The sequence below is a fragment of the Cucurbita maxima genome, unplaced genomic scaffold (assembly GCF_002738345.1).
Source record: "Cucurbita maxima cultivar Rimu unplaced genomic scaffold, Cmax_1.0 Cma_Scf00005, whole genome shotgun sequence".
Taxonomy (NCBI): domain Eukaryota; kingdom Viridiplantae; phylum Streptophyta; class Magnoliopsida; order Cucurbitales; family Cucurbitaceae; genus Cucurbita; species Cucurbita maxima.
The window spans coordinates 1793556-1862987 of NW_019272021.1; the positions used below are offsets into that span (position 1 = coordinate 1793556).

At 34.5% G+C, this 69432-nt stretch overlaps 8 protein-coding genes, 1 long non-coding RNA gene and 2 pseudogenes across 14 annotated transcripts in view; 5 read left to right on the plus strand and 6 right to left on the minus strand.

The window, feature by feature from the left end:
• Nucleotides 1-2077: 2077 nt before the first annotated feature.
• On the plus strand, nucleotides 2078-4271 carry LOC111479962 (growth-regulating factor 5-like). 2 transcript variants are annotated; one of them, XM_023124894.1, is made up of 4 exons: nucleotides 2078-2902; nucleotides 2978-3383; nucleotides 3482-3828; nucleotides 3954-4271. In XM_023124894.1, the coding sequence occupies exons 1-4, from the start codon at nucleotides 2626-2628 to the stop codon at nucleotides 3959-3961; spliced, it is 1038 nt and encodes a 345-aa protein (XP_022980662.1). In that variant the 5' UTR covers nucleotides 2078-2625; the 3' UTR covers nucleotides 3962-4271. The 2 variants fall into 2 exon arrangements, with proteins under 2 accessions (XP_022980662.1, XP_022980661.1); XM_023124893.1 differs by having other exon boundaries at nucleotides 2079-2902; nucleotides 3482-4271.
• A 4361-nt stretch (nucleotides 4272-8632) lies between these two features.
• On the minus strand, nucleotides 8633-10266 carry LOC111480052. Its single transcript, XR_002717742.1, has 2 exons — nucleotides 10192-10266; nucleotides 8633-8744 (listed from the first exon to the last, which is right to left on the minus strand). It is a non-coding gene; the product is annotated as an uncharacterized LOC111480052 (long non-coding RNA).
• Nucleotides 9092-10567, plus strand: LOC111480008 (transcription factor MYB114-like). The gene is made up of 3 exons (XM_023124957.1): nucleotides 9092-9860; nucleotides 9960-10089; nucleotides 10209-10567. Exons 1-3 carry the CDS (start codon nucleotides 9677-9679, stop codon nucleotides 10483-10485), a joined length of 591 nt encoding a protein of 196 aa, XP_022980725.1. The 5' UTR covers nucleotides 9092-9676; the 3' UTR covers nucleotides 10486-10567.
• A 935-nt stretch (nucleotides 10568-11502) lies between these two features.
• Nucleotides 11503-13485, minus strand: LOC111480033 (ubiquitin-like protein ATG12). The gene is made up of 5 exons (XM_023124991.1): nucleotides 13368-13485; nucleotides 13093-13151; nucleotides 12513-12581; nucleotides 12354-12416; nucleotides 11503-11819 (listed from the first exon to the last, which is right to left on the minus strand). Exons 1-5 carry the CDS (start codon nucleotides 13402-13404, stop codon nucleotides 11760-11762), a joined length of 288 nt encoding a protein of 95 aa, XP_022980759.1. The 5' UTR covers nucleotides 13405-13485; the 3' UTR covers nucleotides 11503-11759.
• Nucleotides 13486-14313: 828 nt separating this feature from the next.
• Nucleotides 14314-20246, plus strand: LOC111479947 (developmentally-regulated G-protein 2). Its single transcript, XM_023124874.1, has 12 exons — nucleotides 14314-14405; nucleotides 14698-14852; nucleotides 14993-15060; nucleotides 16095-16171; nucleotides 16673-16853; nucleotides 17062-17118; nucleotides 17625-17699; nucleotides 17846-17965; nucleotides 18939-19109; nucleotides 19441-19554; nucleotides 19652-19822; nucleotides 19918-20246. Exons 2-12 carry the CDS (start codon nucleotides 14783-14785, stop codon nucleotides 20011-20013), a joined length of 1200 nt encoding a protein of 399 aa, XP_022980642.1. The 5' UTR covers nucleotides 14314-14405; nucleotides 14698-14782; the 3' UTR covers nucleotides 20014-20246.
• On the minus strand, nucleotides 16377-16469 carry LOC111480153 (annotated as a pseudogene).
• Nucleotides 20247-26539: 6293 nt separating the features above from the next.
• On the minus strand, nucleotides 26540-27901 carry LOC111479960 (protein BIG GRAIN 1-like B). The gene has a single exon (XM_023124891.1). It carries the CDS (start codon nucleotides 27836-27838, stop codon nucleotides 26747-26749), a length of 1092 nt encoding a protein of 363 aa, XP_022980659.1. The 5' UTR covers nucleotides 27839-27901; the 3' UTR covers nucleotides 26540-26746.
• Nucleotides 27902-33529: 5628 nt separating this feature from the next.
• On the minus strand, nucleotides 33530-41501 carry LOC111479877 (GBF-interacting protein 1-like). 4 transcript variants are annotated; one of them, XM_023124740.1, is made up of 10 exons: nucleotides 41105-41501; nucleotides 39432-39475; nucleotides 38472-38598; nucleotides 38047-38176; nucleotides 36367-36950; nucleotides 35733-36069; nucleotides 35237-35450; nucleotides 34962-35051; nucleotides 34320-34766; nucleotides 33530-34011 (listed from the first exon to the last, which is right to left on the minus strand). In XM_023124740.1, exons 1-10 carry the CDS (start codon nucleotides 41277-41279, stop codon nucleotides 33676-33678), a joined length of 2484 nt encoding a protein of 827 aa, XP_022980508.1. In that variant the 5' UTR covers nucleotides 41280-41501; the 3' UTR covers nucleotides 33530-33675. The 4 variants fall into 4 exon arrangements, with proteins under 4 accessions (XP_022980508.1, XP_022980507.1, XP_022980510.1 ...); XM_023124739.1 differs by having other exon boundaries at nucleotides 35237-35501; XM_023124742.1 differs by having other exon boundaries at nucleotides 35237-35501; nucleotides 39432-39486; nucleotides 41105-41230.
• Nucleotides 41502-45025: 3524 nt separating this feature from the next.
• LOC111479895 (polyadenylate-binding protein-interacting protein 3-like) lies at nucleotides 45026-51505 on the plus strand. Of its 2 annotated transcripts, none has more exons than XM_023124796.1 (15): nucleotides 45026-45329; nucleotides 46350-46507; nucleotides 46587-46751; nucleotides 46890-47026; nucleotides 47263-47450; nucleotides 48102-48279; nucleotides 48387-48620; nucleotides 49206-49333; nucleotides 49468-49525; nucleotides 49618-49654; nucleotides 49865-50169; nucleotides 50302-50454; nucleotides 50658-50756; nucleotides 50854-50916; nucleotides 51069-51505. In XM_023124796.1, exons 2-15 carry the CDS (start codon nucleotides 46369-46371, stop codon nucleotides 51096-51098), a joined length of 1914 nt encoding a protein of 637 aa, XP_022980564.1. In that variant the 5' UTR covers nucleotides 45026-45329; nucleotides 46350-46368; the 3' UTR covers nucleotides 51099-51505. The 2 variants fall into 2 exon arrangements, with proteins under 2 accessions (XP_022980564.1, XP_022980565.1); XM_023124797.1 differs by having other exon boundaries at nucleotides 49621-49654.
• A 5215-nt stretch (nucleotides 51506-56720) lies between these two features.
• Nucleotides 56721-57757, plus strand: LOC111479976 (annotated as a pseudogene).
• A 6121-nt stretch (nucleotides 57758-63878) lies between these two features.
• LOC111479945 (ankyrin repeat-containing protein NPR4-like) overlaps nucleotides 63879-69432 on the minus strand; it is a 7695-nt gene continuing 2141 nt past the window's right edge. The window contains exon 3 of the mRNA XM_023124872.1: nucleotides 63879-64029. Within this exon, the coding sequence (XP_022980640.1) occupies nucleotides 63896-64029 (134 nt within the window). The 3' untranslated portion in view covers nucleotides 63879-63895. The remainder of the gene's footprint in view (nucleotides 64030-69432) is intronic.

The following is a 69432-nucleotide window of genomic DNA, read 5'->3' on the forward strand; positions in this document are numbered from 1 at the left end:
TGGCTCAGATTTATAAGGAAGTGGTGAAGGTAGTGATTGTGAGCTGTGAAATATGTAGTTGTATCAAAAGGTAGAGTAGCTTAAGAAGATAGGAAGAGATGCAGTGGATCTTCTTGCATCAGAAACAACACAAGATTTGAAGGTGAAAGTATGATTCAAATGAGTTGCCAGATTCTTAATAGCAAATATTAGTCCGTTACTATCGTTATTAGCTTCACACTCTTAAAACATGTCTATTATTGAGAGGTTTCCGCACCTTTTATAAGAAATGTTTCGTTCTCTTCCCCAACCGATGTGGGATCTCACAATCCACCCTCTTTGAGGATCCAACGTTCTCGCATACCACCCAGTAGCCGGCTCTGATACCACGGTAATAGCTCAAGCGCACCACTAGCAAATATCGTCCACTTTAGCCCGTTACGTATCGTCATTAGTCTCACGGTTTTAAAATGCACCTACTATAGAAAGGTTTCAACACCTTTATAAAAAATGTTTTGTTTCTCTCTCTAAATCGATGTGAGATTATAAAACTAGTTATAAATCATTAACGGTTAGAAGAAAAATTAGAATTTAAATGGATATCATTATTAAATTATTTCTCTATATCTAACTGATATGGAGTATGTCATGGTGGCATCCCAATGAATATCTTTGTGGGAAGCAAATGCTATTGGGAGTAGAAAGTAAGCATAGAGTAACATTCATAATGGAAAAGAAGCAAACTCCATCTGGTTTGCAAAGATGAGTCCACCAAAAGGAAAAGAAACTTCTAAAACAAGCAAAGCTTTAATCTCTTTATTAAGCCAAGGCAACCCAAACCAAACCAACCCCCACTTGAGCAAGAAAAAAGAAGAAAAAGGGTATCACTGAGTCCGTCCTGAAAGCATCTTGGGGGTATGGGGTGAGCCCTCAGAGCCCGAGTGTGCAGCAGAAAATGGAGTTCAAAAGGAAGCATGAGAGAGTGACTGATATGGAAAGAGGAAACTTTGGGGGTTAATGAGTGGAAAGTTGGGTTGGTTGGGAAGCACAATAAAGAACAAGGACAAGGAGACATGAGTGAGAAAGAAGGGCAGTAAGAGAGAGAAAGAAGGGCAGTAAGAGAGAGAAAGAAGGGCATGTGTCTTAGGACAGAGTCCTCTGATGGTGTGAACAGTTTTGGCACTTCCCTGACATGAACAAAAGAAAAAAGAGAGCTTTGAATTGCAAGCAAACAAATTGGAACCTCCCACTGACCAATAGTCCCTTGCTTGGTTTGTCCAAATATCTTCTGTCCTCCATTAACAAAAGAGTTACAGTTTTACAAAACCCAATTCATTAATTCAATTCCCTTTGTAATAATCATATTACACAGAGATTGTGAGCTAAGTACAAATGCCAAGATAACTATGAACCCTATCAAACAAATACACTTTGTTTTACTCTTCACATACTGATATGAAGCCCAAATGTAAGAGCTTCTAATGGGTGTTAGCTCATTAATGAGTATATCTATTTTAGTAAAAATTATCTATAATGAAGTTTAATGAGTTATCACTTTTAAAACATGTCTGTTAGAGAGACGTTTTCATACTCTTATAAGGAATGTTTTGTTACCTTCTCTAACTGTCAATCTCACGGATTTAGAACGCGTCGATTAAGAGGAGGTTTTCACACCCTTATAAGGAATGCTTTGTTACCCTCTATAACCGTCAACTTCATGATTTTAAAATGTGTCTGTGAGAGAGATTTTCACATCCTTATTATGAAAGCTTCGTTATCCTCTACAACCGTCAGCCTCACGATTTAAAAACACGTATTTTAGGAAGAGACTTCCACATCCTTACAATGAATACTTCGTTACCCTCTCCAACCGTCAGCCTCACGATTTTAAAACGCGTCTGTTAGGGAGAAGTTTTCACACTTTTATAAGAAATGTTTCGTTACCCTATCTAACCATCAGTTTCACGGTTTAAAAACATATATGTTAGGGAGAGATTTTCATACCCTAATAAAGAATGTTTCGTTACTTTATCTAACCGTTAACCTCACAGTTTTAAAATGCTTAGAAATTTTTACACGCTTATGGAAATGATTTGTTACTCTCTCACCGTCGGCTCGGCACACCCTTATCAGGCTTGTCCATCATAGAGAAGGATTTATGACTCCAAGGGGACCCACCAACCAAGCAGAAGAAACCCAGAGTAAAGGGGCAAAATATCAGTATAAAACTGAGGGAAAGAGAAGAGGCAAAAGTAGGCCAAGTTAATGTTATAAAGGGTAGGGTTTTGGTAGATTCTTCAGCCTCCTGAGCGTGCAATAGGGAGATGACACCTGCAGGTGTATTTGTTCGTATTGATAGAGTGAGTTTGTGAAGGTACATCACACCACGACCACACCACACCACATTGTTTCAGCAGTTTTGCAAAATCTCATGGCACTTTTTTCAAGGAATATGATGTGGAGAGAGCAAAATGAAGGGTGTGTCTATCATATTTTATTTCCATTTCTCTTTCTTTTATCCATTTGTATGTGAGTTTCTGCAAGCAACTCAGAGACAAAACCAGCAATGAACCCAACACAGGAGTACTCATATAACTGCACACTGCAAGCCATCATTTGACAGGAACCAAGAAGCTTTCACAGCCTATGAACTTTGCAGAAATACCCATAAAAAAACTAGCACCTCCCAAGAACAACGTACCCTCCCCCTCTCTGTCTTTCAAGCTTTCAAGAACAATGAATTCAAGTCCAAAGACCTGCACCACCTCTCCTTTCACAGCAACTCAATGGCAAGAACTAGAACACCAAGCTTTGATCTTCAAATACATGGTTTCAGGAGTACCAATCCCTCCTGATCTAATCTTTTCTGTGAAAAGAAGCTTGGATTCCTCCATTTCTGCAAGACTTTTCCCTCACCAACCCAGTAAGTCACGGTTGTTTCATATGCAACTACAAGCATATTACACTAAATTTGACTGTTTTAATTGTGTTTTCTCAGTTGGGTGGGGGTGTTTTGAGATGGGTTTTGGCAGAAAAACAGACCCAGAACCAGGAAGGTGCAGAAGAACAGATGGCAAAAAATGGAGATGCTCAAAAGAAGCTTTTCCAGACTCCAAATACTGCGAGAAACACATGCATAGAGGCAGAAATCGTTCAAGAAAGCCTGTGGAAATCTCTTCTTCCTCTTCTTCTTCTTCTTCTTCTTCTTCAATGACCTGTGAAACTCAATCATATCACCACGCTCCTCCTCCTGCTGCTGCTTATCATGAATCCTCAATTCATCCATTTATGTATACTCAATCTTCCTCCTCCAGACCTCCCTGCTCTGATTTCTCTTCAAATAATACAAACCCTCAACTCTTTTTGTACTCAGGGACTCATTCTCAAGCTGATAAAGATTACAGGTCGGTGAAAATCAAAGGGTTTCAAAAAAATGTGTTCTTTTTCTTTGATTGGTTGTTTACGATATGTGTTTAAAGGTTGTTGGTTGTGTGTTAAGTAGGGATATTAATGGTTCAAGAGAGGGCGTTGGCGTGCAGGCTTTCTTTCCCTCGGTTGCTGAGGTTTATAATAATCAGCAGCCAATAGCGATGGATTCTTACAAAGGATGCTCCCAATTTGTTACTCAAAGCCACCAAATTTACAATTCTAAACAGGCAAGGCAAGAACAAGAGCAACACTGCTTTGTTTTGGGCACAGATTTCAATAAATCGTCAAGATCAGCTATAGCAGAGGAAGAAGAACAAGAACAAGAACAGGATGGTGAAACCCAGAAGCCGCTACTCCATTTCTTTGAGGATTGCCCACCAAAAAACTCGGATTCCTGGCTTGATTTAGCCTCAAATTCAAGTATACAAAATGGAAATTTTATTGGGCTATGAATACCTTTAGTTCTTCAGCTGTAATCTGACAGTTTCCTTCTCACTTCACCTCTGTTTTTTTTTTTTTTTCTCTGTTTCTGTCTCTCTGTGCAGATGGTTAAAGAATCAATAATGGAGTTTTGGGTAATGGCCAAAAGAGTACTTGTCAGTGAGTGAAGTACCTTCTTAGTTTGTGGTCAGGGAAGCTTTTCTTTTGCTAAAGTTTTGAATGTAAACTGCAGGATTTTCAAGAGAGGTTTCCTGTCCTTTGCTTTCTTTTATTTAATATTTTATTTTTTACACTTGCTGTCTTTTCCTGTAAGAAACATGTTTCAAAGTATGCAGCCTTGCTAGTTTGATTGGAACAAACAACCAGGAAATTTGCTAGATTCTCTTCTAACTTCATAGCTAAATGCACTTTCCTTTTCCTGACCAGTAGGGTCTTTGTTTTTCCTACTTTCTTTTAAGAACAAAAATTAGCTCAAGATTAGATTAACGCTTTACAATTTAATAAGATTGAGGTGGGTATTTCTGAGATCTCACGTCGGTTGATGAGTAAAACAAAACATTCATTGTAAGGTGTGAAAATCTCTTCTTAGCAGATGCATTTTAAAAACCTGGAAGATAATATCGGTTAACGGTGAATTTGGCCTATTACAAATGGTATCAAAATCAGACACCAAGTGATTTGCTAGCAAAGGAGGGTGGACACGAGGCGGTGTGCCAGCAAGGATGTTGGGCACCGAAAGAGGGTGTATTGTGAGATTCCACGTAGATTGGGTAGGAGAACGAAACATTGTTTATAAAGGTATGAAAATTTCTCCCTAACAGACAATTTTAAAAAGTTTGAGGAAAAATTCGGAAAATCCGAAATAAAAAATCTAAAAGAGAATGATATTTACGACTATTGTTGTTTGCATCTGAATTTTAACCACAACTTTCTCAAGAGAGTTACGGAAACTCTTCTGTGAGAAGGCAGATGTGAAAGAATCTTGCAGCTTCACTGTTTGATAGCAGAAGGATTGGCATTCTGCAGTTGCCAGTTCTGTCCAAACTCCAAACAATCTCTTATTCAGCAGCTCCCACACTCCTTCAAATTTAGCTATTCAGTATTGTAGGATATTGTTCAGTTTTCTACCTTGAGGCTGACCAAATTCATCTCCAGTTCTACAATATTTTTATTCTATCATATTGGCTAGATTCCTTTTTGTAGATTATGATTATTGTGAATGGGAACTTGAACTTGAACTGATTTCGTCCTACAGAAACTAATGAAGTTTCATTCCATCATTTTGGCGGACCACGATATATAATGAGCTAATGAGCTTGAAATGTTACAATGGTATCATAGTCATTCACTAGACAGTGTGCTAGCAAGAACGTTAGGTCTCTAAGAGAGGTGGATTGTGTGTGGAAATCTTACCCCAACAAACGCATTTTAAAATCGTGAGGCCATAATACATAACAGGTTAAAGCGGACAATATCTATTAGCGGTAGGCTTGTATAAATTTTGCACCCTCTTTAGGGTTTCTTGTTCTATTGTTCTTTCAACAAGACCAATAACTCAAAACACATCCTACCATGGAGAATTGATGTTCAAAGATAAAGAAATAGTGAAAATTTGAAGGCATTCCAAGAAATCATATGGTGAACATTTTTACTTGATAAGAACAGTTGAAAGCCAAACAGCACAAAACTGAATAGGTTAGCAGAAAAAGAATTGAAGAACAAGATTTGAACTAATGAACTGTATAACCAGAAATGGACAAAAGAACGAACAAGAAATCAAAATCAAAATCAAAATCAAAATCAAAAGCAGAAAAATCTGAATCAAATATGATGCATACCCGTTAAGCGTAAGACAACATTGCTCGCCCTTCCTATCCGCCTGCTGCCCGCTCCGTTTCATCGACCATTGTGCACCCAATCTATATAACAAATAATTCTTTTATTTTGAATTTCTTATTAGTATATTTATTTTTAGTAAGATTCTAGAAACAAAACACATTTTTTAAATTTATTTTTATAGTAAATTTATATATAGAAGTAGTGTTTTAAGCTTAATTATTTAAAAATAAATAAATTAAATAGTTATTAAATATGATCTTAATTATTTAATGATAATATATTAGTTAAAAAACTATAATTAAAGACATAAATTTTAACCTTCCATAATTAATAACATCAATTCAACATTTTTGTCGGTTCGGATTTGATTGTATCATCGCTCTATAATTCGGATTAGCTTTATCGTTAGATGAACTGCATTGATATTGACCCTAAAAAAGAAACGTGGGAACAGTTATTGACCCTAAAACAGAAATGTAGGTATAGCTAGTCCGTGAATAGCTAACCATTGCATTGTAAAAATAGAATAAGTTTTATCGATAGTCATTTGTTCCTCCTAAAAAGATCTAATAGATGTCCTAGTCTTGTTTGTTCGAGACAGTTGACAGGTACATCAACCAATTGAGTGGGGGAGAATGTCACGGTCATGCATGTCCAGGACATCTTGTCCACTATCGAACTTATTCCTCTACGCTCTTTAGCACGAGATTTTGAGTCTCGCGTGTCTACCATTTCGCCACCAAGATATCTTAAATGATCATTCTTTAAATTAGCCAACGTGGGACTCTTTCCCAGCTATTTTCAACATTTTCGAGTCCTGTCCATGATTCATGATGTCATCTAAGGTTTCATGACGTCAACTCGAATCAAAGTCAACGCCGTGCCTACCTTCTCCCTCTCTCTCTCTGAATTTCCCCCCACCAAAATTTATAGAGAGAGAAATTGAAGCTAGAGGGCTTCATCTGTGGAATTGCTATTCAAACTCACCGCCAAACGATCAGACGCATAACGGCAGCAAATATTTAAAAACTTTATTAAATATTTTTAAAGTTTAAAAATCTATTCAAACTACTTAAAATTGAAATGGGTTATTATTATTATTATTATTATTGACGAGTAAGAGATTAATTAGTATTAGAGGGCGATCCAGGAAAATGGGCCAAATTGGAGCAAAAAAAAGCCCACTGGGCTTGAAAGCAAATAGGATTTTTGTGTTTCTATCAGACAGGCCCATATATAAATCAATGGAACCTAACATAGTGGTCTATGTAGACTTTATAATGAACATATTTTTTTATAAAAAAAATTATTTGAGGCCCACGTGTCAAGAGGTTCCATTCTAAAAAGAGAAAGTTCGAAACAATGAGAAGTATTGCTAGGTCATTAAACCTCGCTATTGATATCTCTCCATGACACAATCGAGCTCTTACATAAATTCGAGAGCGACAACATACGAGAGGTAATATAAGTAAAGAAATCATACCCACCTAAACAATTCTACCATATTAAAAGTTCAACACCATTTTGGCTCAGTACTAACTCAAGTCAGCTCGAATGCTGCCTAGACCCAAGAGTGATGTCATATAAGAAGTAACATGAGTAGAGAGATCATACCCACCTAAACAATTCTACCATGTTAAAAGTTCAACACCATTTTGGCTCAGTACTAACTCAAGTTAGCTCGAATGTTGTCTAGATCTGAGAGTGATGTCATATGAGAAGTAACATGAGTAGAGAGATCATACCCACATAGACAATTCTACTGTGTTAAAAGTTCAACACCATTTTGGCTCGGTATTAACTCAAGTCAGCTCAAGTACTACCAAACTAGTAGACTTGCATCAACAACAAGTCTATGCCTTTTTTTTTTTCATTACTAAAATCTAAAAACTCCAAAAATATGGGGTTTTTTTGTTTCTTTCTTAAATGAAGAGAGTGAGTTGTTTTGAATCAAATGAAGTAAAAGAAATTCATTCCATAATTAGATGATTGAGATTGTGTTGGGATTGGGTAAAATAATTGAGACCTTCCCTCAGCCCCATCTTCCTCACTGCCCTCCATTAAATTGGCTGTCAGCTCATATTTATAGTGCAAGCAAAGCCATCCATCTTCCTTTTGTTAGATTAGTGCACAACCAAAACCTATAATTGGTTAAAAAATGAAAATGAAAACTACAGTGTAATATCTCAGGTCAATTGGAGAGAGAATAAAACATTTTTTATAAAAAAAAATCTAAATAAAAAAATTCAAAAAGAATAATATTTCTAAAGCTTTTTTACGAGGGAGTAAAATAGAAATTCTAAAAATCTTAGGGGGTTAAAAATTTTATTAAAATAAAACTTGGAAAGTAAAAATAAGAATTAGAGTATATCCATGAGTAATTATTATAGGATTTTTAAAAAAATTAAAAAAAGAAAATTGAGCTGGATCTACGAAGCTGTTCATTAATGTAAAAAGACAAACAGATAAATCTAAGGTTTGAGATCCGAATTTATGTTTCAGCTTTAAAGGAGTCACATTAATATTATAAATATTCGGATTTGGTTTCTTATTTTAATTTTAAACCACATTTTCAGCTTTTAATAAATAATCCTGCACACTTCTTGCCCCATACATTATCTATAAATTTATCATCTTTTCTATGAGCTCGGTGTTAGAATTTCCCTATGTAATTATGATACAACTTTTTTAAAAAAAAATTATCTCGGCTCACAAGACATTTGGTCCATGAATTTGTAATTTGCAACTCGATAAGTTAGCAATCTACCTCAAATTTTGCTGAGTGTGTGCATGAAGAAGAGAGATTATTACCCCTAAACGGACCATACCTGACCTTGTTCGGACAATGCTTGGAAATCAAGTTATTCAGCAAGGTTAAAGCAAGCCCGTCCAATCCTCTAAGTATTACCCCTTTCCCGATGTTGACTAAAATCGCCGCCGAAGGTTCCTCTATCAACACTATTTTATTGACAAAAGACTCAATGTATCGACGGTCTCTGCAATAGATTAAATTTGACTTACAAGACTTCAAGCTTGATACTTTCTGGAAGTCGATGCTACAATATCATATAAAACAAAGTTAAAGCTTATACATTAAAAGTAAGCAAGAGGTATGCATGAGAATTAGGAAATGGGTATGGTTTAATTTCACCACCTAACCTCAACAACTTAAAGTAAAACTTGTTCAACAGTTTCCATTTGTTCTGATGTTGTGAAAGAAAGAAAGTACAGGTGGTTTTTCTGATGAAATTCATATATAAAATGCACAGTAGTTGGTAAAAAGTCAGGTTTGGACAGAGAAAAATAGGAATATGAAAGTTGAAACCAATGAAAATGCAAATTCATGCATAGTGATCATAAAAATAAAAAGAGTTTTGATCTTCTCTCCTTTCTATGGCCTCTGAAAAAGTTGTATTATTTCGAGACAATACTTTTCTGTTCTCTGCTTAGTTTTTTCACTTTGTCCTCCTTCTGTCTCTCTCTAAAATCATCTCTCCTTCCCCTTTCCATTATCATACATAGATTCTTCACTAAATTCGAGACCTTTCTCTCTCTCCCTCTAAAGCCCTCTTTCCTTTTTTCTGAATTTCATGACAGTTCCTGGCTTTCATTCATTCAGAATACAAAAACAAGATCCACTGTGTAAAACATTAATTCCAATAAACTTTTACTTCCCTAAGTTTTACTTCCCTTCACTGTTTCTTAAACAGTATGTGTTTGCTAGCTGTTGTTAACTATTTAGAGGCAGACTTTATATCTCGCTCAATCATCAAGCTCATGATCAGAGTGTGTCCTTTTCCTGAAATGCTGCCAACCCAAAAAATTATTCCAATTTCTTTGTATATATCTCTAGTTGCTTGCTGAGATCCCTGTTATATTTTCGCCTCTTAAGGAGAAATAAAGCACTCTTCTAAACCATAAACTCTCTCTCTCTCTCTCTCACTCACTCTCAGTCTTGTTCTTTCTATCTCTATCTCTTAAAGTTCCAATGACTGAAGAGGAGTCTGTGAAAAGAAAAGTAAGTCAAGTTGAAGGAGATATAAATGAGGCAGAAAATATGAGGAATGGCGGAGTCAATAAAGGCGCTTGGACTGCAGAAGAAGATCAAAAACTGGCTGAGGTTATTTCCATTCATGGAGCAAAAAGGTGGAAGTCCATTGCAGCCAAAGCAGGTGCTGCTCTTTCACTCCTTTCCTTATTTTCATCTTCTTTATTCCAACTCAAGAGATATGAGAAGTAAATTTAGTTTAATGGGTTTCTGAATTTTGCAGGTCTCAATCGGTGTGGGAAGAGTTGTAGACTAAGATGGCTGAATTATCTCAGACCTAATATTAAGAGAGGCAATATATCAGATCAAGAAGAAGATTTGATCCTCAGGCTCCATAAACTTCTTGGAAACAGGTCATGTTTTCTTGCCCGTTTCACTCTCCAATTTTCTCGCTTTGATTAACTTCAGTTTCGTAATCTGAAAAGGAGTTTTGGTTTTCCGGGATGGGGTGGTACCTGATTGATCTTTTCAGGTGGTCTTTGATTGCTGGGAGACTGCCGGGAAGAACAGATAACGAGATAAAGAACTATTGGAATTCTCATTTGAGCAAGAAACTGAACCTACAGAGTGAAAAAGAAAGCGACATTCTCAAAAGAAAAGTGTGTAAAAGAAAAGTAGACACAGGGTCGAGAGAAGAGGAAACATCCCAAGAATGTGAAAATAGCTCGAACTTGGAGTATGATGTTGATAACTTGTTTGATTTTTCCAATGAGGGGCCTGATTTGGAGTGGATGAGTAAATTCCTGTAATTGGGTATCATAAGCAGCAACTATAAGCTTAGGTTGTATGCAAATCATCAGTGATTTATCTAAATTTCTATCGTTTCCCTCATAGCCTTAGCCAAATATTTGCTTGCTGACGAACAGATTCCTACTAACTTGATCTCGTGCTGCTATCTACTCTACCTGCTATCAATTATCAAAATCATATTCCAAAGATTGTAGTTCCTTACACTTCTCTGAATATAGCGAAAGGCAAGGAAGTTCGATCATAGGGAATCAGCAAGAGACATCGAGCGTGCGAATATGGTAATCTCCTAAGATTAAAGAGAGAGACAGAGAATGATCTTGTGCTACATATAGTAATCCCCGAAGTTCAGAGAGGGAGGGAGTTTGATAGTGCACTCATTAAGAGGGGATGGTTTAAGTTTCTAGATTTTGACTCATAATCCGATACGGTGGTGGGGATATGAAAAGAATCATTCAGATAGACAAGAAAAACAAAATGTTCACTTTCTGTCACGAGTTTAGTCCAAGTTTTCAGATGGTCAGAATCAGACAAATAGTGGAGACCAGCATTCCTCCACCACATAACACTCAGCCTGATATGGTCAGCGTCTATATCTTGTCATTCTTGGATTTTACCCAAACAAAACAGATGTGTACAAATTTACAGCAAAGTTTAAGTACTAATGTACTATTATATATAACCCCCAGACCGACGCTCAACTCACTATCTGTACGTATTTCCTCAGACCTATACCATCAAATTGGCCCCTTTGAAGCTTACTATTAGAGTTATATGTTCCCAGCTAACTCTTGTCATGGAGAAAAAAGAACAGAAAGATAACTTGTATATCCCCAGCATGTTAAACGTGGATTACCAGACTAGTTATGAAGGGTAAACACTAAGTAATGTCATCTTAAACTGACACGCAAGAACTGATCTCTTTCATCAGACAAAATATGGCACTTGGATAGCAATGACCACTTGTATGTTAATAACAGTTATGATGTAAAAGAAAAAAAAAAAAAAAAACCTTTGGCTTTCATATTCAATGTTAAAACAATTGATTAACAAGGCCGATCAAATAAATAATTACAGACTCTGGCCCTTGACGAGTACGACTCTAGAACTTGACTTGGTTTGTTTTTCCATCTGGGAAAGCAGCTTAAAATATAGAAGAAAATCTACTACTATGGTTCTTAAAAAAGAAATGGATGAGCTTATAATCACAGTACTTAGAATGAACAGTTCAATATACTATTTACAGCCTCAGCACTAAACATTACCACACTGCAAATTATCCCCAAGCCATCGAGCAGGCATAATTTACGACCAACTTCCCATCAATTCCAAAGTTCTGCAAATAAACACACAAAAAAGATAATGAACAAGATACCTCTAGACACGATTACTTAAGAAAAACTTTAGACTCGTGTGGATATGAAAAAAAACATATATTTATTCTTAGGTAAAGAAACAGATTGAGAAATTTCTATGAGCAGGGAATAATTTTATCCATACATAGCCCTCAGAGAAGGTGATAATCTAAGAGATCTTGTGGATTCATGCTTCAGAAAGGTTTCAAATCTTGACTGCTTAAGCCTTTTCCTTCACCTCCTAAGAATATATAATGATGGGTATTTTCAAGAATGATTCATGAACAACATCAACATCAGAAGTCTACACTACACCTTCAATGAAGATACCCCCCCTCAGTTAAGATGGCAGTTTTTGACTAGCCAATAGATGGAATCTTTTTAAGATAAATTCCAACCAATTCTTCTAAAAAAATCCCCCCTCCTTTTCTGATTCTAAAAGTTAATGAAAATTTCAAACAGTATACAAACGTAACTTGAACATAAATGGAAGAAATGAGTCAATATCAACTCACATTATATAGATCAATAACTGTCTCATCTGGACCAGGTGAGAAGGCACTGTTGACAAACACAAACTTCAAAGAATAGAAACAATTAGCATGGTGAAGTGTCATTAATTTCTTATGAATGAGAAGATGAAAGAGAGACTATTTCAGAAGTCAGATGAATACCAAGGTGTCCCGTTGGATTGACCGACGTATATAATCAATCACTTTAATAAATTTGTCTGTTCCAGGCATCTGTCAAATGTATACTAAATATGTGAATGAACATTTACCATAAACTTACAAATATAGAAAAAAAAAATTCCAAAAGGATAAACTTTAAAGGAGGAGCCGCTGTATAAAATTTTTCAAAACCACACATTCTAAGAACCCTCACCGCATAGCAGGGATATACCCTCCCCAAATTAATCATGATACTTAATTCATCAATAATTCTATAAAAATTTCCACAATTTGTCATAAACAATAAAGTTTCTGCCATTAGCCACATGAAAACCATAAGTACAAGGATTAAGCTTCATTCCTTTTAGCTCCTACAATGGTCGTTTTCTTCATCTATGTCTCATTCAGTCAGCATACACGATACTAGAATCAATCGTTTACAGTTCATTTCATCTTGATCTAATCGAATTACCAAAAGTTTTCACATGCATCAAGATTTGATTTCCATTTTACATTTTAAACAGTACAACACAAATTACAACTTTTAAATCCATAGAAAGACAAAAATTAAGGCAATACAAACCTTAAACTTGTTTTGTTTGAGAATGGGAGCATCCCCAATAGATCGCAGCAGAACAACCACTACCAAAAATAAAACCAAATAAATCACTATAAATTTTGATAGAAAACCTCATTAGGAAAGAATCGTATTAAACGGTCAATGTAAAAGAACTCTCCTTCTGTATCCGATCAACTAAGCCTGAAGATTGAGTAAAGTTCGAAAGTTCGATTCATCAAAAATAGCAGAAATAAACCCTGATTGAAGATAGGTTTGTTCATACATCTTCTAAAGCTCACCTTTCTTAGAAGAATTAGACGACTCCATAGAAGCCATCGTTTTCCTCCGCCGTGAACTGCACGAATTGCCACCCCTCTGTGTGCGGTACAGTCTCCGACTTCGATCAAAAGAACGAAAGATCTTGATTGGGCGATTTTGTACGGTTCATGGCGTAAATTTGGGCTTTGCAAGGTAATAAGTAGCCCATTGGGCTTGTGGGTTGGGTCATTTTTTTTAGATCCAATGGTAAATTTTTTCATCTCAATTTATTTAACAAATGAACTCCATTTGAGTTATTAACGTAATTTATTTAAATTTTTATTTTTAACAGACGTACAAAATCAAATAAATTGTTACCACATTCGAATGAGAGCAATCATAAGGATAGACTAACTAAGAAAAACTTAAAGCAAATGAAAGTTACTGTCTTATACTAATAAGGCACGCCTTTATTTTTTATAGCTAACTTTACAATCAAGTGTACTTTGTTTGGAGCAATTCTAGGTTAGGTGATTTCTTGGAAAAATTTCTAGAATGCACGTGAGTGAGGACAAAGCATATTGGAAGAACTTATGTTAGTTTGTGGGAGATAGTTTTCACTCTTAGAAGCAGAGAGTAAATAATGTGACTATGTCGCAAGGGATGTAAGGGAATGTCGAAGCCATTAAGTGTCGAATTTGGATTCCAAATCCTGAGCATGAGTCATCACCAATTGTATCAGAGCTAGGTTCCTCTCCCGGTAATATGTGGTTCGGAGACGAACCAAGACAAAGGCTGATGGGTATGTGATACCCGAGTAAAAGAGGGGTACATGAATGAACCGAGACCATGAATGAGAGTAGCACGTAATACCATTAATTAGTTTCGAAAAATAAAAATAAAAAGTGGACCTTTTGAATTAAACTGGGCCTCTTGAAAAGCCCAATACTGTTCCATTAATTCTATAAGACCTACTCGGTTTAGATGCTTATTTCTTCTCGGCTTGGCGCTTTTCTCCTCCCTTCCTCCCTCCCTTCTCCGTCCTTCAACCTCCATAGCTCCTCACCTAGTCGATTACAGTGAGTTATATTCCACAAATTTGCTTCCATCATTTTGTTTCTTGTTCCGGTTGATTTGTGGCCTTCTGAATTATCCATTGATAACTGTAGCTTGCTGTTCGTTGGATCATATAATTGAACTTGAACTTGAACTTGAATTCGTAACCATGATCTACTTTCTTTTATTTTCTTTTGCAATTTTGGAAATTTATCAATCAGGAAAACGGAGTTCATCGGAAGTTAATGCTCCATTGACGCATTCATTTGTATCTGTATCGATCAACTTGTATTGTTTTGTGTTGTTTTCTTCAAGGTAAATTCGGTCGAGCACAACATATATCTTAGTTCTTCTGGAGTTGGTGTTTCGATTGTGATTTTGCTGCTGAAAACGTAGCAAAATGGGAATCATTGAAAGAATTAAAGAAATCGAGGCCGAGATGGCTCGGACTCAGAAAAATAAGGCCACGGGTACTTGGCTTCATCCATTAATCTGTTATTATCAGTCTCTTCCTTTTGCATGTGTTGTGCATATACCACAATTTTCATGTACTCTTTTTCTGGTTCAAGTGATCATAACGGTTTTTTTGTACTTCTTTCTCGAACCGCAGAATATCATCTTGGTCAGCTCAAGGCGAAGATAGCAAAGTTGAGGACGCAGTTGTTAGAGCCTCCAAAGGTATGTAGATTTTGCGTTTCCTTCAATATCTGCTGATTATTTCTTTTAGTTTGTAAGCTTTGTTTAAGTGAGAGCTGTAAGAATGCATCTGCTTCTTGTGTACTCACATGTCTGATTGGAAATGGATAGTTTTTCTATTCATTCAAGTGCTTCGGCGAATAAGCACTTGTAGTTGCTTTTGGAACCCTTGAAAGTGATTTCATCGTACTACAAGTCGTTTCATGAACAATTCACTTATTGTTGTCAACGAGTAGTTAATTCAAAATTTAATTCAGTATTGCCTCTTTTAAAACTTCTGGAGCAAACCATCTTCTTTTTCTTCTTCTTCATTCTTTTTTCCAAAGAAATTATAAATCCAAACCATTATTATCGATCGTTTGGCTTTTCCTTGCTGTAAGAAATTTCATTTCACCTGGCAAAGAGTGGTTTTTTTTTTTTAATATATATATTTTTTAATTTTTTGATGTTATGTTTTTTTTCTTGTAAGTTCAACTCCAATTCCGAACCTGTTCTAAAATTGTTCATATTACACACATTTTTTAAATTAATTTTCATGTTATCAAAGTATGCATTGTTGTACAATTTTTTCGTTGCCCAAGTAGACTTAATGTTATCTTTTTAAACAGCGTGTTTATAATTCCCATACTTATTGAGATTTGTGTCTGTTGTTTCTAACTCTTTTTATTAACGTGTATTCACATTTCTACATGTCCGGGCGTTTTTCTCTTTCATCATGTGTTTAGTGGATGATGCAATATAAGAAACAAGTGTACTCCTATCCTAGACATCACAACCGTTTAAGCTCCTTTCAACCATTTTACAATTCTTATATTCTGTGCTCTTGATGCATCCTATTTTTCTGCACACTAGTTCATAAAAATTGACTACTTGATGTTCATTGATAGGATGGTAGTTTTTCAATCTTTGTTTTCAGAATATCACTGATTTTATTTATTTCTTCTTGGTCCCTTTATATGGTGGGACTTGTGAAAAGTTGGCTTTCATATTTACAATTCTTAACATGATGCATTCAGGGTTCAAGTGGAGGTGGAGAGGGTTTTGAAGTTACAAAATATGGCCATGGGCGTGTTGCACTCATAGGATTTCCAAGGTTTTTCCTGTTTGTCACTTTATTATAGTTATTTCTCTTTAAACTATTGAAAAGAGATACTTAAACTTGATACAGAAGGAGACACCAGTCTAGGTGCTCTAAAAACTTGGCTGTTAGAGCTTTTGAACCTATATGCTCGGATCATGCAGACTTTTGTCTCTAAACCATGTTAGACTTCCTAGTTTTTCTCTTCTTTTCTTTTGAGAAGAAACTAGTGTTTTGTGCATATCATCCTTGTGAGGGGGTATGCTAATCCTCTTTGAATTGTTCCAATTTTATCAGAAGTTCTCAAAGAGACTTTATATGAATCTACTTATTAATATCATAATTTTGTAAAACAAATTAATGTGGCTGTCAATTTTTTTTAGAATTGAGTTGCAGGTTCTGTTATTCCTTGTAGTATTTGCTACTTCTTAAGCAATATTATTCTATTAATTATATAATAACATTGTTTTGATATCAGAGGAATCTATGTCACAAGTCTCCTTTTTTCCTTTGTAGTGTGGGAAAGTCCACACTTTTAACATTGTTGACAGGCACTCAGTCAGAAGCCGCCTCCTATGAGTTTACGACACTGACTTGCATTCCTGGGATTATACACTACAATGATACCAAAATTCAGCTGCTTGATCTTCCTGGAATTATTGAAGGTGCGTCTGAGGGAAAGGGACGTGGTAGACAGGTAAAATAGTTTAGTTTCTTATTTGTCTGTTTGTAGGCTTATAGCATATGATTAACCTATAGGGGATATAGTCTAATGTTTTGTTTATTTTATTTGAATAGTAATTGATTATAATCCTTTTTTTTCCCCCATCCATACCACTTCCCTTTTAGCTATTCAATTTCACGGGTATCATGGATGTTAAGTTTTCTTGAATTGTATTTTTCAGGTTATTGCTGTTGCCAAGTCTTCAGACTTAGTCTTGATGGTTCTTGATGCCTCAAAAGTAAGTTTTAAGAATCAATTTCTTTTAATTTTGTTTTGAGTTTTTCTTGTATATGTCAAATTATTTCACTTCTTTATTTTTGGAACCAAAATTAAGGTTATTGAAATTGTTTGATATGAGGTTGCATCCGGTAGACTTGATGTCACCTTTCCAAGACTTGCTTTCTTAGTCCTTTTCAAGTTTTTGACGTCCTTTTATTGATTATGAGACTGGAAATTTTTCCCTCATACGCTATATCTCTCTAAGGTCAATAATTTTTTTTTCTTTTAACTCATTCTATGGTGATTGGATGCCTTTAGGTTATTAACTATTTGAAATGATAAGTAACATATGCTACCTTTTTGAATGATTATTTAATATTATTTGCAACTCTACTGTTTATAATGAGTTCACAAGCACTTTCTATAGCATATATTGTAATTTCTTTTTTACAATTTAGCGCTTACCTTCTTATGGGTGTTGTTTAAGCCAACATTTTCATGACACACTTTCTATGTAATCTTTAGAGTGAGGGCCATCGCCAGATTCTCACAAGGGAGCTGGAAGCAGTGGGTTTGCGTTTGAACAAGAGACCACCTCAAGTAAGTTTTGGCTTTGCTAGTTTCTTCATTGGTGTTCCCATCTTGTACTTCAATTTGGCTGAAATAGAAAATTCTTCTCATTCATCTTTGTTGACTGGTTAATCATTTAGTACTTCAATTATCTCTGCTTTAATTCTTATATACAGATATATTTCAAGAAGAAAAAAACAGGTGGTATTTCATTCAATAGTACCCTTCCTTTAACTCATGTTGATGAGAAGCTGTGCTATCAAATTCTACACGAGTACAAAATTCACAATGCAGAGGTATAGCCTCCAACTGAACGTAGATTACTGGTTTTCACCTTAATTTCTGATCTATGTTCCTTTTATTGGAACCTGCCTTTGATGACCGATAGAATCATCAGTGATTAATTCCATTAATATTCTCTTTTTTTTCCTTCGATTTCTTATTTGTTGAGAAGCAAGAGAAAATCCAAATTACTAAGCTGTAACTCACAAAACTGGTTGAGGATGTGATCATCCATCAGGGTGTAGCGTACATTAAAAATTGCTCTCCACTTAGCTATGATGAGAGAGTGAGAGAATAGTTGTAAAACAAGTTCTGCTAAACTATTGTGGTTCCAATCTGGCCTTAAAAGAGGCTCGTGGTTGGCATCAATGCCAATTTCAAATAGGACAGTTCCGATTTATGTCCTTAATCATCATATTGCCGATTGACTTTTTATTTATTTTTTATTTTTCTTAGAATTAGACGTTCATATGGGGTGGGTGAATTCGAACCTACAATCTCTTTCGAGTAAAATATGCCTTAACTGTTAAACTAAGTTCTTATTTGTATCCTTTTAAAAGAAAAAAAATTGAAATTACATTTAGTGAAGTTGTCTAGTAGTATCCATGGCACCAGAACCCATGTCACCAGGTGGATTCATCCTTGTTTGCACTTCCCACAAACCCTCTGATTACTTTCCATTTGGCGGGTAAAATTGCTTGTATAGCAATACGCTTGATAAAGTTGATTGCACTGACTAGAATTTACTTCCAAAATTTGAAAATGGACACTTTATTTTCCTTGGTACTTTTGCCCTTGATTTCTATTTGGAGGTTAACCTTTTGGTTCACAAAGGTTAAGTAGCATACGTGCACAAGTTCTCTTTTCTTTCTTATGCATGATTTTTCTTTATTGTTCATGTTCATAGACAGATGGTGTTAGATTAGTTTTATGCCATTCTTTCTAGATCTGACCGTATCCACATGACACTATGTTGATTTTCTCCAGGTACTCTTTCGAGAGGATGCTACGGCTGATGATCTTATTGATGTAATTGAGGGAAACCGTAAGTACATGAAGTGTGTGTATGTCTACAACAAGATTGATGTAGTTGGTATTGACGACGTAGACAATTTGGCCCGTCAGCCCAACTCCGTTGTCATTAGTTGTAATCTCAAGGTACGTTCTATCATTTCAGTTTCCACCGAGTTTGAGTGGACAATTTAATATCTATCTTTTGATCTTCATGTTGGACCAATCCTTTTTGGTTTTAGCTTCTGAGTTTGTGTAGCATGCTGACATGCCCAATCTTTTTTTGGTTTTACCTAATCTTCTATTTGTTTATGTCATAAAATTTTACCCAAGGGTCCAAACCTGTAGTTAAGATGACATTCACATCATACCTCTGTTGTGAACTCAAGTTAGTCTGAGCAGTAAATCTGTTGTTTATATGTGGTTTATCAGTCTATGGATTTTACTATAATGAGTTTCTCTTCTGTTATTTGGACAGTTGAACTTAGACAGACTACTAGCTAGGATGTGGGAGGAGATGGGCCTTGTTAGGATTTATTCAAAGCCTCAAGGCCAGCAACCCGATTTCACCGATCCATTTGTTCTTTCTGCTGTATGCCTTACCCTGTCTTTTCCCTTCTAAAATCATTTATTTATGTATTTGTTTTAATCCTCTTCTTCTTGTCATTACTCCATGAATATAATTTTAGGATAGAGGTGGGTGCACAGTTGAAGACTTCTGTAATCATATCCACAGGAGTTTGGTTAAAGATGTCAAATACGTGCTTGTATGGGGTACAAGTGCACGGCACTATCCACAACATTGTGGCCTTGGTCATCTTCTTCAGGACGAGGATGTGGTCCAGATTGTTAAAAAAAAGGTACCGAATGTTGTGTGTCTCGGCTAATTCAACCGGGGTCGCTGACTCTTCTTTTATTTTCGTCGTGTACATGACCACCTGCATGAATTTTCCAGGAAAAGGAAGAGGGAGGAAGAGGTCGTTTCAAGTCGCATACTACTGGTCCAGCTCGGATATCTGACCGAGAAAAGAAGGCTCCTTTAAAGACATAAGTACAACATTAGATGATACCAAGCGGATCTCGAGTGGTGCTTGTTTGAAGCAGAGCTACTATTCGTTGAAGATGTGACATATATCCGGTTAGTTTTACATCCCAATCCATCCACGAGGATTATAATGTGAGATTATTGTGTTGCTTTCTCCGGGATCTGCTCAACATAGGGAAATCTTTCTTAGACCACAGTGTATAATTGGAATTTATTGATAAGAAATCCTTTGTAATTTAGTTGTTAATGTGTATTAGAACCACAGGATATGCCAAAGCTTTGATTGAATCGCCCATTAAAAGATTTCTTATCAATAAATTACGAATTATGAAAGATATGCCAAAGCTTTGATTGAATCACCCATTAAAAGAAACTGTTCAAATCTCTGTCTGGTGCCTCGTGAATTGTGGATTCTAGAATGCCTGCCTGCTGCATCCAAGCATACAAGGATATGGCTTGGCCAAAATGGTAATTGTAAACATATAGCGTTAATTTATGATAAGTCATGTCAAGCATAGATAGAAGCACATTCATCATATAAATCATATATCATCATAAATAATATGATTATTATGCATTTCAAATAGTAAGTTAACATTATAATTTATACTTAATTTGTTGCTCTTAAGCTTTCATAAGTGACAACTTGTTTGATTTCACCTACTATATTCAATTCATTCAATGATGAGAAATATTAATAATTTAGACTAAACCAATAGGTAATTTGACTTCTACGATCTCAATTGGATCCAAAATGTCTTAGAATAGTTCAAAATAAGTAAAGTGAGTCAAATCGAGCTAAGTTGACGATTAGGAAGATCCACACACATGCTACTTAAAGACGACAAAGCCAGGAGAAGTTAGGATCATGAGCCATTTAAGTGGAAGTGCCCGAAGAAGTTGGGATCATGAGCCATTTAAGTGGAAGTGGCTGAGATTGTGTGCTTAAGGTTGGGTCATATGTGCGAGTAGGACCACGTCATTTGGTGAGTCTAGTCTTGCGTTTGCCGGCCAAATGTAACGACTTTACTTTTTCACTTGATTATATGACCATTTTTGCATGTATATCATGCATTTTAGAATGACTCAAATGGAAATATTTTGAAAATCTCATTTCAAACATCTTACTTTAGAATTCAATAAATTTACATAAAAGACCAAATATCCATGAAAAACTAGCATAAAAAAAATTGATTAATTAATTCAATGACAAAGTTATTTTAGAGAAATCTTGTACGAACCGTCGATAATAACCTACAAATTTCAAGAAATTGCATGCCTTGGTATGGTAAGAGTGGTAGGACTTGTCTACTTAGTAACAACTTCCACCTTAGTTGGGTTTACTTAAGCTTTATACTATACTTTTGTACCACTTGTCTTAAGGGATAGACCAATTGTAACAAAAACTTGCATTTCAAGGACTTGACGTATAACTTATTCTCCTTCAAGATGGTTAGAACTCTCCTAGGGTGCATTTCTTGCTCTAAATGATATGAACCCGAACTTATAATGGTCGCTCCTTGTCCTAAATATCGTCTTTTGGGTGTCCTCTTCCCTTTCCGTTTTATAGTGGTAGCTCAACCCTAAGTCAATTTTGGAAAATAATATCACCTCGTAAAACAAATCATTTATACGAGTGAGGAGATATTTGTTTTTTTATAGTTACTTTGTTTAACTTTTGGTAGTTAATGCACAATCACATGGATTCATTTTTTTTTTTTTTTTTTGCACGAACAAAACCAACATGCCTTATGTGTCTTGTCATGCAGTAAAATTTTTTTAGAATAGGTTTGATACTTTATTTGTAGAATAGGTTTGCTACTTGATTTGAGATCAATTCAGAAACTCACTACTCACATAGGAGGTACCCTTTGTAAATCATCCGTTAACATGTTTGGAAACTCTCCTACCATAATTACCACAGACACCACCACCTTCTCTTTTCTAGTGTCCACTATGCTAGCTACCATAGGTATCATAGGCACCGACATGGCATTTCCTCGCTTGATTAGTCCTTTTTCCTTCGTTATGGACGCTAATTTGGGGACAGGTTCAACGCCAGTACCCTTAAATTGAAACTAGTTTGTAATGACAGTTTGAATATCACATCTTTTCAAAAAACAGTCAACGGTAGCAAAATTGTCGACCAATCAATTCATGAAAATTTATCATATTTACTAGTATCAACGTCACATCTAACAATTACCCCATCGATACTTATCAACTTTTACCCTATCACTAACCAATACATTACCCATCACTTTTTAACCCATCATTTTTTATTTGAATCTCTAAATACACGTGTCAATTCTACTTGAAAATAATTTTCGGGTTGAAAATAATTTCAAAATTAGAAAATTTCATGAATCATGGGCTATAATTTGCATCAATTATTGATTAATTTTGTTGAGACAACAAAACATTCTTCTTGGGATCTTAAAAAGATTTTTCCCTCACTTCCACCTCTCCTTTTTTTTCACTCTTCTTTTCTTTTCCTTTCCCACTTTACCCAAAATTATCCGAGGGCATTTTCGTAATCTTACATCAACAAAGCTGCTTAGCTCATGTGTCTGTCTCCAACAAAATATCCACCCAATCACACACTTTCTTTTCCTATTTACCTATTTGTCCTTTTTTTTTTTTTACTTTATATTCTATTTTAATTTTCATAAAAATTAAAAAATAAATAGTGCATTGAAGGTTTTAAAAATAAAATAAAATAAAATTTTCGCTTTTTAAAGAAATTGCCAATTTTTACTCTTTTTACTCTATATTTATATTCACTCGGTTTAAAATATCACATATTCAATAATTACTGCTTGTAAAAGAATTAATATAAAACTGATAAGCCCATAAATATAAAAAAGTTAATTTAATATAAAAAAACAAGGCGCCTAAAAATTTCAAATTGAAGTCAAAATAATAATAATAATAATAATAATAATAATAATAATAATAATAGGATAATGATCCACTTGGCGGATGTTACGGAGAATGAGTGGGTACACGTGTGGATGGACGACAGGTGTAGGAGCTTAATGGGTCCAGCCCATCACGTGCGATGGTGGAAAGACACTAATGGGCTGCCCCTACAAATCCAAATCCAAATCTGTTTTGTGGGCCCAAACTCCCCCACTTGAGCCCACTAAGTTCCAACAACCATCCATTTATAGTAAAATATTTTTTATTTTTAGTAATTTTCATTTTTTAATATAATTTATATTATAAATATAATAAACTATCCTAATAATATTACATAACCAAAAATTTAATAAAAATTAAATTTTATATACACACAAATAAATATAATTTTTCTAATAAATTTTCATTATTAATTTTCCTTTGGAAGGCATTATTATTATTATTATTATTATTATTATTATTATTATTATTATTATTATTTTAAATTTTGTTTAAAAAATGGGATGGTTCAAAATTTTATTAGGATATTTGGTAGTTATTAAATGAGATACGACTTTTGAAGAGACATGTTTATTAAATAAAGTAAGAATATGTCTATTTAAATGAATGAATCATTTAAATACGAGAGCGATATTTATATATTACTCAATCATTAATGTTACAATAATATTTTTAATATATATATTTTTATATAAAATATCACGATCCATACTCGATTTTTAACTTTTTTATAATCATTTTAAGTTAATCCTAAGTTTTATTTGATTATTCCTAGGTTTAGCTCAATTGGAGTTCACGTTCACTTATGATATTTCATTCATTCATAAACCAAATTTTAGAGAAGTTAAATAACTATGCACTTAAGGTACTGTTTCTGTACTCCCACCGCTTGGCAAGGTACTAAAAGATCTGACCTAGATCACTAGACTTAATAACTTCAAATCAAATAACTCTCGATGTTTGAACGACGCTCAAATTAAATAGCTCTACTCCTTTACTCAAACCCCATCTAACGTTTTGGAAATTGATTTCATGATCATTATTGGGAATGAAAATAGAAGGGACCTCTTAATGTAGGGATAGAAGTAGGCAAGCATAGCAAAGAAGGTGGAGAGGGCAACAAAAATAATTAAAGGGGCCATTTTGGTGGGAAAACCCTAATTTAGAGAGAGGTCCCTACATAGAAGTTGCATGAAACACAGACATAAGCATAGGATAATGTTGGATATAGTGCTTGCTTGTGCATGGTTGGTGAGCAACATAACATGCCAACCCTAGGCTTGTGCTATACCTTTCATCGACTTTTCTTCTTTCTTCGTCGAATCGAGAACTTTCCTATCTCTCTTGACTATTCCTATAAGTTTTAGTGGATCGATTGATACCCGTAAATGTACCTTAGTATAATTGAATTGGTTTAGGTATAAAATCTCTAATTAAGAGGTCATTCGTAGCAACTTGACTTTCTAAAACCCTAGGCCAATCTGGGTTCGTTGCTATACGATACTAACATCAGCATGCATGCCGCAAACTCATGCATTTTCTTATAAAAAAAAAAAAAAATACAACGATTAAGTATTGTACGAGGTACCTCTTAAAATCAAGTTAGAAAACAGTGCATCTTCAAACAAAATAAAGAAAAAGTTCGGTAAAGTTTAGAATTTTCGAGAATGGATAAGTAATTTATATTTAATTATATGATTAATAATTAGTAAAATAAAATATATATTGATTTAAAGTGATATAAATGATAGTGATAGTGAAAGTTTTTAGAGAAATTGTAGGGGACAAAGAATTGGGTCATAATTAAATGCATATTTAAAAAAGTACTCAAAGAAATAATAATTAATAATTAATAATTAATAATTAATGAACATGTGTGGATCATATTAGGGGAAAAATAGGGTCACCAAACTCAATTATAAAATTACCTTTTTGTATTAATTAATATAATATGTTGCCCTTTTCCTTCCATAATCTCTGTTCAATTTTTTTTTTAACTAATTATCAAAACCCAAATAATAAAAATAATTATTATAATAATAATAAATATGATTAAATTTTGATTTAAAGTCAAACCAAGAAATAATAGATATTGGGTGAAATTATGGTGATGATTAAGAACAGTCAACGATTTGACGTAAGCTTAGGGCAACCAAAGGCTATATTGCCTCCCATAATTATTTTGTCACATTATTATTATTATTATTATTTTAAATTCTCTTAAAAGAAAAAAAAAAACGTCTAAATTAAAAAAATAATAATAATACTTTTAAAATTTTGAATTAATAATAAAAAAAATGTAATTTTTTTTATTAATATTTTAAAAAAAAATTAATATTGGAAAATTATATTAAAAAGTATTTTTGCTATTATTATGCAGACAGAAACATCTATCTACATCTTTCGGACTCGAGATATCTTCAAAAAACGTATCAAAATTTTTTATATGTATATTTGGAAATGCACGAGAATGAGAGTGTTATTCATGATTGAGAATATTTGCTAAAAACACCCAAATTAAATGGTACTATAGGGGATATGACTAGTTGTTAACTTCTTCCTACTATAGTTATATGCAATAAGTCGTTGTTGTTGCCTTTTACTTACATTCTCATATAACACCAATTTCAATTTCTCAAATCTTACTTTCAAAACTCTCTGCCTCGATTTTCTAAAACCTTCTTCTTGAACTGGTGCCAGAGACTCGATACCCATAAGCGACGTAAGAACGAATATGCTTAACTCACTCGTTGAGAAGTGAGTGCAGCACAATCGCAAGTTTACTGTCATGAAAGTGCGATTGTGACAAATGATATTAGAGCTAAGTTCGGCTCCTTGGAAAGTATTACGTAGACAAGTCTGTCAAGAAACAACTAGGCAAGTCCCAGATTGATCAATAAATGAAAGATACCCTTTAATTCCACCCATCATCGGTGCACGTGGCATCATGATTATAGTAAAAAGTATTTGTTAAATTAAATTTGGAAAGAAAAATGAATTTATTAATATTATTGTATTTAGATTAATAAGAGAGATTAAAGTAAAGGGGAAGATTAATTAGATAATTAAGAAAGGGTGCATAGGGCCGTAGGGCATTCGAAACCCTATTTCTTCTTCTAGCCTTTTCCTTTTCCTTTCCCCACACCCTAAGCTTTCCTATTTTTTCCCCTCTTAATTTGGTTGTTAACAATTAATTAATTAAATTAATTCATTAATTAACTTCCATCATTTTGTGGGCCCTAACCCTCTCTCCCTTTCCATTTATGTCTAATTGCTTTCTTTCTAATTACAATTAACTCATTATATTATATTAACATTTATAATGTGATGCCAACCTTAGTGTTATTATTACCCTTTAAAAAAATATGTAAAAATATAAAATTTTATATCTTTAATATCAATATTTGATCGATACATCGAGCAACAATGAAGGCTCATGTATGGATATGAGTCTTAATTTAGAGAATGATCATATGTTTGTGAGTAAATGAATACAAAGAGATGAGAGGTTATGCTCAAAGTAGACAATATTATACTTCTTAATATGGTATCAGAATGTAAGCATAGAAGGTGTAGTTATAGTGTATTTTGTTTGAGAGGAGTTGAGTTTTAATTAAAGAGAGATTGTTCGAGTACTCTAAAGAATGGCCATTTAGGTGTCGAACAATTGAGAGTCCATTTGAAAGCTCGACAATAGAGGTCTCGGGGTAGATTAATAACAACAAGTCTAGAACTCTAATTTGATTTTTAGAAAAAAAACCCTGATTAATCTCTTATGTAAGCCACCAAAATTCTTTCCAAAAAAAAAATAATAAGATTACAAAAGCAATCCATTAGCAATGGCACAATTAGTGTTGAAATGGGTAGTTTCATAGACTGGCAGTTCATCTCTGTACCTTTCCATTCCGATCGCCGACAGATTATCCAGTTCAAACAGGTCGGAGCTTGAACAGCTCAAACGGTCGTCGTCTTCATCATCCTCCTCTGTTTTCATTTCCTCTGTTTCTAATTTCCCTTTCTTCCCAATGGGTTCCTCTAATTTGTGCAACATTTTATGCCCACATGGCCGACAATCCTCGTCCACTATCACACTCACCGGACAGAACCGAACCGATCTCTTAATGTTCCCTCTTGAAGACGGCGTTTTTATCAGACAAGACCGCGAAAACGACGAAGCAGAGGAACAGGTAGACGAGGATCCCTGTTGGGACTTCGATTTTCTCGGCGCGTCGTAGTCCAAATTCGTTGAATTATTTGAACAAGTGTTTGATATCTTCTGCTTAGCTTTTGGGCTTCCTCCATTGAAGAGGGAATTAAGGAAGTTCGCAAGTCGGCCGCCGGGTGAAATTGGCTGTTTCACTTTCTTCAAATCGTGGTAGATTTTTGAAGCTCTGAATTTGGATTTAACGAACCCATTTTCGTGGTTTGGATTTGGGATAATTTCTGTTTGAGACCATGTGGTGGTTTTGATTGGCTTTGGTTTCGGTTTCGGTTTCGGCTTTGGCCGGTGGAGTGTACGTGAAAGAAACTCCGATTCCGACGAGGAAAGTCTTCTGCCGGCGGTGGAGCTGGATTCTGACGAGCTCGAGGTGGAAACAGTAAAGTCGCGAACGGTTTTGATTTTTTTGTTATCCATCCAGTTCTTGATCATAGAAGCACGCTGGAATTGGAGAGTTTGGTGGTCCTCTGTTTTGGCGGCGGAGATGCTCTGTTTTGTTCTGGTGGTAGTTTTTTGTGTGTAAAAAATTAGTTGGTCTTCTCCCTGGACGTTGGAGTCGTCGATGGAACGGTAGATGGCGTCGAGAAGGGAGGAAGAGAAAGAGGGGTTTTCGCGGCGAGAACGCCGCCGTTGGTGGTGGTGGTGGGGGTCTGGATCTTCCCTCTGAAACGAGTTGTCCCACAGATCCATGGACAGAGAAGAAAGGGAAGAAGATGATGGCAAATATAGCCCGTTTTCAGAGGCTAATATATAGATAGTCAGGAGTCCCGGTGGATAAATTATTTGGGTAAAAAAAATTAACCTATAATTTATAACCAAATCAAATTCTTATTGTTTTTAATTTAAATAATTTTTTTTTTAAAATATACTTATCAAATATTTATAAGCTCTTTATTTTTCAAAAATTCAACCCAAAAAAAAAAAAAAAAAAAAAAAAAAAAATTCAATTCAACGAACTATCGGATCATATAAACGACTCAACTAATTTGTAGTCTTTAAAATATTTAATTTCAAATTTTTCTTCATAAATTTTGAAATTAATCCTTTTTTTTCCTGCAAAAAAAAATATATCTATCTATTAATAAACTATTTATAAATTATAAAAATATGTTAGCAAGGTAATTTTTTCTCTCTGAAAATTATAATTATTAATTAATAAATTTTAGTAAAAAATTAATTATATACTAATTTTAAAATTTATTAAAAGACAGAAATTAAATTGAACAATTTTGGTGGATGGACTAAAATAAAATAAGTATTTTTCCAATTATTTTCCACGTATTGAAATAATATGACCGTTGTTTTTTTTTTCTTTCGCATGTACGTCGAGTGGATCCAAGCTGGAAGGAGTGTCAAGTTGTCAGTGTTGACATGGCATTTTTTTCTATAATATAATTGAAATATGTACGTGGTCTTCAGGCTTCACAATAACTATCCAGCTCCCCACGGTATGGGATCATTTACTTTTTCTGTCTTTTTATAAAGAAAAAAGTACTACCCAAAATTGGAGGATTCGGTGAAAGTTCCACGTTGTCTAATTTAGAAGACGATCATGAGTTTATAATTAAGAAATACTCTCTCTATTAGTGTGCGGCATTTTGTAGAAGCTCAAAATAAAGGCACGTGAACTTATGCTTAAAGTTGACCATATCATCCTATTATAAAGAGTTATTTTTATTTAGCATTTAAAATATCAAAAATTAAATAATATGTATCGAAATATAAATATAATATTTGATATTATAAACTTAATTCAATTTTGTGTAATCTAATATATTATGAATTATATAATATTGCATAATCTATAAGAGTAATTGATGCTCTTTTAGTGTAATAATTATAGGGCAAAGATTTGAATTAGGCTTAAAAAGGGGTAATTCCACTAATTTTACTAATGAAATAACAAAACTTGGTTAAAGTAGTGTGTTTTTTTACCACTACTTTTTGTTGTTTGCATCATAATTAGCATCAATTAGCCTCCAATTAGTGGTGGATTAACACTTGTTAAAACTTGGCTTAATCATTTGGTAGTTGATTTATGTGTGATTAAACCATAAGCCAGAAATTTTTCACCTACTTTAAGACATAACTTTAATTATATCTTTTCTTTAGATTATTTATTATGGGGCACTTTTTGTCTAAGACTATGTTTATTATTGTTAACCTTACTTTATTAGGGTAAATTAAACTTTTTTAGCATATTTTTAACAAATGTTTTATAAATGTGGACTGAAATGTTTGTATTTAACTAATTGTCGTTACTCTATACGACCAAAGTTAGCTCTTTTAATTGGAGGCTCCAACATCTCGTTGCTCGGGTATTTTGAGTATTTTCAACGTATTAATAAATATATTCCTAGGCATACCTCCATAGATACATGTATGGATAGGAACATATATGCATGGAAATGGAAAGGAAGTGAGAAGATAAAAAGTTAGATTTAGATAGAGAAAGAAAAAGAGTTTTTTTAATGAGAGAGAGAAAGAGAGACAAGTTTGTAAGTGGAAATCATGAGGATTGAGGAAGATGGTAGCCATGGATGATTGTCAAACTCTTTTACCCGGAATCGAAAAATACTCGTGTTCTTTATTAAAATCAAAATACAAGATGTTCCATATAACACTATTAAACTTTGCTTTATTTGCTCCCCATCTTCGCTTATAGAATTCCTCCGCATAACACTACCATACTGCTACACTCATATTCTTTATTAAAACCAATCGAAATAAAACAGCCTCCGATTTGCTACCCATCTTTTTCTTGTAGTATTTGTGCTTCTATAGAGAAAAAAAGGCATGTTCTAAAGTGGGGTGGTGCATAAATGTGTAATTATTATTGCATCCCTTGGAATTGAATTAAGTAAAAGGAATGATGAACCCTAATGCATGTGATTTGGGATAAGAACAAAGAGGAAAAGGATGATTAATCTAAATCCATCTTAATTAATGTTCTTAAACATAAAAGAAAGTAACCCTACCCATGTTTGAGATTTCAGCTGTGGATTTGCTTTACTCTTCCTCTCTCTCTCACTCTCAATCTTTTCCTCACATGTTCCTTTTCTCTCTCTAGTCCCTTCAAGATCAAGGCATATAAACCAATTATTATGAATAGCAAAAGGCTTATATAATTAATTAATATCACGCCCAAATTAAGCTTGCCAGTACTTAATTAATCATCCTTAATTAAATGTCCACAACGTCCCATGTCTTAAAGACTGAAAACGAGTCAATTATCATCTTAAACGGGTCATGTTTCATCCTCTTCTTAGTGTTGAACTCAAAGAATGTACCTGAAAAGAAGGCAAACATACCATTACGGTTAACTTCTTAATATATTTTATATATTTTTATTTGGCTCAAGTCAACTTGAGAGTTTTATCTCATAAATCCGATACCAAACCGAGTCAGTTTGGGTTCAGAAAATTGAATCCAACCCAACTCAAAAGGCTAATCCAACCCAACTCAATCCTTATAGTTCGGGTTCGGTTGGTTCAGGTGGTCAAATTATTATTTTCCAATTAGGTATAAAACATAGTTTAATTATTTTCCCATTAGATTCCTTTCAGATCGCAGTTCGACAAGGTATATTGACTATTGCAAGTCCCCCCACTAAAAAAATATAAAGAAAAAAGAACAAATCCTACATTAACACGTGGTTATTGCTAATTAGTCCCAACTTTCTGAGAAAATGGCTTTCCAATTCAATATTAAATTCAACTACATATTACCTCAAGAAGGATGCACCAAGTGAAACTAGAAGTTATGAAGACAAGATCTCAATCAACCATATAATCAGGCTGGCCACGAACTGAACATATGATCGTGACGCTAGCTAAACGATAAACATCGACACTGCATGATTGTAACACATCAATAACAAATTTAGTGAACGAATAAGCAATGTCTACCACTAACACTTCAATTTTGGACACCATATCAATGTGTAGCAGAAATCAAAACATCTATATACGTATTCTACAATGCATTTGAGGGACTTGTCCCCTGGTGGTGCGTTGATCATTTTCATGGCTACTAAATTAGCCCTATGAAATAATTCTATACCCTTTTTCATTTCAAAGTTGACTTCTGATATCAGCTAACCATGATATATATATTTTATTTAAATGGGCATAATACAAACTTGAAGAGACATCTACTTTTGTCCTTGCTTTCGTTGAAACATGAGAATAGCCATATTTCTCAAAAGCAGCAAAAATTTTGGCAATTACAATGGCAAGCTTGTATGGGTGTGGTAATATTCTAATATAAAAGTTGTGCGAATATCTACAAACTCAATCCCAATGCTTTCTAAAAAGTATATATGATTCAAAATTTCAGTGTCAGGTTTTCTCATTCATATCTACTTTCTTCTTTACATAAATCCACAGGGGCAATCATATCAGTTTCTTAGTATATAGTATATCACTCATCAATCACAAACGTTCTTAGTTTAAAACTAAATGAGTTGAAAACTTTGAAAATTTGGACATAAAAGTCAAATTTACTCAAATGGAAATGCAAGGGGGAGAAAAATAGTGGATCAAATGTCTGTCTACTATTTAGATTCTCATGGCTCCTAGAATGCACATGAGTCCAATTCAAAAGTGATATTATCAGAAGCTACAGTGCAGTAGGGAAAGTACGGATGGTCTGCTAAAATATAGGCCAAAACCAAGTCACCAACACACTAAAAAGTGTGAAAATAAATAAATAAATGAACTTTTATTATAAAAATATTAAGGGGGGGAAAGTAGGGAGAGAAAAGGAAAGGTGCATTGGAGCCAATTATTAAGGACACAGGCACAAGGCTGCCTCTGTCATCTACACAAGACTACATTAGGAAGCTGTGAAAAGAGTAAGGAAATATGACCTGAATGTGGGTTGTGGACAACTGTGCGTTAGAAACAGTTCCCTGCAATTCAGATCTGCTGTCCATGTCCATTGGCCATGGGAAGGATTCATGAGCTTTTGGCTGTTAACAAATTAAACTTGTATCTCAGATTCATTCATCCACTTTTGCCTGTCAAATTATTAAATTAAAAACGTGTAAAGCAATTGGCATTACATTCCATCATTCCTTCAATTACCATTGAGAATAAGACAAGTTGTTCCTCTGAGTAGGCTTGAATTCAAGAGAAGAATAATGATCTTGTGACTTGTGCCCAAGATTCCAAGTGGGACACTTATCCTACCTTGGGAAAATGACCTGTTTTTCCAACAAACTGACAAACATGAAAAGAAATAAAATGATTCGGGTAAAAAAATATAAAGAGAATAACAGGAGATGGTTTGAAGTGCTGTTGAATTTTTAAATAAACTTCTAATGAAACGTTTCAACTGTAAACATGGTCATGAACAGGACAAGATAAAAGCATGAACAGTCTAGACAACTTTGAAACAGTTCAAGAAACTGATCCACACTAGAGCTCAGTACAAGATGCTTCTAAGCTTTCGTGAAATTAGGAATGCATCACAAATTGAAGTCAATGTTTCTTCCTTCTTTTTTCATTTTCTCTCAAGTGTTCCAAACTTCAAAGTACCAAGATAAACATCACACAGATCCCAAAGTACATCGATTTTTGTATACATATATCAAGCCATTGTCAAACCGATGATGATGGCAAGACTTTGCACGATATATAATCCCTAGGTTCACTAGCAAAAATAAAAAAGCAAAAAGCTCAGCTTCAAAATAGATGAAGTCTATAGGGACTCCGATGTGTAGGGTTAAGCTTTTTTGTACAGAGCATGAAAATGATCGTTAAAAAAAAAGGTAAAGAGTAATGTGTTTGGTAATCCCAAGACATTGCAACAGTTTCAATAAAAAAAAGTTTTGAACAGAACAAAGTCTATATATTCTGCAATCTGCACAGGTACAAAGTTGAAAGATAAAGCATCTCTCACCATTTTTTTTTTTTTTCCTGATCACCATTGAAGCTACGCATATGGAAAGGATCCAGAAACCACAGCTGGTTACTTCTCCTTTATTAATTGACGTCTTTCAATATGAACATAGTAATGTTAGATTCAAATGTTCAGAGACTTCACCTTGACCATTCTTCCGCAGGGCCACCACAGGTACATTGCAACATAAAACTCCTAAACCAACATTTTCCAATTAATACCTGCAATATTAACAACTGATGTTTCTAATTAAGGTTCTAACGAGTTAAAATTAAGAAAAGCAATGCTAGATGCAAATAATTTGGAAAAGCTGCTTAAGCGCATTGCTAGCACCAAGTATTTTGTTCTAATCCATAGGGCTTGGCTTCATCCATCCTTGTAGCTCTGTTAAATCTTACAGAAGCTTCTCCTTCTACTTGATTATTATAGCTAGGATGACGAATGGGTAACTAAAACAGCAGATGAAATAGATGCAAATGGAGAAAACCGCATACTACATTGAATATGAGAAGGTTATCAATTACACATTTGACAAAATATTAAACATTTATGACTACTTCAATCCCTTGTATAATAATAAAGGGGGGCGGGGTTAGTTTCACAATTCTCGTTCTTCAGATTTGCTAGAAATTAGTTGTCCAATTAAGATGACCCAACTGTGGCTGCTGGAAAGTACCAACTTGTGGCCCAGGAGTGGCAGCAGCCACTCCAACATTCCCACCCATACCAGGCCCCATGTGATGAGGATTTCCAATAGCAGCAGGTTGCGGAGGTGGATGGTACAATCCGGGAAATTGCATGTGTGTAGATTGCGCCACAGCTGCACTGAAGGAAGCGTGCCCAGTATGAGAGGGCAAATAAGCACCATGAGGAGTTTGCCCTGGCATGTTGTAATATGGAGCCGATTGTAAACCTGGAAGATCTCTTGGGTTTTGGATCCAAATTTCAGATGTCTCAGCCTGTAATAACAAATATACTAATACATTAAACTACTTTATATTATAATTATAAAAGGTCTGTATGGCTTGAGAGTGGCTGATATCATGATGATCCAGATTAAACAAACATGTCAGGGTGTCATTTGCACTTGACGGTAAAGGTCCCCCCCCAACCCACACACAAAAACTTCTACGAAGCGAGGTCTTTTCCCCTTTCTAAATAATGTCATACGCACTAACAACCCATATGAAATGATATCAAGTTAATTATAAGCTTGCATGTAAGGCCACAAAGCTACAGCCAAACCGTGGCAATGACAATTACTAACCTGTGCATTTGGGACATAAAGGTTTCCATCTTTGTATTTGATTCGAGATGAATCTTCCAGTCCGGTTGCACTCCCAACTACAGGAGCATTTAAAGAAAGACCAGCAGGGCTATTGAAATTCCCAAACCCTGCCGGACTGCCAGTAGGAACAGGCTTGAACTGCTGGAGTCCATACTTCAGATTATTTGCATTCATGTGAGTACTTCCACCGGGCATTAGTAAGTAACTGTTACCATTGGACGGATGAGGATATGCTGGGGAACTAGAATAACCAGGCATGGCCATTGGTGGAACATAAACAGGAGATATGAATTGTCGATATGGCATGAGGTTTGCAAAATGGGAAACATGAACTTGTGGATACATCTGAGCAACTGGAGTTTGCTGCTGTTGCACCATTGGAATCGTTGATGGAGAGATGCCGTTAGCAGTTTGAGAGTTAACCGCCTAGGGTCAGAGATTTGATAAGTGAGAACAAAAGAATACTACTGCCAGCAGTGGAACAAACTACTAGCTCAGAAAATAATCATAACAATTATAAGTTACAATCATTAGAAATTCAAACACATGTGTCCGTATTCATTTCACAGAAATCCAGATAATAATGAACACGCCAGATATTATGTAAACAACTACACTTACATCCTGAGACGGTAGTCCTTGCACCGGTACAGTTTCATCTACTGTCGGTCTGAAATAAGGTATATCATAACCAGTCTGTGGATCATACGCCTGATTGGAAAACAAGTTATAAAAGGGAATGAAAAAGGCATGTTCAAAAATGGGTTAAGGGAAAAGCAATACAAACATTATACTACTCGGGAACATCAAAATTTTAACCATCAATTCAGTGGGAATACAAAATATCTTAATTCTCAGCAGCTACCTCAAAAGTTAATAATCTAATACAAACTCACCGAAAATCCCGGTAACTCAGAAGGATCTTGATGCTGTGAATCAGGAGTATATTTTGAACTCCTATCTCGAACTAGTCCAATATCTGCATAAGTATCCATTGTCTGAGGACTAGAAGATTCTATTTTATCTGCCGACTGAATTTCAGTTGCAACAACAGATTCTGGAGAATTAGACTCTGAACTTCGAACCTGATCATCCAGTAAATCAACCTGCCTGCTGCAAGAAGCATCATCAGTAGAAATCCTCGGAGCAGATGCTGGCTGGCTGCAGAAACATTGTCAGATGGATAATGTCAGCAAAAGAATAGAACTACTGGCAGGAATTGTGAGTCCCATGAAGAAACTTTCTTTCAGGGATACTTATCTGGTATTTCATACTAACTCAATCAAAAAAAATTCTATCTTATGAAGGAATGCTCAAACCTTTGGCTCATAATTACCTAGTGCCACAGTTTTTGTCAGATTAAGATAAAAGGAATAAAAAATAATTACAAACCTAGCTGATGACTCTCCATTCAATTCCTCTCGACTACTACTGGCTTGCAAACCCGACACCAGACATCCAGAAGAATTAGATACTGTCCCAAAACTGCCAAAGACCAGCTGATATTGATCATTATCGGGAACTCTAATATGTTCTGCTATGATAACATGCTGGTTCTCATGAAGGTCTACTCTTGCAAGCTTCTCTTGTACATGAGCTGCTTCAGAAGGCAACTCTTTGGACTCATCAGTAGGAGATTTAGATTTTGAGGGTGTTCCTATTACTCCAGGATTACCAGTGCTCAACTTCTGGCTTAACTTAGGTTTCCACTCCTTGTTAGGCTGGGAAGCTGCATCAAAGCCGATGGTGAATTCTCTCCTAAAATTCGATGAATTCCCAAGTAAACACACACTCGTGTTAAAAATGAAGTGTGGACATGCACGCTCAAAGAAACACATCTAAGAAACAGCAGACTTGCAGTAGCAGTTCGTTGACAAATAATAAAAAATAACATTCTGAACTATATTGAAAAAGACAATCCAAACACTTTGCAGTCAAGCAATAATAACAAAGATGCTATGATACCTCAGCGTTCTTCACTCAAAATATATATATAGAAAGAAAGAAAATAAAGATACTAAGATACCTTTCTGATGGCCAATAGTTGGTTGAAGTTGCCTATGCTGATTATTTAACGTTGATCTGCTGCCTACCAGGCCAGGAATCACGGATTCAGTAATTTGACTAAGCTGTTCGTCTTTAGAAATGGAACCTAATGGGCGAAATGAGTCTGTAGAAGAACCATCCCTTTCAGCAACAGAATTTGTGAGAGACACATTTGGTCCCAAAGACTGGTTTATAGAACTATCTTTTAATTGCCGACGAACACCTACAGCCCCAACTTCACGTTTTATAGCTCCAACTGCAGCAGATGATCTAGAATCTGGAGATGGTACATGGACTGGATCTGTGGAAGAAGAATTTAAACCAACAGCAGCACCATTTGACGCCAACACAGGTGACTGTTGCTCAGAATCATTCAGCTTTGCTATGTGCATATCTGGAACAGAACTCGGCATGGAAACGCCCACATCACCCCTTGACTCTTTCCGGGTCATTCCCTTTGAATAACCATCTCTTTGACTATTGGTATGTGAATCGGTTTTCCGGAAAGATATTTGTGATAACCTAGCACCAAAGACCCCCCCATGTGCTCCCTTCGGAGTGGTACTGATGAATAAATAAGTAAATTAGTCGCCCATGTACTGAATTCAATAAAAATTTAAATCAGATCAACAAACAGATTTTGGGGATGGAGCAGGGAAAGTCAACTTTCAAATTTAGGCATAGAAATCCAAAGATGAATATAATGGAGAAGACAAGCCCAAAACAGGATTCCAAGTCAAATTCTGCAAATAATAAATTTCAGAGTTTCTGGCGAAGTTTTGTGCAGAGAAAAGTGTAACAACAATGAAATACAGCTTTCTGTTTATGCAGCTGCACTTAAGTATTAAATTCCTAGCCAAATAACAATGTAAACGAACATGTTTAACATGTTATTTGAAATTTAACATCAATCTTACACATCAAGACAATGCCATAAATACACAGAAACGTCCAAAATCTTTCAAGGCAGGCTTGTGGACCCACTCCTTAAAAAACCAGAGCACGGCTACCTAATAATACAAACTTCCGTAGAAGACACTCTAGGATACGTATTCATGGTCCGCATCATAACCCAAATTTCACAGATTAGTCATTACAGTAATTCCCTGCATTTATTTGTCATTTCTTACAAGACCTATCGATAGACTATTACTCCTAAATATAAGCTTTTGAAAAAAGTTATACAAAAAAACATGCACAGTGATGGTCTGACAGGAAACAGAAACGTTCTTGAAGGAACATTCACATTTTTTCAGGAGAAGCAGCATTTACTGACGTATGAAAAGTAAAAGCCCAACTGCAATGGAAATTTAAAACAATATAGCAAAAAATGTTCCCACCTAGCAAGATGAAGGAAAAGGAGTGCCTGCAAAGTAAAGTCCTTCGTCAAAGATGATTAAGAAAGGCTACAAAATTAGCCCTACACAAAATGCATCCATCCTATGCTAACCACTGAAAGTACCTTCACTCCTCTTTAACCATGATTTATGATACAACTTAATTTAATACGAAAAAAAAAAAAATTCAATCATTAGAAATAGGTGTCTATCTATCTATCTAAAATAGGTGTTGTATTTCAAAAGGATGAAAAAATAATAATTAGTAAACCAAGTCAAAATACAAAAAGGCTAGGAGAAGAAGAAGATTTAAGGATGCATACCCTGATTTTGACACATTTGTAGACACCTCGTTGGTGGATATTTCCAAAGGTGAAGATGCAGGTTTTACTTCTCTATTTGCATTTCGATTAACTCTGTTGTCTCTTACAACGCGGAACTCCTTGCTGATGCCTAGATTACATAAATCAATCATCAATCAGCTCAATGAGCATATTAGAGCAAGCAAACCAAGGAGGCAATAAGTGCATGCTGATAAACCATAAGCCCATGTAATTTTGTTGTGTTCATCTTCATCATACACTCTTTTCTGACTAAAATTAGGAGATAAAAATGAGTGAAATCAAATCCTTTCAATTATAATTGAGCAACCATATGTGTGAACTTCATCAACAGACTATAACAAAATGTCTAGAATCTGCACCATACAGTGCATCAAGAAAAATAATAGGCAAAGATTAAGAAGTACCAGGCCGAGAACTTTTTGCATAGGCCCCTCTCCGGACATTACGATCAGACGATGTATATACCTTTGTCCCTTGCCTCACATCCTCAGAGTTTCTTTGTGCTTCCAATGAACCTTTGTATCCCATATTCTGAGAACAAAACACATTTTCAAGCTAACTATCTTTCAATGTAAAGTTAAAACTAGCAGCAATAAGAATTTCATGATGAAAAAATGACATCAAAAAGAAAAGAAAATGATAAAGCTAGATGTAACATGAGCATGAATAGAAAAACAAAATTGGAGAGAAAACCTAAAAGAGTAAATAGCTCAGAGTCTTGGTTTTTTCAGTACCCAAAACCAACTAGATATATGGAATATGATTGGTCAGAACTTGGAACCTGTAGTATGCCAGATGGTTGAATAAAATTTGAAGAACATAACAGCAGTACTTTTCAGTAGACAAAACAAAAATTAACAAAAGCTTAGAACAAAACTGGAATATTATCGCTCTACCCACACACACACAAAAAGAACAATAGTGCATACGAACCAAAATAAATGAGTAGCTTAAGAAAAAGGCATTCACATTAGTGGACATGGAAAATGATTATGATGTCAGGTGAGAACAGTTATGGAAGAAAAGGTATAGATGTGAGACTCTTTGTTCTAGTTCTTTTTCATAATATTATTATGATTAATATTTTAAAATTTGAAACTGTTACATTTTTCATCAATATCTTTTATTTTTATGAGGTTTTAATCTCATATTTCCTTGGGCTTATGACTCGCCTATAGAGCACCTCCGCCTTTAGAACATTAGCCATCATCACGAAATGAACCAATATGTGAAGACATAAATTTGAAACATGAACTTATACAACTCTTTACTTCTGTTAGTAACAGCTGGCCATCCATGGTAACCATAGAGAAAGACAGATGAGATTAATGGCTGGCAAAGAAACCAAAATGTTGTGATTGTACCTCCTTCTTCTTATCTCTTCTTCTCTTCACTTCACGAAATGGATCTGGCAAATAACTAATATAATAAGAAATTGAATATTTATGCGATAGAAAAATAAGACATAAAAAATAAAATCCATAAAAATCAGAGGCAGTAAAAGATGCTATGAAATTATATGTGCTTTTATACTAAATATAAATTTAAGTTTAACTCAGTGGCTTATTCTGGCTGATAACAGAGCATTTCCATGTTAGCTAATTACTTACACTGCTTTCTCTCCCCTTTTTTTCCCAACAGTTTACTTCTTTTTCTTATAAAAAAAAATTCATGCCCAACTAATGGCTCAGACTCAAAGACATCAAGGGTTTTCTGTAGTAAGCTCGCTTAAGATTTGAACACGCAATTTCTTAGTAGGTGTTACTCAAAGACTGCAAGTCTTAGCCAATGGGCCCACTCCTCAAGGGATAAGTTTACCCTCTTTATAACATGCAACAAGTATATCTTAACATATGTAGCGTGGTGCACTCGCATGTTAGGAAAATTTATGACATGCGTAATTCCCAAAATATGCATCCCTAGATAATTGTAAGCCCACATCCTCTCTGGTTGAACGTGAACCCATAGTGTCTCTTGGTTGGATAAACATAATATTCATTAGTGCACACTGTTTTAAATTTGACTTTCATACACTAAGTAACTTTCTAAAACAGATAATCCAAAGGGACCATGTGGAGAGCAATTAGACATTGATTCTCTCCCACATCCTCTCTGGTTGAACGTTAACCCAGTCTCTTGGTTGGATAAACATTATATTCATTAGTGCACACTGTTTTAAATTTGATTTTCATACACTAAGCAATAAAAATCCCTTCCAAAACAGATAATTAGCGGAAAAAACCATGTGGAGTGCAAATAGGAATACATTGCCTAAACATATAAACGTCCAAAAAAAAAAAAAAAAAATTGGATGATGCAGGCAGAAGAAAGTACCAAAGAAGTACTAAAGACATTTTCAAACTCTTCATTGAGAAATTCATCGTATAAATTGGATGATGGAACGATACACAGTTCAAGCAGGAATCGAACTCAACTATTGCCACCACAAACACGATAGATAGGAATTGACATATGCCAAAGTCGTATCAGAAGATGACTGAATCTAGTTAACTATAAGATGAACTGATGGAAAAAAAAAAAAAACAGGGAAGGGAAAAACACATAATCCGACAATTTCCACTCAACTCAATGTTGTCGCCACCTAACTGCTAATTTCTCAGAAAATAACAAATCAACGCGAATAATAAAATTAATCAAGTCCTTAGCACCGGCGAACAACCATCGTCAGCTCTTTTCTTAAATTTAAAGCAACTGAGCAACTTTCCACGGTGAAAAAACAANCTTTAACGTTCAATGACTTCCTAAACCATCAAAAACAAAATTTTGACCTTTCCCACTGCTCCGACAGAAGAAGCAAGCGCACAATAGTTTCTGGCAAAAAAACAGAAAATAAAAATAAAAATATACAACAAAGCAAAACAAAGATGCCCAACGAAAGAATGTGAGCCGACAAAGTGCTTGAAGTCATCTTTGCGTCTTAAGAACAATAAAGCTTATAATGGATGAAGCGTTACAAAGAAAGGAAAGCGAGCAAAGAAAATAAGGCCGAGAGGGAAAAGGAAAGAAAAAGAAAAACCTTGGTTGAGCAACTTCTGTGCAGTTTCATTAGGATCCATATTGGTCTCCTTGAGAGTTGTATATATATCGGCATCAGAGTGATTCCCGACGATTTCTTTGATGGATTGGATGGTTTTTCGGACGCGAGCAGGGAGTATCTGAGTCCCACCGTCGATTCTCAAGCCAGATACCATTTCCAACTCGATTGGCGAAGGAGTAGAAGAAATGTATGCGAAAACGATAGAAATAGTATGAATTAACACCAAATGGGGCTATAAATCAGAAGATAATACAGCAGAATAGAAGAAAGAAAGAGGAATCAGGATTAGGGTTTGGATTCTATGAATGTGTAAGAACAGAGAACGGCTTCAGAGAGGGAAAGGGTTTGGGACCAAGGGTTTTGAAAACGTTTTAACCACCCCCCCCTTCCTCAAAGACTTCGTCTTACTCCTGGAAAGTCATTGTTTATTTTTTATTACCGTATATACCCTCTGATATTCACATAATTGCACAAATGCCCCTCACTTAAGGCATTATTACGAGGTTTAAAATTAAATTGTGCTTAATCGTGTAATTTTTAAAAAATAAAACATATTTTTATTTAATTTTATAATTATCTTTATTATTTATTCTTCTACCAATTTTAAAAATAATTTTTTAATATATATTTAACTCTTGTTTCTAAATAAATAATGTTTTACTTTTATTTATAATTATTTCCTATATATTGTCATTTATGGTGTATAGTCCATCTATACCTAATTAAATCATGTTGAACTTTCTCTCAAATGACTCCTCAACACAATGCATATAAAAAAAGAATGCATTGATTCATCGTGCAATCCTAATCCTCGAGTTTTTAGCCTTTTAATAAATCGTTAATAAACACCCTTTCATACTCGTCAATAGAAGCTTAAAGTGAGCCCATGCGATTGACCCGTTACTTATGTTAATGGACCTCAAGCAAGACTGTCATGATACGTATTAGGACACTATCTTAAATGTTATAGCTTAAAGAGCTTATGTGATTGACCCATTACTCATGTTAGTGGACCTTAAGCACTTCTCGTAATATACAAACTCTACATACTAGGACACTCTCTCAATTGGTACGATACCTTTTGAGAAATCCAAAAGCAAAGTCATGGGGTTTTATGCTCAAAGTGAACAATAGCATACCGCTTGTGGATGCATATTGCTAGTCATAATTACTCTCAAGTGTTGAATAAAGAAGTTATAAGTCTCGGAGGTGTAGGATCATAGTAAAGATTTGTGGTAAAACTCTTTTGGATTAGCAATGTGCTCCAAAGAACAGAAATAGTCCAGATGGTGTCAGATAGATAGATGTTGTTTAAGGAGAGACTTAATGGTATACTTTATTCGAGTAGATGATTGTTGGAGTCTCACATTGGCTAATAAGGAGAAGATCTAAGTAAGGGACACTATCTTCGTTGGTAAGAAGTTTTTTTGGTCGGTATACGACCATCTCCATTGGTATGAACTCTTTTGTGTAACGACCCTAATTTCCTATTGAAATCAAAGTCACCACTACGTGTAAAACATATCTATAATGTGCATAAAATTTACTTAAAATATTTCATTACGAAGCCATAGAGTTACATGTTCAATATAAAGTCATTAAAATGATGCGGCAGAAAAATGAATGAACACAAACTTTAATAAAATAAAAGAAATGAAATTAATTGTCACAATCTATCGTAAGTGCTACAAAGGAAAACACAGACATGTAACTACCCTAATTTGGTCCCATGACCGTTACCGCAAAGTTGTCAAACGTGCAAAGACGTCTGACCTTTACCTGAAAAATAAGAGTAGCACGTAGTTTAAGTATTAAATACTTAAAGTATCTATTTTTGAAGTCAGAAAATGCAAACATAGTCAATTATGGGACCTATCCTTTCATTAAAATCATTTCATTCTTGTTTTACCGTATGAGCTTAAAATTGAATGTACATTACTTCTCTACACCTTGTCCATGTACGCACACATGGACTCACCAGGAAAGTGCATAAGTACCCCCTAGGTCTACCCTTTAACTAGCACACACTTACACTGCCGAAGTCATGAAGGGAAACAAGCCCACATAGTATTATGGCATGTACAATCTGTATCATAACATCATAACGAACATAAATGTTATAAGGTTCGCGTCTGTACTAATCACAATGAGGTAATATCTCGATGCACATGACATACAATATGCATGAAGTTTCCATAACTTTAAAGTATATATATTAAAAATGATGTTCTGCTACTATATTAAGAATGAGATTCTGATACCATATTAAGAATAATGTTAAGAATGAGAAACAAAAGTGGGACGAAAAGTTCAATTTTCATTAATGTTCACAACGTTTAAATAAAATACAAACTATAAATTAAATCCTAAAAATAAGAGAAAATATTTTATTAACCAAATATGAAAATAAATAAAATATATCAAATATATTATTAACAAATTCCTAGACATAAGGGGAAAATCGAAGCTTTATAAAATATATACCAATGATATAATATGCAAATTGTACGTACGTTATTTCATAAACATTTTGATGAATACATTCTTAGCACGACGACTCACAATCTTAAATATAATCATATATTAACATAGAGTATATGGCATATCATAACATAACATAAATCGGCATGACATATATTAGATTATTTAATTAATGGGATAACAAAGTATAAAAAAAAAAAAGAAAAGGAAAATAACAAATCTTCATAAACAATAATGTAATATGAAGTGAAAAGTAACATTTTTTAAAGTTAAATATCAAAAGAAAAACCACAAATTTATCTCATTATTAATGTTGGATTATTTTAATTGACTTATAAGGTAGGGTGTATATATAAACTCGACAACCCAACAAATCCGAACCGTTCCAACCCGAATGATAAGGGTTTGGTTGGGTTGGATTAACATTTTGAGTTGGGTTGGGTTAATTTTTTTGAACCCAAATAGATTCGGTCGAGTATCAGGTTCATTAGGCAATACTTCGAGTTGACTCGAACCGAACACAATTTTATAATATACATCTTAACGTACATTACCAAATATATAGCGCTAGTTGTTTTGCTTATTCAGTGGGCAAAACTTTGGGTTTTATTAGTTAATTCAGTGGGCAGAACTTCGGGTTTTCTCAGTTAATTCAGTGGGCAGAACTTCGGGTTTTCTCAGTTAATTTGGGCAAAACTTCGGGTTTTCTCAGTTAATTCTGTGGGCAAAACTTCGGGATTCGTTAGTTAATTCTGTGGGCAAAACTTCGGGATTCGTTAGTTAATTCAGTGGGCAAAACTTCGGGTTTTATTAGTTATATATTTAATGCGCACATAAATATATAACTAAACACGACAAAAAATTAGCTAAGCACCTTTACCAAATTACCAAATTTACGATACCCAATAAAAATTCAAAAAATCGAAAGTTATTTTTATACCAACAAGGTACATTTTTTTTTCCCGATAACTCAATTATAGTAGCTACAAAAGCGGCATTGCTCAGATAGTTCTATGTTAAGTGACCTTGTATAAATTTTTGTAGAAAACATGTGAGTAAAGACAAAATATATTGAAATAACTCGTGTTGGTTTGGGTAGACAATTTTTATTCTAAAAAAAACGTTGAGATATACAAGCGTCGAATCTAGATTCCAAATCCTACCCATAGAACATAAAAACAATTTAAATAATTTTTTAATAAAAAATTATTTAATCTATGCTTTAATTTAATTAATTATTAGACTGACGAATATTAATAATTATTTAGAATATCTTGATATTATTTATTTTGAAGGGAGAGATTAAAATAATCATATTTTCGGTTGTGTTTTAAAAAAATAATTACAGTAAAAAATAATTAATAGTTTTATTTTAGTCCCCTTGAGGAGTCCTTAAATAGATCGCAGTTTTCGTATGTTGTCCTTTCACCCCACCCGAAGGCATTTGGTGCTATCATTTCGAGGCCGCATCGACCCTCTCTCTCTCTACAATTTCCCTCTCCTTTCTGCGGTCTCCTGTGGTTCTCTGTTCCCGATCACCTTCTTTGATCTTGCTATTTATCTGCATTCTCCGCATCATAAAGAAAACCCTAATTTTTTGACCAGGAACCAGCCTCCTTCCTTGTACCGTTCCCTAAACCCTAATAGAATCCACCTCCCCTGTTTCCATCTGCGACTCGCCGCTTTTCTTTGTTAATTCTATCGATTATTTGCGTCTATCCAGGTGAGGATCATGTTTTGAATGTTGTAGTTTCAATTTCATATTTTTTGTGTTATGGAGCTGTTGATACTTTTAGTTTTCTCTCTTGGGAGTACAATTTCTAGGGGCTTTGGTTTTTAGTGGCTTGGCATATTTTGGATGATAGGAAATGGACGATAAAATTGACATAAAAATTGATGATATTAGGTTTGAGGTTCACTTTGATGGGCTTGCTTGTGAAAGTGTTTCGATTGATTTACCATCTGGCATTTGGTAGATTTTTCAATTTTGAATTGTTGATCTTTTCCTTATTTGGTTGCATTTTCTTGCGGAAAATTGATTGGAATTGGTTTTCTTTTTACTTATCCTTTCTCCGAACATTATGCCACTACTCTTGTTTTTCTGTTGTGGTATCAATATTTTTTTAGGATCTTGCTGCTAGACGTCGTTTATTTGTTCATTGTATGTTTCAAAGTCGGAGAAACAAAGCATGCCTGGACAGTGAACTTTACTGTAAGTTCGGTAATTTAAGCGATTAAGTTACACTCAGATGTTTCTCTTTCAACATTGCTGTTAGACCACATGAGGATCAGCATTGGTAAGAAAGTGGATTAAAAATTTGTAATCTGAATTTTGATCCGAGGTCAAAATATTCAAATGTGTGTACTTTGTTTGATTTATTTATAGTCAATATTTAGTGGGTCCCTGGATTTCCTTTCAATTCCATAGGAATTATACTATTTTGCTACTTCCACTGTTGCGATAGTTGAGCTTAACCAGATTATTTTCATCTTCTTCCTTATTATCGCACTAGAAAATCGAAGTAACTCTTAAAAAAATTCTCCTCAGTAGCTTGTGTCATTACTTTTCAAGGGCGAATGATTTTCCTGAATATATTTTTCTATCCTGTCTCGTTTTGGACTGTAGGACATCTATTCTCCTTCTGTTGCATGTTACTCTTGCATAGAAAGCATGATATTTAATTCAAACATATTAGTATTTGGCAGAATGGTGATTCCATATATTTCTACCTTCTCTCAATAGGTTCTGGATTGCAACTGATATGAATCTACAACAATCCATAAATTCCAAGCCTTCTGCTAATGGTTTTGGACGTCGTAGAGGCGATAGGGATGTAGGAACTAAGTTTGAGAATAAATTTCAGCCTGGAAAGTCAAACCCCAACAGATTAACTAATACAAGTGAGTTTCATTATCCGTTTTATTTTTTGTTAAATTAACTCATACATGACTTTATTCTCTCTAATATTTGTTTATGCAGGAGCACTGGCTGCTGGTAGCAAAGATGGAACTTTTGGGAGTTCATCACATGATCGATTAGTCTATTTAACAGCATGTTTTATTGGACAACATGTAGACGTCCAGGTTAAAAATGGATCTATATACAGTGGAATATTCCACTCAAGCAATACTGAAAAAGATTTTGGTATGTTCTCTTTCTACTACTTTTCTTATGTCAAATGTATTTCACAAGCAGCCTTATAACTAATTTTTTTATCCTTACATCATCTGTAATTCTATAAGCTGGTGTCTTTAGCAGTGTTTATTTGATCCTCATTTTCAGGAATTATATTAAAAATGGCACGCTTGACAAAAGATACTTCTTCACGGGGGCAGAAAACCATTGGAGACTCATCGATTAAGGCTCCTTCCAAGACTTTAGTAATACCAGCTAAAGATCTCGTGCAAGTTATAGCCAAGGTTCTGCTTTTGCTATTTAAGAGTCTTATTATCTTTTTATCCCCATTCTTGTGATAATAACAAGCAGTCATGGGGTCTTCCTTCTAGTGTGGTTTCTTTTGTAGCATTTCAACGGAATATTGTCAGTATCTGTTGACCATGAAAGATTGTCTGTTAATCTATGGTTTCTCATAGCCATCTTTCGTTCTCAATTTATCTTCAATAATCTGATCATTCTGCTTGACAATTGATTACAGGACGTGACTGTTACAAAGGATGGACTATCGAATGAAGTTGATTATGAAAATCAGGAACTTTTGATAGACAGCATTATTTCACAGTCTCGTCAACATGATGCAGAAAGAGAATTGAAACCATGGATACCTGATGATGATGATCCTCAATTTCCTGAGCTGGATAACATATTCGATGGTCCATGGAATAGGTTGTTATGCACTTCCCTAAAACCTTGTTACTCCTCTTTTATTTTGGAAATTCTCTAATCATGTGGAGTTCCCCTGTAATGTGATTGCAACCCATCGAGCCCCAATATTTGCTCACTTTGCTATTAAGTTGATTTATTTGCGTACGATAATTTTATGAACTTGGACCAACCAGCTACATCTTGCATCTACATATCTTTAAAACCATCACTTTTTTGGCAAAACATCACTATTTGCAGAATAAGAGTATTGTTGTGGCTGGACATGGTCATGGTTAACAAAGTGATTGCTAGAATTAAATGCATTTGTTGGGCACGAGTTTAAGATATTTATATTTCTCTCAATCAATTTCTATATTTTTTTAATTTTTAGCTTTTGGTGATGGATGGATCCCCAAAGCCAGTGTCTGAGGTTTATTTCATTATTAATGTGTACTTGTTCTCATTGGTTGCTTGAATCTCAAAGACTATAATTGCAGGTAATCTTATATTCTTACAGGGGCATCGTATTATTTTAAATATGGGACGTCAGTTCCTGAAGCAGTTGATATAATTTCTGTTATACCTTATATGTTTCTTTAAAGGTTTTCAAATTACTTTTGTTATGTTCTTATATACATTTTTATATGTGCTTCTTGTTGTTGCTTATTTTAGGAGTTGGGATCAGTTTGAAGTCAACGAAAAACTTTTTGGAGTTAGAAGCACTTTTGATGAAGAACTCTATACCACAAAGCTTGAGAGAGGCCCTCAAACAAGAGAGTTGGAAAAGGAAGCTTCAAGGATAGCTAGAGAAATAGAGGGGGAGGACACTGAAGATCTTCATTTAGCAGAGGTAGTTTTTGGCATCTGATAGCATTTCTCAAGCTGCATTTTGCAGGCCATAGAATTTTAGCAAATTTTTCTGAAACTCAATATTTTCCTTTTATTTTATTTAAACAGGAAAGAGGTATTGATCTCCATGATAAGTTTGATATTGATGAGGAAACCAGGTTCTCTTCTGTATTTCGTGGGAAGGGGGCTGATGATAGCGGATTTGATGAGAATGAAGACATATCATTCAATTCACGTAACATGGAAACCTTTGGGGGGTCTTCTAGCTCTGACATTAGGCTTGCAGACACATTGTCTGGAAAATGGAGTGATGCAGCTTCTGTCTCAAGCTCTTCATCCTTGGTATTTCTTGAATTGACTTTTATTATAATCTTCTTGAGTTTTTAATTCTTCAGTATGTTGATCAAGTATGTTTAGGAAAATAGTAGCGGCTCAAATGGATAATAATGTTGTCATTTCAAGAAACTATGTTTGAATGCATGGAGTATTAATTTTTTTCTTATCAGTGGCTTGACTTTATTTTCTTAAATGTCCTATGGAAATTGTGTAGTCCCACATCTTCAAGTCTAAGCATTTTGTTATTATTAGGTTGATCAGACCATTTTTTCAAATTAATCTTGTAAAAAACTGGATTAAGACTTGGAACATCTTGATATTCTTACGCATGCCTAGCTCAAAGTTATTATTGTTTATTTTCTTCTAAAAATAAATATATAGTAATGATGGGTCAATCATTTCAAGATGGTGCTGTTGAGAGTTTGTTTGGTTATTTATCCTGCTTGGTTTATGTTCTACTGTAATCGGTTAAATTGAAATAGGTCTTTTTCCTCTTATGAATAAAAGAAGAGGTTTTTTTCTTGCCGTTTTATGTTCGTTTATTGCTTCTAGAGATGAATGAAATGGAGGCTAACTTGTCCCGATTTGCAGGATCAAGCACAACCCTCCCTGACAAATATGGGTGTAGATCTATCTAGATCTACTCCTATTAATCATGCCAGACAACTCGCATCTGAAAATTCATGCAAAAGTTGCCCAACTTTGGAAATTGAAAGCAGGTTTGTACTTTTACAATATGCTATTGTTTTTTCCTGGAGGACAATGGATTTCCGAACTCAGTAAGAAATGATGCTTTGAAGACCACATATTCATAATTGTGATTGATTTTCTGGTTTGTATGTCTAAAATATAGGATCCAGGACAAACATCATGGGGAGAATGCTGCGGAAGAGTCTGTAGAAAAGGACATGGTAGGTTTTTAAAATAGTGTTTGTAAAATCTTCTTTGTTGCTTGTTGTAAAGTTTTCCTGGACTTACTCGTTCTATTCTTCTATTATTGCAGCAGGGAGTTAATGACTCTCAATTAGCTAAATGCGATGGTGAGTCTTTTTCTGCATGTACCAGATGCTAGTCGTAGGCCATAGTCAATCTTCCTTGAAGAGATTTTTTTTTGCTGGTCTATTTGTGTTGTGTTGCTTATTGCATTCATTCAACATGCAGATTCATCTCTAAATTTACCATTAAGTTTGATTCTTCTCTACTCATGTTAGTTATTGCTGCTAATTGGAATTTGGTGATGGAAACAATAGATTTGCAGCCACTAAAGAAAGATGGATCTGATGGAGGGATACTGCCTAATGTTGCCTCACATGCTCCATCTTGTGCTCCATCAAAGCATAATGAGAAGTCAAGTCCTCCCGAACTATCTGATGACCCAGAACCTGGCAAATCTCGTGGAGAAGTTCAAATGTTGAACATTAGTGGCCGATCTGGTAGTTCTGTATCAATGAATTCAGATGGTGCTGCTGGTACATCTAGTGGTCCTGTATTATCTCCTAGCTCATCAATTGGATCACTATCTTCTGAAAAATCAACCCTTAATCCTCGTGCTAAGGTATTCTTTTTTTGCTGGACACGTTCAGCAAGCGTAGGACGACCATGAAGGTTTTTTATTTTTTATTTTTTATTTTACGAGTTAAAAACTAGCGTCTTTGGCTCTTTTACGTTTTGTCTACATTGTGAATAGGAATTCAAACTCAATCCTAATGCAAAGAGTTTCACCCCATCTCAAGCACCTGTTAGGCCACCTTCACCAGCATCTGTGTCTGATGGTTCGTTCTACTACCAGGCCAACATACCTGCAGTGCCCCATATGCATGGGATGCCTTATGGTGTTGGAGTAAGTACATGTATATTGTCTTGTTGTTTTGTTTCTCTCAAAAAAATTAGCTTCTATGAAAATACAACTGTTTATACATTTTTTATGGATGGCCTGGCAGTGGAAAATAAAATCAACTTCTTATCTGTTGATTTATCATATCTGCCAGAATCTACTACATCTAGATCCTCTATAATAGTTTCCAACTATTCATGGTTCTGCAGATTGGGCCTTCATTTCCAGGTCACCAGCCTGTTGTTTTCAATCCAATGGTTGCGCCAATGCAGTCACCACATGGATATGTTCAGCCAAATGGACCTCAAGTATGGTTTACTGAATATATGAAGTTACGGCGTTCTTTATTTCCTTATTCTAAATTCAAAGTTCCGTACATAATAACTTTTATTCCTTTGAATGCAGTATGCACAACCCATGCTTCTTAGCCACCCGAGGCATGGCATTTACATGCCGGGTTACCAACCTGTAAGTGCCCCTCAGATTGTCTTGAGCCTTTTAAAATATTTTTCCTATACAGTTCACCTAGAAAAGATAATACTTGGGTGACTGTTGCGTAGATATCTCGTCTGCATTTATCACGCGAGCCTTATGCATTTCAAATCTTCTTATATGAACAGGAAATGCCATACAAGGGGCGTGAGTATTAAACAGTCCCGCTGATGCTGCTCTGCAGTCTTACTACTGGATTCTAAGCTTTTTGAACACAGTGCTTTCATCAAACTTGCAGAGACAAAAACACACCGGGGGTGGGAGGGAGTCGCTTGGGATGGGGAGGAGTTTATGGCTCTCATTTGAATCACCTTTTCCCTCATCCCATGAATTTGGTAGCTTTGAAATTTCTCAAAATAACCACCAAAATCACATCGCGTTGTTTCCCGATCGTTTATTTATCAATCAACAGTTGAATGTTTGGGGGTTTGGTTTGTTTGTTTGGTCTGCTTTCGGCATTTTGTACTATATACTTGTATGCCCTCTATGCAACATCACAGGCTCTTTATGTAAAACTTTATAATAATTGAAATATCTTAATCCTGATTTTTAGGTGTGCAATAAATGGAAAGGGTTGGACCCAGGCAGGGGATTGCATTGAGATGTAAACTTTTATATCTCTTCCTTCGTTATATGGTTGTGGCGATGATTTGGTATATTCGATTTTACTTTGGATTTGTTACTTTCATATATCGGATTGCTTGTAGAACTGTGTTGTCGAGTTGGACTTGGGTTGGTTAGGCCTCGACATCATTTGTTATGACATTGGAGTATCGATATCATCAGTTGTGATTTTCTTGATAATGGTCTTGTTCTATATATTTGTATTTCTAGTTCCTGAATTTGTGGCTTGTCTCTGAAATGAGGTCTTTAGTATGTTTGGTAAGCAAGAACGTCAAGACCAAACTTGGAGCATTGATTACTGAAGAGATAAGCTAAGGTTGTCATATTCTGAGACCTGTGCATGTAGACGATCGAATTAGAATTTGAATATGAAAATGTATGGAGAAGACATTAACAAATGATTGAAGTACTCGATGGAAGTAAAAAATACAGCTTCTTGGGGCTTGGTTGTTTCTGGTCGAATGCTTGGGGCTTGGTTGTTTCTGGTCGATTGCTTGGGGCTTGGTTGCTTCTGGTCGATTGCTTGGGGCTTGGTTGCTTCTTTTCTTGGAGTACTAAGTAAATCATAATGTGTACCTCAATTTGTCTCCAAAATGGTGTTTCCATTAGTCCAAACGGATTATGGTCTTGCATGACTTGAGTATGCCCTTTGATGGACGAAACAAGCACTCATTTTCTTCTCAAGTGTAGAGGTGTGCTTTGACTTCTAGGACGATCTCTAACCCAAGAGAAATTGAGTGAACTCAAGATGGTCATGCAAAATCGAAACGTGAGAGGGACTCTTAGAATTACAATTTGACACCAAATATTTTTGGACGATGTTTTCATCCTATTGAACCAATGTGTCCAAAAGTTGTGAATTATCTTGAAATCGGAAAAAAAGTACCCAGAAAGAAATCAAGATAGGATGAATCCTATCACCTATCTAAAATTCAAACTCAAGGTCCAACCAAATCATTTCCTCGTGGAGCTCACATTTTGCCTGCACTAAAATACATGAAAGTTCCCGTGTGTTTACCCAATCTAGATTTTGAGTTCAACAATAAGTGAAAATGAGATGCTTAAACCTCTAACCTTTTGGTAGAAGATAAATGCTTTATGCCAATCAAACTATACTCATTTTTTTATAAAACTTCATATTATCAATTTGAGACGTTATAAAATAACGTAGTTACCAAAATATATTTCATACGCCAAAAATTTTAGAGCATGCATACCTTTTCAAATTCTTATTTTTTATTTTTCACAAATTCACAAAAAATGAATCAAATTTGATACATGAATCTAATAAGTGTTTGTATGGTGGATTCGTAAAGTTCCATTTTTCTTATATTAGATGCTTGATATATTAAACATTTTCGAACCTAATAAATTTATTAAACATAAAATTGAAAGTTTAATACAAAAAAAAAAAAAAAAGAAAGAAATTTTATGTCTAAGAGATTCTTAATTTAAAAAAATATCGAATATACATTTATCGATACAAAATTAAAAGTTCAGAAATAAACACAAGTTGCATGTCCAAAACTTATTAAAATTTAGAGCTCTATTAAACACAAAATTTAAAATTTATGAATCTATCAAACAAATTGAAAATTTAGAACGTGTTCGACATTTTCTAAAGTTTATGAATCTATTTAATAAAAAATTAAAAATTGAACTACTAAAGTTGTAATCCATCTCGAGTTTTTAATATTATTTTTTTCCTGATGAAATGATCAAAATAATGTAATTTAGAAAATGTAACACCTGTAGTTAAAAAAATGGTAAAAAATTGGAAAAAGCCGTTAAATTCAATTCAAGGGGCAAAATGGTAATTTTATCCACTTATTTAGGAGTATGGATAAGCCTCTAAATCAAAGTTCTAACGAGGAGGAAGAAAAAAGAGAAATAAAAGGAAAAGGAAAAGAAAGTTACGGTTTGAAGAAGTGCTTGGGAGTGAAAAATTAGATTGGCTCGAAAAGACGTTTGGAATCGGTCAAGAAATGGTAAGGTTGAGGTTGAGGTAAGACGTTTGGAAAAGAAAGTTACGGTTTGAAGAAGATGCGTGTCTGATGTGCATAGGGTCACATGTCAAGCGACGAGAGGAGCCTAAATGGAGTGACTCGTCATTTGACCCTGTCCGACTAGCTACTGCGGATTCGACTTGTTTCATGCGTACGCCAATAGAATTATTTCACATGTCAAACAAGGAGCGGCCTTACTCCTCTTCCTAGGCGCGTTGGTATGTGCGTGTGAGTGTGCACGAGGGAGCACGCTTGTAAGTGTACAAGTATACCTTTTTACCTTGTTTGACCTTTGTTTATGAGGTTTTCACTCAGATTTTGATACTAACCCTATTTTGACTTGAATTAGGATCTAGAGAAATTTCAAAAATTTTGGAGAAAAGCTAACTGAGTAAGACATGCGTCATCCAAGTAAGTAACTAAATAGACTTTAGACAAGTAATACTTGTAGGGATCGGTAGGACATGCTAGCAAGCAAACATTCCTTACTTTAGGTGGTTAAAATTTACATGTTAAAGAATTTGTAAGGATGTATTTATATGAGTATATACAATATGTATGTTATGGAAAAATTATCGTTATGCCCCTAGGTTAAGACTTTCGAGAAGTATGTTGTTCTATTGTGATATGTGTTCGAGATGATTGATAGATGATATCTCCCTATTGAACTTGCTTGGTTGTATGTTTGCATAATATAGTATGTTTAGCTCCATGTCGTTGATTGTGGGTTTTCCATGTAGATTGAATTTATTTGCACAGAGTTAGAACTAGGGCACTCGAGTTAGGTGAGCTAGACGACTGACATACGTTAGGACGCTTTCAATAGACTAAGCACCTTAAGACCGCGAGCAATGGTTAGAGACCCTAGTGCTCCTAGACTTGGAAACATTCAAGAAGTTAGAACATAGTACCTTAGAGCCAGAAGTCCGCGTTAAGCCATCTAGTTGCTTTAGGAATCTCCTCCTCAACCTCTAGGTATCACTTGTGGTAACATTAAGACTATGTGTACCACACTTTAGAGGATCGATATGAATATCTCCTTAACAAGCATGTACTAGAGAACCAAGTTAAGATTAAGGCACTATAACTAGAGTAGTCTACATGTTGACCTAGGTTAATACATTTTTCAGTAGACAAGCAACCTAGGATTGAAAGTGACTATCAAAGGTATCGACATATGTGCACTCAGTGAGTAGGTTAGCTCGAGGAGTTTGTCCTAGATGTCCGGGAGACAAGAGACAAACTTTAAACTGTCTAGACTGTTAAGATCGCATAACACACACACTCGATTTAGATGAATACAAAGAACAGGAGTGAGAAAATGCAAGGATGTTTGATTTACTTCTTCCCTTTGGTCAACATTGAAAGCACTACCAGATGAATACCCAATTTCTTGTTTGTGAATGCTTTTGTTGAAAATTATATATCAAATTTTAGTTTCTTAGATCTCTGGGAACTACTAATCGCAACAATAACAATATCCCAAGACTCAGATAAAAATGACATTAAAATCAATACTTTAATTTCATCTTCAAAATTAATTTTCACTTGAACTCAGTTAACTTATAATCCTATTGAATTCATTTGTATGATCTGCAACAGATCCACCTTCAGACATTTGTAGATTGAACAATCTCTGCATCAAATACACCTTATTCATAGCCAACGATTTTTCGTACATATTCGACAATGTCTTCAATAGGTATGACGTTGTTTTATCTTTAATGATGTTGAATGCCATATTTCTTGACAACGTCAACCAGATTAACCCTAAGGCTTGTCCATTCTTGAGCTTCCACTGTTCCGTGGTTATAGTATTCGGTTTTACCCTAGATAGAGGTTCATGAAAATCTTTCTAGTACAGATAATTTTCAATTTGCATCTTCTAGAAATCGAAATCAGATCCATCAAGCTTCTCAATTTCAATTTTTGAGCTTTCCATCTTCACAGATCGTGTTGAATCTAGCCTAGCTTTGATACCAAGTGTTAAGATCGTACAACAACACACACTCGATCTAAATGAAGACAAAAAACAAAAGAGAGAAAATGTAAAGAGAAATATTAACTAGAAGATACAGTAAAAACATACAGATAATGTAGAAAATGTATTTTCAAAACAGGGTGTACATATATGATTCAATTTAGTATACATAACTTTACCAGCCATCTACGATATATAACCATCTACCAAACTTTATAGATAATATGACCATTTACTTCATGTGTCATTTATCATATATAGTTTTAATATGTATACATTTGGTAAACTATAAATAAGCAGCAGACTCCATAACCTAACATAGATGACCCTAAGAATCTAGTAGACCTCCACGACATCCAAAAATGACAAAGGTAGTCTCCAGGCCGTTAACAGTTACTTATTCGAAATTCCTAGAGCTTAGAGTAAAGCCTGTGGATACCTATTGGATTAAAAACGTGAAAAGAATTTACAAGTAAGTTGATTACTTAGTATTTTTATACTGGTCACCATTTTTTTCTTCAGGAGTTTGCAGGATGTGGTTGAGGTGGAGAAGTGTTTGAGAGCTGTGTGGTCACATAAGGGGTCATTACGAACCATAAGTCCGTCTTTGTATTTTATTTTGTAATTATCTCTTTTGTAATAAATTTGAACCAACACCGACTTGAACTTGAAATGAGATTAATTTTCTATTTAATTGTTTGTTATTTGTTGTTTTTATTTCAATTTAAATTTGGCTTTTGTCTTTTATTTAATTTTACTTTTATTTATATATGTTTTAGTCGTTGTATTTTTAGCCTCGGTCCAAATTTTGAAACCTCGAAAATTAGATTGGGACCGAAAACAACATATATTTTTAAAAGTACTTAATCCCTCGTTTGCTTGCTCACCCCAATTTCTTTTGGATGAACTTATAATAAGGGTTTGTAAAATCACCCAAGTTTGTTGCAAATTACTTGTTGCCCACTCAAACTTAGGATGAATTGGATTATGAATATGTCACTGCCTCCGTAAGGCGACATATCCTTATAATTTGTTAGTCAATGTTCTTCTTCTTGAATTGGTCACCACTATTTCATATATAGTAATTTAGTGGTCAATGTCGTGGAAAGTTTCATCCTATAATCCACTTAAAAATTCCAACAAAATGTCTGAAAAACACAAATCTCATCTCTAAATGTTGGACTTGTAAATTGTTCGTGGAGAAACTGATCATTTGGAGGTGGATTAAACGAGAAACAAATGGAGTGTTCCAAGTTAGAGGCCGGAGGCAATGATGAAATTAGGATAACGATGCCGCCTATTGAAAAGAATACAAGAACGTCAAAGATTGGCTTCATTCAAACGTTGAAGACGCCAATTCAAGAAGACCCAGAAATGGTTCGAAATGTTTTAATCTTTTGCTTCAATGATACTCAGAATCCATTGAACATGGCGGATTTTGAAGCTCCAAATGTCAGGAAAAGAAGTAAAAAATGGAGCATTCAACGAACTAGAAACATGAAAAGAAGAAAAAGAGTATCCAACCAGAAGGGGGGACGGTGGGAGATTTGGAAGAATAGTCTAAAATACAAAGGGGATTGACTCCAAGAAGTGCAAGGCACGTTGATGTTGGTAGCGACGGTGATAGCAACCTTGACATTTTAAGATGCTATCGACCCTCCTGGCAGGATTTGGCAACAAGATGTGTGGACTAATTGCAGCTGGAAACAAGGAACAGAGGTGCATGCCCAAGTTGGGACTGCAATAATGGCATGCAAATCTTTGTATGTCTACATACGTTACTTCATGGCAAATTCGATATCGTTCCTTGCATCAGTGAGTGTGATACTATTAATAGTGAGTGGGTTTCCTTTGAAAAACAGGGTTTTTGGTGGGTTGTTGACATTAGCCATGTATGTTGCCGTTGCATGCTTAGCGTTTGCATACGTTTGTGGATCGGCTATGGTTAATGGGAATCAAACATCCCAAAGTTACTTGTGGGTTTTGCTTCGCGTTTGGTATGGAATTGTTGGGCTTGTTACTCTTTGTTGCGTTATAATTCCTTTTCTCATTTGGGCGGTGAAGACATTTGTTCATATATTCACGGACTCCTCAAAGGTTTCACATGTTTCAATGGCACCATGTGTGAGTCAATAACTTCGACTTGTTTAAAGTTGAATATTAAGTATTATGTTTGAATCCTGAGATGTGACGGTCTTGTATTGAGAAGTTATGAACATTTACCGAAAAAGTAATTAATCTTATACTATTTCTAAGAGTAGAATTGTAAGTGGTTTTGTAGTTTTAAGTAACCATTAGTTTTTTTTTTTTTTTTTTTTTTTTTTTTTTTTTTTTTTTTTTTTTTTTTTTTTTGAGTTAAAATCGATCGACTACAATATATAAATTAACTTGTACACCACACCTAAATGGTGTGAAAGTTCTCTATTTATAATCAAATAAATTGCAAGGATATGAAAAGATTAATAAATGGAAAGATAGGTGTGTAATGGAAGACAATATTTGTCTATAATAAAAGATCAAATATGATATATATGGTAAACTATAGTTTAGTACTAAATATCCTTACATCCTTTGCAAGCTAGGCGTCGGATTTGAACAAACGTGAGACTTGGATCTAAAAAACTCAAAGAAAGGCCGAAAAACATTTTTCGTGAAGATGTCAACAACCTGGTTCGGAGGAGGCGTAGAGATAGAGGTGTACATTCAACCCGACAACCCGGACCAACCCAACCCGAACTACAAGGGTTGGGTTGGATTAGCATTTTGAGTAGGGTTGGGTTCATTTTTTTGAACCCGAATTGAATCGGTTCTGTTTCAGGTTCGTGGGTAAAACCCTAGCCGAAGAGCTCATGGTCAAAGTGGACAATATCATACCAAATCAAAGGCATGAGAGCTCATGGTCAAAGTGGACAATATCATACCAAATCAAAGCCATGAGAGCTCATGGTCGAAGTGAACAATATCATAAATTTAGGCAGATTTAGTGGAGTTTTAGTGGAGAGAGTACCCAATCCAATGAATATAGCTTAACTAAATATGGTTGTATACTAGTAGGGCTTTGATGTAAATATGGACAAATACTCATATGCAGTAAATGTAGACGAGAATTGTAGAACTACGGTAAACTAACAAATGATAGTTATCCTGAGGTAAATTTTTTTAAAAAAGTTTAATCTTTTATGACATTATAACAAATATATATTTTAATTTACGTACCTAATTCCTAAATATATTATGAGATACTGTTAGCAGGCATTGTATTTATTAAACACGAAAAAATATTAATTTATATTGAAGAATAAAACTTTTGTTAAATACTTAATAAAATTTAACCCAAATCTAAATGAATTATTTAAATTAATTACAAATGTGAACCTATTAATTCTAAGAATAATTAAAATTATATGCCAACTCTAAAGTTGAGTTTGAAAGAATAAAAGAGTCATTTTGTTTTAATGAATATCGTTGAGATGATGGATTTGAGGTTGAATTGGAACTTGAGGAGCAAATTCAGACTCGTACAAAGAATAATTAGTAACTCCAACCTAAGCCAACACGTGTCCTAGGGCACGTGCCATATGGGTGATATGTTGATATGTTTGATGTTATGATATGTGTTGCTATATGATATGCCAAATAACATTATGGTATAAATGAAATGTCAAATTATGTTTCGATTAATTATTTTATGTTATGAGATGTCATGGTGTAATATGATATGATTGTGTTCTGTCATGATACGTTATGACATGCTATGATGTGTTTTGAAATAAGAAATTTTACGATACACAACCCAAAAGCTATGATACGTTATGACATGCTATGATGTGTTTTGAAATAAGGAATTTTACGATGCACAACCCAAAAGCTATGATTTAAAAGTTATGCGGTGTATGAAATGATTTTAGGAGAGTCTTACATGATTACTAATTATGAATGTCATCAATTTTTAATTTTATTATTGACATCAATTTAATGGTATTACAAAATTATATCATCTTAACTTAAGATATTATTTACCTTCTTGAATCCTTCTACCTCCTTTTCTCCACTATGATGAAGAGGAAGAAGAAGAAAGAAGAAAAATTTGCATTGGATTGTGTAACCATGCCCTAATACCAAACTTTCTTACCTAATTGAACTCAACCTTGATGTCAAAGATAAATAAAATAAATTAATTATTATGTTTTCATATATGATAACTCCGTGGCTCAATGGATAAGGTGCTGGTTTACGAAATTAGAGACGAAAGTAATCCGGTTACACATGATCCTCCCGTTGATAAAAAAAGTTTCAATAATGTGGGAAATTCGTATGGAGACTTATTTAGCGACTTTAGATCTTTGGGAAGCAATAGAAGAGGATTACGAAGTCCCTCCACTTCCAGCAAATTCTACTGTAGCACAAATCAAAGCACAGAAGAAAAAATAGACAAGAAAATCAAAGGCAAAAGCTTGCCTATTTGCCGTTGTATCTCAAATGATCTTCATGTGAATAATGTCCATTAAAACAACAAAAGAAATCTGGGATTACCTCAAGGTTGAATATGAAGAAGATGAGAGGATTCGTGGAATGAAAGTCCTGAATTTGATTAGGGATGTCGAGTTGTAGAAGGTGAAGGAGTCTGAGTCGGTGAAAGAGTACTCTGACAGACTTCTACGCATTGCCAACAAGGTGAGATTGCTTGGTTTGGTTATGTGTTCCAGAGAAGTTTGAAGCCACTATTACTACTCTCAAGAACACCAAAGACCTGTCAAAGATTTCTATTACAAAGCTCTTGAACGCTCTACAAGCACAAGAGCAAAGGAGGTCTATGAAGCAAGAAGGGTTAATTGAAGGTGCCTTACCTGTTAAGCATCAAGACAATAGTAGGTATACAAACAAGAAAAATTTCAAGCCTCTTAGGAGTCATATCTTCCACTACTCCGGTAAACTTTTGTTGAGCACATGCATTGTCAATTTACTATTTATGACACGAAATTCTTTGTAACTTCTTTTTTGATAATATACTTCTAACCATGTTCATGATTGTACCGTTCTTGCGCTCAATTGCTCTATTTTATTGGGGAGTGTAGACTACATTAAGTTTCCTATTGACACCATTAATTTTGCAAAAAAATCTTGAATTTGTGAAAGGTGAACTCTCCACCCCTATCTGTGCGCAGACAGACGACAAATAAAATCTCTAATCTCTTTCTTAATAAGACTTATATAATTCTTGAAGATAATAAAAGTTTCAGATTTCTCAACAAGAAAATATACCCACACCTTGTATCGTTAATTATCAATAAAACTTATGTAATATCTCTTTTTATTGTTGAAAAGAGATTTGATGGGTCTACAAAGGTCGGGATGTACTAATTGCGGCATTTGTGTTACTCTCGATAAACTTCTCTTTGTAAATGCATCGTTAGGTTGCTTTCCCACCATGCAATCAATGATCTCTTTAATTGGACTAATCTCTCACCATTTACTTATGTTCCAATGTTCTTAAACTCTTGAAACCAAGATACCCATGAAGTAGGGGGTTTTGGTATGATTTTAACCAGTAATATATGAACATCTTGTTTTCAGACTTTGGTGTTTGCCTAATAAGCTTCTCTTTGGAAAGATAGATTTATGAATGAACTAAGTACACATATTTCTTGGAATTGTTCTAACACTTGATAAGTTATTTTTCAACTCAAGTATATAGGAAACATTAGTGATTATTTTAATGTTGACAACTTAATGATACCTTTCTCCCAATACAATCATCTTGAAATTATTTCCAAGCATTATAAATTGTCAAAATTACTTATCAAGATCGGATAATCATTCCTTCTTTGTACACATAATTTTTACACCCTAAGTTAAGGAACAAAACATTTTCCTCGATCGATTAATTAAGCTCCACACATGATATCAACAACATTTCTTCTTTCTCCACATGATCAAACACGATTTGCTTCCTTCTCCAATTGGAGACACTCATATCTAAGATGTCTCAACTGACGACACTTATAATACTCAACTGTACCTTTGTTGAATGAATGTCTACCTCTTTCTCTTCCGCTATCTCTTCCTCAAAAAAATTTACAAGCTTGATCGCCTCCTATTTCACCGATTCTAGTGTTTGTTCATCACCTCCACATTCATTCAATCTTTGCTCATATACCAACAAGTTTCTTTGCAATTTATCGATAGTTAAGGTTTCTAAGTTATTAGACTCTTCAATCGAATATACAATGTAATCAAACCTTGAGGTCATTGATTTGAAGATTTTTTCAATGATCACCACTTGTTTGAATATTCATTTTGAAAAATGATCAACCAAATAATTAAAAATTACTAGAATAAATAGTAATAAAAAAATGTGGCCCATTGGATAAGGCGCTTGTCTATAAAATTATAGACAAAAAACTGTTAGGGAGGAGAACAAAGTCTTCATTATAAAAGTGGAGAAATCTTTCCCTAAAGACATGTTTTAAAACTGTGAAGATGACAATGATACGTAACGGATCAAAACAGATAATATCTGTTGCGATTGGTATCGGAATAGTTAGTTAGATTATAGGTTAATACTCATATGCGAGAATTGTAGAACTTTATAACTAACAAAATAAAAATAAAAAAAAAGATAAAATAGATATGTTGAGATATTTATTTATAAGGTGGGTGATCTTGCAATCATTTTGTTTTAATTGATGTCAATGAGAAGATGAATTTGAGGTTGAATTGGAACTTAGAGGAGCAAATTCAGGCTAGTACAAAAAATAATTAGTAACTTCAGCCTAAGCCAACCAAGCAAGTGCCTCTACTATCAGTTTGGTTGAAAAAGTTACTTTATGTACGATGACACGTGCCCCATGGCCCTACACGTGTCATATGTGTGATATGTTGATATGTTTGATGTTATGAGTTGTGTCGCTATATGATATGCAAAATAACATTATGGTATAAATGAAATGTCAAATTATGTTTCGATTAATTATGTTATGATGTACTATGATATGATTGTGTTAGGCCATGATAGATTATGACATGCTATGATGTGTTTTGAAATAAGAAATTTTAAGATGCACAACCTATAAGCTATGATTTAAAAGTTAAGAATGAAATGATTTTATAAGAGTTTATGCAAGCATATTATCGAGTATAATGTGTGGAATGAATGTGGATTGTCTTACTATTAAGTTAAGATGCATATTCAATGCCATATTACATTATGCAGAGAAATTGGCCCAAGACACAACCCTACAAAATATTAAGGATGATGTTAAGATGGATAGTTAAGTACATGTATTATTAATAGTAATATAACGATGAAACTAGCTCGACGATGATGGGTCTAGGAGGGTGCAAATTGCCTAGTGATTCACACTTGCACGTGAGGGTCGTATGTAAAGAAGTACTACACATCCAAGTTAGTCTAGAATGGAGGCCACCCCTACAACGTTTTAATGATAGGTCCCTAGAGCATTATTGCATGTGTTTGCATCTTTGCACGACCCCTTATAGTAGGGTCACACACGGAGTATTCTTTGAAATACTCAAGGCGTGTGCTACATCATTTTTCAGGTAAAAGCAAGGCGCCCCTGTACAGTTGACAGTGGCATCGCAAATCAAAGACCATGACACGTACATAAGATAGATGCTTATTTAAATTCCTAGACTTAGGTTAGATTAGGTGGTTTCGCATTTGATGTTTTCAAAATTTCATTACCATTTTAATTTTATTCATGAATTATGTTTAAATACGTAAGACCATGGGGTGTTTTCAATGAAAAAGTATATTTTGTTTTGAAATTTATTACTCAAATGGTGACGTTTTAAGAGTTATATTCTGCAGATAAGCTTAGACTAAGATTATATTAACGACTTTAAGTAGGTAAAATCTAAGATCATTACAACTTATAGTTGATGCGAAACTAATTTATTAGACGATTAAATTAATGGGTTCTTGTTCATTAACTGCACATGTATTACTTTTAAAGTAAATAATTAAAAATTAAAAGAGCTCACAGATGGCGCTCAAGAATGGCCGACGATGTTTAGGTGAAATAAAAAGTCAGCTTTTCCTTGTACCAAATGTAATAAAAATTGTACATCAAAGCAAATTTAAGACAATATTTGGACAGCAAGTTGAATCCAGAGGCTTTACTTTATTTTATTGATGATATCATTAAAAGCTTTTGTATATATGGAACCAGGAAAAAGCTAGAGGGAATATGATGAATCATGTTCTTATATTTATAATATGATTTACATTTTTTAAACATAAAACTTCTGAATATAAACATTAATCATCATTAAAATAATACGATAGAATTTATATGATATTTAAGATGGGGTGCACTTAAGCCTAATGGGTTTGAAGTTTAGAGGTGAAACAGTAGCATAAGCTTTTGACCACCCAAACAAGAAAACGAATTATGTGGAATAGACCGACCAACCCGACCAACCCAAACAAAAAGTATAATGCTAAACAATATCCAAATCGTGCAGCAAATCCTGCAGCAAAATTGTTGAGAGGCTTGAGGTTAACCATTATAAATCCTTGTAGAAACGTCAATGCTAAGAAAACTACTGCCGGGCACATGGCCAACTACAAACCCTATTTTTTAGTGGAACTCTACTGATGATTAGCAGAATCACGCCCACAGAGGCCATAAATCATGTACTGTATTGGTCGTCGGTATGCCATAATTGCACTTCCAGCTGGGAGAATTGTCCCATTTTTCATCATCTATGTAGTTGTTGAAATTGTATACAGTGTCTTGTTGCCAAACACCGCCTGCAGGGTTCACCCGGGCTTGAAACGTAACGGTTGTGATCTATCATTGTCCCTTGCACTTCTTGAACCCAATCTCCTTTGTATTTCAATTTTTTCCTCCATGCCTTCCACCGCCCTATTTTAAATGATGCAGATTTTCGTCTCTGTTTTTTAGAATTTGGAAGATTCTAAACTTTCTTTTATGACATTTGAAGCTACAAAATTTGTAGTGCTTGTTCTAATTTTTAATTTGGAGTTATCTCTAATTACTTACCTCTCTTTGTCTGAGTATCATTGATAGATCCAAAATAGTATTTCTTTTGACAATTCTTCATCGGTATTCATAAATGTTTCAATAAGCAGCTTTATACTCTCTAAATGGTTACTTTCTACACATAAATGTAAAATAGTTTGATCTCTTTCATCCAAATAGATTGTAGCTTGCATTGATAAGCTCTTTCATGATCTCGACTTGTCCATTAATTATTGCATAATAGAGAGGAATGAACCCGTTGTTATCATAAACCAAGCAAGCACTTGTGTTCTTCTCCAACAAAGTTCGAACAGTCCCGATGTCTCCATTTTTTGAAGCAAGGTGGAGGGGCGTTCGTTGAAAGGTGTCGACCTCCACAGCAAGTTCGGGGTTGTGATGAAGAAGTAGTCGAATGAATTCAAGGTAGCCATGGCAAATCGACTTGTGCAATATGGGATTGTGATTGTTGGAAGAGGAGACAACAAGTTTATGAATGAGAGATGGATCATGTTGAATGAGGGATTTCAATGTTTGAATACATCCCTTCTTTGATGCTTCATACACCTTTCTTCTACTTTCTTCCACCGACCCAATTACAATTCTAATTTCTTGATTTCGTGTAGCATCAGGGTACACCATTGAAAGAGAGCGTGGGATGCTTGAGATTCTTTTCCACTCTCACTATATTTCAATTCCACTCTCTTGCTTGCTTGCTTGCAGATTGTATGAAATGAGAGTAATATATAAATCAAAAAATGGGACAGTCATGTAAAGAGATACAATTATTGGGGTTCCACTTTTGCAAGCTTACTTTGACCCATTCAAATACGGTCTACGTTGACCCCTTCAAAGCCACACGTAATTAACCATAGTTTAATATGGGTGAATTTGGATTCAAATAAACACATTAAAGCCAAAGTAATCAAAGTTCAAAAGACTGGTATGGACTTAGGTGTAGCATTATCATGTCGTAGGGAATATAAGAGAATGTCGGAGGTACTGAATCTCGATCTTGAATACTTATCCAAATCCTTGGCATGAATAATAATACAATCACTCTTCTCCATCCATTAATGTCGTGTCAATCTAAATTTGAATACTTATCCAAATTTGTAACGATCCTAAATTTCTATATACTCAGAGTCGTTACTAACGTTTCATACTCATCTTTAGTGCAAAAATATAACTTTTAAAAGAGAACATCATCTATAGTATAAATGTCGAAAATATTTAAAACATCATCTTCTTTGGAAAACACAACCATGGTCCTATGTGTTTAAATACAAAACACTAAAATTTAGAGAAAATAAAGACAAATTCAAAATAGTTTAAAACAATGAAAGACAAAACAACCTATTCTAACCTAAGATTAGGAATTTAAATATAAGTCTAGCGCATGCACGTGCTAGAGTCTCTACTCGCGATGCCACCGTCGTCCATACAAGTGTGCCTTGTCTTTACATGAAAAATGATGTGGCACCGGTCTGAATATTTTAAAGAATACTCAGTAAGTGGCCCACTATAGGGGGTCATGCAACTGCAAACACATACCATCATGATTTAGGGACCTATCTCTAGCTCATCTAAGGGTGGCCTCCAGTCTCGGACAAATTGGATGTGTAGTACTTCCCTACACACAACTCACTCGTGCAAGTGTGAATCTCCATGGCGCTCATACACCCCCTAGACCCTCTGGTCAAGCTAATCTGTAGCGACGTCCGGAGGTTAGTAGAACCCCAAAGTGTCATGTTTCTCATAAACACCCTGCTCGTCATACTGTGTGCGTTCGCACTCATCATTTTTAGGGGAAGTATCCTTATGCTTATGAACATACAATATGCATGAGATCCCTCTAATGTCCATCTTATCATCTCTTCTAACATAACCCTCTAGTCTCATCTCTTTATTACATTAAGTAACACATGCTCGTGAATATTTATTAATATCATTTTCATGCTCTTAGGGTTGTGTCTTATGTCGATCTAACGACGTGATGCAATATGACACTCATCATCATATAACTTGCTTAATATGGAAAAGATCATCATATTAACGTAAAAGTTATGTAATTATCTCATCATATTGTTATAAAGTGACTCAAGCATATCAAGTAAATAAATTTCCTTGGATGAATTGTTACACAATCACTCTTTTTCATCCATTAATGTCTGTGGTGCGCTGCAAAGTCGAGGTATTCCTCTTTCTCCCTCGGACGTAAAATGGTAAATGCATTGGACTTTTTATGAACTTTAATTGTAATCTAGAAATTTGGGGTTGAATAAAGTTTTTCTTTGGACGAACATTCAAACCATGTCCCTTTCACCCAACAAAATTCAATATATTTGAAAATTTAGAATCCAATCAATTTAAAAATTTATAAATATAAATAATTATGGTCATGTGGGAACTTATGCGAGGAAAATTCTTAGGAGTTCTTATGATTTAGTCACCGAAAAAGAAAGTGCACCTTGTTTAATATAGACACTAACTTGTGCAATTCCGCCTTTGTTTTATACCATTTGTTACGCCACATGCCTAGGATTCGAAATCCATATTTGGCACCTAATGGCCTTGTCATTCTCATACATCCCCTATGATATAATCACTTCACTTTACTTACTCCTCGCTTTTAAGAGTGAAGACTATTATCATAGACCCATATAAATTATTCTCGCTTGCTTTGTTCTCACTCACATGCATCTCAGGAAAATTTCTAGAAGGTCACCCAACATAAAATGAATTGCTCCAAGTAAAACATGCTTAACCATAGAGTTCCTAAGATTAAATCACTGAAAAGGAAGGTGCACATTATTGGTATAGGTCATGTGCCCCTCAATTCTTTTAAATTTTTCTTAGTTAAGATCCCTCTCAATATTCAGATGTAGCATCCTCTTAGCTATTCAGTCTACCTATTTTTAGCACAAAAATCCTAAATGTGAGCTGATGCCATCGAGGGGAAGGAATCTTAAAAGAAAGTCCTTTTGATTTTGTGTGTCCTTTCATATACAAAACAGGGTTCTCCTCACAAACTCTAGTAACATACCTCTCTTTCTCTTTAATCTCTTTAATCTCTACACATGTGTCAAATATTTCTTCCTCACGTCATTAGTAACAATATCATCATTTAAAGCATTGTCTTGCATATAAGACAATCTTCTTCTTTTTTTAATGGGTTAACAATTTGTCTCTCTCTTACTTGGTTCAATAAATTCATTTCTTAACTTAATTTAGACATCTATTTCATAGATTGAGGGATTCAATTAAAATTTTATTGAAAGCTATCCAAAATGGATCATTATTACCAAGATTCTCACGTATAGATTTGACTGATTTACTTTGATAACGATGTGTGGAAAAAATCATTTTCTTGTCTATTTGCATTCTTTGCCAAAGTACATATATTTTCCTTTATGTTTCAAGATTTCATAAAATACAAAGTTTAGAACTAAGACAAGGTTTATAAGAACATAATAGAAATATATATATATATATATATATATATATATATGAAAAGAATAACAGAAGTTACACTTTTTGTTTTCGATGATTGACACAATATGAAGAGATGAAAAAGAATAAGAAAATTTCGGAATGAAAAATAAGAAATAAACAATAATAGAAACATATATCCGACCTAGAATCTAAAACTTTGATACTAAATGTTACGAAACTTTTGAAATTCAATCTAACAACATTATTAAGGAACAAAATCTTTAGATCATAATTATTCAAGAACTTTAAAAACGATAAAGAATCAACCCATGGGAAAGTCTTGGAACAAATTACCTTGATGATCAACTGATGATCAAGATCAAGAGTAAAAAAAATCGTTTCTAAACTTATGATTCGAATTACTCCACAAGATAACTTGATCAAGACTACTTGAATGACTGTAGTATACAAACATAAACTTAAGAAATGCAAAGGAACAATCTCATGACTTCAAAAGCATAATATGAAAACTTCATTTTAATATCTAAAATCTTCATCCTAAGCAACAATGTGAATGATTATTTATAGCCTTAAAATAAACCTTAAATTAACCTAGGATTAACTGAAAGGTGGTAACTCTAATCCCCATCAATACCATAATTACCACTAACTAATTGTAACTTAAAACCTTAAAAATAATACATTAAAATTGAAAAATACAATGAAACCTCCCTAAATCCAAACATGTATGGTACAATCTTATTATCTACCACGAAGTCTTTGTGGCATGATTGAGACACCTTATTTCGTATCAACAAGTGACACCTAAGAGTACTGGATAGGTATTCACCTTCATTAAAATATTTAAGGGGAGCCAGAGTTCTTTGATGGGGCTCCTAGAGTTGGAGGATACAACCAAGTGGAAGCAAGTCATGGATGATGGAATGAGTTTGATGTCTAGGCTTTAAAATTGTGTTGCTCTTTCGTATACTTAAGGTTAGTATGTGACAAAGTTGAAAAGAAGATGATGTGGATAATAGATTATCTAGAAGAATTAGGCAAGAAGTAGCGTGAAAAGATTCTTAAAGTAGATAATCAAAGTGTCATTCAGTTGGTGAAAAACCTGGTCTATCATTCAAAGACAAAACACATCATAAGATGTTATCATTTTAATCGCAGATCCGTGGAAGAAGATGATGTGTTTAGAGAAGATATAGGGTGCAAATAATCCAGTAGACATGTTGACAAAATGTGTTGATGTTGAAAAATTGAGGTTGTGCAAAACCTTAATAGGTCTTGTGCAATGAAGATATTGATAATCGTTTGAAAATGAAATTCTTAGTTGACTAGATCAGTCTCCAAACGAGAGAATTGTTACATTTATAGGTTGCTCAATGGTTATACATAATAAAGCTATATATGACAAATGACATATATACTA

Bases quoted from the DNA above. Each gene is read 5' to 3' on its own strand.
- LOC111479962 (XM_023124893.1), top strand. From the start codon at position 2,626: ATGAACTTTGCAGAAATACCCATAAAAAAACTAGCACCTCCCAAGAAC. The intron at 2,903-2,977 runs GTAAGTCACGGT...GTGTTTTCTCAG, and splicing joins ACTTTTCCCTCACCAACCCA to TTGGGTGGGGGTGTTTTGAG. The intron at 3,384-3,481 runs GTCGGTGAAAAT...TGTGTTAAGTAG, and splicing joins CAAGCTGATAAAGATTACAG to GGATATTAATGGTTCAAGAG.
- LOC111480008 (XM_023124957.1), top strand. From the start codon at position 9,677: ATGACTGAAGAGGAGTCTGTGAAAAGAAAAGTAAGTCAAGTTGAAGGA. The intron at 9,861-9,959 runs GTGCTGCTCTTT...TGAATTTTGCAG, and splicing joins GTCCATTGCAGCCAAAGCAG to GTCTCAATCGGTGTGGGAAG. The intron at 10,090-10,208 runs GTCATGTTTTCT...TGATCTTTTCAG, and splicing joins CATAAACTTCTTGGAAACAG to GTGGTCTTTGATTGCTGGGA.
- LOC111480033 (XM_023124991.1), bottom strand. From the start codon at position 13,404: ATGGCTTCTATGGAGTCGTCTAATTCTTCTAAGAAAG. The intron at 12,582-13,092 runs GTTTGTATTGCC...TACATTTGACAG, and splicing joins TCAAACAAAACAAGTTTAAG to ATGCCTGGAACAGACAAATT. The intron at 12,417-12,512 runs GTATTCATCTGA...TATTCTTTGAAG, and splicing joins CAATCCAACGGGACACCTTG to TTTGTGTTTGTCAACAGTGC.
- LOC111479947 (XM_023124874.1), top strand. From the start codon at position 14,783: ATGGGAATCATTGAAAGAATTAAAGAAATCGAGGCCGAGATGGCTCGG. The intron at 17,700-17,845 runs GTAAGTTTTGGC...TCTTATATACAG, and splicing joins TGAACAAGAGACCACCTCAA to ATATATTTCAAGAAGAAAAA. The intron at 17,966-18,938 runs GTATAGCCTCCA...GATTTTCTCCAG, and splicing joins ACAAAATTCACAATGCAGAG to GTACTCTTTCGAGAGGATGC.
- LOC111479960 (XM_023124891.1), bottom strand. From the start codon at position 27,838: ATGGATCTGTGGGACAACTCGTTTCAGAGGGAAGATCCAGACCCCCAC.
- LOC111479877 (XM_023124739.1), bottom strand. From the start codon at position 41,279: ATGGTATCTGGCTTGAGAATCGACGGTGGGACTCAGATACTCCCTGCT. The intron at 39,476-41,104 runs GTTTTTCTTTTT...GTTATTTGCCAG, and splicing joins ACAGAAGTTGCTCAACCAAG to ATCCATTTCGTGAAGTGAAG. The intron at 34,012-34,319 runs GTTAGTAATTGT...TTGTTATTACAG, and splicing joins TTTATGTCCCAAATGCACAG to GCTGAGACATCTGAAATTTG.
- LOC111479895 (XM_023124796.1), top strand. From the start codon at position 46,369: ATGAATCTACAACAATCCATAAATTCCAAGCCTTCTGCTAATGGTTTT. The intron at 49,334-49,467 runs GTTTGTACTTTT...TCTAAAATATAG, and splicing joins ACTTTGGAAATTGAAAGCAG to GATCCAGGACAAACATCATG. The intron at 49,655-49,864 runs GTGAGTCTTTTT...TGGAAACAATAG, and splicing joins TCAATTAGCTAAATGCGATG to ATTTGCAGCCACTAAAGAAA.